Genomic DNA, 72089 nt, shown 5'->3' on the forward strand with positions numbered 1-72089 from the left:
ACACCTAGTTTATCCCCAGAATATTCCCATAAAGCAGGGTTACAAGCTGTAATTACAAGCATGCCTTTACAGATTAGGCCCGTAACACAAAGGCGGCCACGCAGGGCCCGTTACAATGGGCCAGATCACACGTGGGCCTCAGAGCTGAACGAGGCCGCGCTGCGGAATGACTTCGTCGCCGGTCTTCGTCTGGTGCCGAATCGAGCGAAGGGTGTCCCTGCCTGTTCTGTCTCTGTCTGACCAGCGGTTATCAGCGAAGGCCTCGAGCGAAGGGTGGCGTCTTTGCCTTCGCCCCAACATCGTGCTTGATTCCTTCTTCCTCAAGAAACTCCTCCACTTGAAGGTTCTTGAACTCGGACCCATTGTCGCTTCTTATCTTCTTCACCTTTAGCTCAAACTCATTTTGAGCTCTCCTTAGGAAGCGCTTGAGGGTCCCTTGGGTTTCAGATTTATCCTGCAAAAAGAATACCCAAGTGAAGCGGAAAAAATCATCAACTATAACAAGACCATACTTACTTCCTCCTATGCTTAGATAGGCGACGGGTCCGAAGAGATCCATATGAAGTAACTCTAGGGGTCTTGATGTGGTCATCACATTTTTTGCATGATGAGAGCTTCCCACCTGTTTCCTTGCTTGACAAGCTGCACAAGGTCTATCTTTTTCGAAGGTAACATTAGTTAGACCTATTACGTGTTCTCCCTTTAGAAGCTTGTGAAGGTTCTTCATCCCCACATGTGCTAAGCGGTGATGCCATAGCCAGCCCATGCTAGTCTTAGTAATTAAGCATGCATCTAGACCGGCCTCATCTTTTGCAAAATCAACTAAATAAAGTTTGCCGTCTAATGCACCCTTAAAAGCTAATGAACCATCACTTCTTCTAAAGACAGACACATCTACATTTGTGAATAGACAATTATATCCCATATTACATAATTGACTTACGGATAACAAATTATATCCAAGAGACTCTACTAAGAATACATTGGAAATAGAGTGCTCATTTTGAGATTGCAATCTTGCCTAAACCTTTCACCTTGCCTTGGTTCCCATCACCGAATATAATTGAGTCTTGGGGATCCTTGTTCTTGACGTAGGAAGAGAACATCTTCTTCTCCCCCGTCATGTGGTTTGTGCATCCGCTGTCGATAATCCAGCTTGAGCCCCCGGATGCATAAACCTGCAAGGCAAATTTAGGCTTGGGTCTTAGGTACCCAACTCTTGTTGGGTCCTACAAGGTTAGTACAAATAGCCTTAGGGACCCAAATGCAAGTTTTATCTCCCTTGCATTTTGCCCCTAATTTTCTAGCAACTACTTTCCTATCCTTTCTACAAATAGCAAAGGAGGCATTGCAAGCATGATATATTGTAGAAGGTTCATTAATTTTCCTAGGGACATTAGCAACATTTCTCCTAGGCATATCTCTACCATGCATGTAGGAAGAACTTGAAGCAAACATTGCATTTGAACCATAAGCATTACAACTCCTATCATGATGAACATTTCTAGTAAATTTCCTATCATGGTATAAGAAAGCATGGTTCTTTTGCACATTATTTGCCATAGGGGCCTTCCCTTTCTCCTTGGCGGAGATGGAAGTCTTATGGCTTGTTAAGTTCTTGATTTCCCTCTTGAAGCCAAGACCATCCTTAATTGAGGGGTGTCTACCAATTGTGTAGGCATCCCTTGCAAATTTCAGTTTTTCAAATTCACTCTTGCTAGTCTTAAGTTGGGCATTAAGACTAGCCACTTCATCATTTAATTTTGAAATGCAAACTAGATGTTCACTACAAGCATCAACATTAAAGTCTTTGCACCTATTGCAAATTTCTACACAAGAGTTAGATTTATTTGCTACTTCTAGTTTAGCATTTAAATCATCATTAACACTCTTTAAAGAAGAAATGGTTTCATGACAAGTAGATAGTTCATAAGAAAGCATTTCATTCCTTTTAACTTCTAGAGCAAGAGAATTTTGTGCACTAACAAATTTATCATGTTATTCATATAAAAGGTCCTCTTGTTTTTCTAGTAATCTATTCTTGTCATTCAAAGCATCAATCAATTCATTAATCTTATCGATCTTAGTTCTATCTAAGCCTTTGAATAAGCATGAATAATCTATTTCATCGTCATCACTAGACTCATCCTCGCTTGAAGAAATATAAGTAGTATTGTTTCGAGTACATACCTTCTTCTCCTTTGCCATGAGGCATGTGTGATGCTCGTTGGGGAAGAGTGATGACTTGTTGAAGGCGGTGGCGGCGAGCCCTTCATTGTCGGAGTCGGACGAGGAGCAATCTGAATCCCACTCCTTTCCAAGATGTGCCTCGCCCTTCGCCTTCTTGTAGTTCTTTTTCTTCTCCCACTTTCCACTCTTCTTTTCCTGGTCACTATCATTATCAGGATAGTTAGCGATAAAATGACCAATCTTACCGCATTTGAAGCAGGAGCGCTTCCCCTTCATTTTGTTCTTGTTGGGGTGCTCCTTGCGACCTTTTAGCGTCGTCTTGAACCGCTTGATGATAAGGGCCATCTCTTCATCATTAAGCCCGACCGCCTCAACTTGAGCCACTTTGCTCGGTAGCGCTTCCTTGCTTCTTGTCGCTTTGAGGGCAACAGTTTGAGGCACGTGGATTGGGCCATTCAATGCATCATCCACGTATCTCGCCTCCTTGATCATCATTCGCCCGCTTACAAATTTTCCAAGAATTTCTTCGGGCGACATCTTGGTGTACCTAGGATTTTCACGAATATTGTTTACCAAATGTGGATCAAGTACGGTAAAGGACCTTAGCATTAGGCGAACAACGTCGTGGTCCGTCCATCGCGTGCTTCCATAGCTCCTTATTTTGTTGACAAGGGTCTTGAGCCTGTTGTATGTTTGGGTTGGCTCCTCCCCCCTTATCATCGCGAATCTCCCGAGTTCGCCCTCCACCAACTCCATCTTGGTGAGCATGGTGACGTCGTTCCCCTCATGTGAGATCTTGAGGGTGTCCCAAATCTTCTTGGCGTTATCCAAGCCGCTCATTTTATGGTATTCATCCCTGCACAAAGATGCTAGAAGAACAGTAGTAGCTTGTGCATTTTTGTGAATTTGCTCATTTATGAACATGGGACTATCACTACTATCAAAATGCATTCCATTCTCAACTATCTCCCATATGCTTGGATGGAGAGAGAACAAATGACTACGCATTTTGTGACTCCAAAATCCGTAGTCCTCTCCATCAAAGTGAGGAGGTTTACCAAGTGGAATGGAGAGTAAATGAGCATTTGTGCTTTGTAGAATACGAGAATAATCAAAAGAAAAGTTTGAATTGACCGTTTTCTTTTTCTCGTAGTCTTCATCGTCCTTTTGGGAAGAAGTGGATTCGTCGCTGTCGTCGTAGTAGATGATCTCCTTGATGCGCCTTGTCTTCTTCTTCTTCCCGTCTCTTCTTTTGTGGCTCGAGCCCGAGTCCGTAGGCTTGTCATCTTTCGGCTCATTGAAGATAGACTCCTTCTCGTTGTTGTTGACCACCATCACCTTTCCCTTAGGATCCACCTCTTCGGGCGATTAGTCCCTTCTTGAAGAGAACGACTCTGATACCAATTGAGAGCACCTAAAGGGGGGTGAATAGGGATCCTGTGAAAACTTAAATTTAATCCACAAAACTTGATTAGAGTTAGCACAGTTAAGCCAAGTGGCTAGATAGGAGAAATTGCACAACACGATAACCACAAAGAGATCAACACAGAGATGACACAGTGGATTATCCCGTGGTTCGGCCAAGTACAAAACTTGCCTACTCCACGTTGTGGCGTCCGAACGGACGAGAGTTGCACTCAACTCCTCTCAAGTGATCCAATGATCAACTTGAATACCACGGTGTTCTTGTTACTTTGCTCTTTTCCCGTTTGCGAGGAATCTCCACAACTTGGAGTCTCTCGCCCTTACAATAAGAATCAATATGAAGCACAAGAGTAAGGGAGGGAAGCAACACACTCAAAACCACAGCAAATACGCACACACACGATTAAGACTTGAGCTCAAAACAATATCTCAAGGTTCTCACTAGACCAGAGCTCAAATCACTAAGAATGTCGAACTAGTGTGCAAGAGTGAAGTGTGAATGATCAACAATGCTCAATGGTTGCTTGGGTGTGCTCCTCCATGCGCCTAGGGGTCCCTTTTATAGCCCCAAGGCAGCTAGGAGCCGTTGAGAGCATTCCCGGAAGGCAATCCTTGCCTTCTGTCGCCTGGCGCACCGGACAGTCCGGTGCACCACTGGACACTGTCCGGTGCGGATCTCCTTCCTTATCTGGCGAAGCCGACCGTTGGCGATATGGAGCCGTTGGCGCACCGGACACTATCCGGTGCACACCGGACAGTCCAGTGCTCCCTTTCCGACCGTTGGCTCGACCACGTGTCTCGCGCGGATCACGCGGCCGACCGTTGGCCTGGCCGACCGTTGGCTCACCGGACAATCCGGTGCACACCGGACAGTCCGGTGAATTTTAGCCGTACGCCGTTAATCACTTCCCGAGAGCAGCAAGTTCGCCTGAGTCAGCCTGGCGCACCGGACACTGTCCGGTGCACCCAAACAGAGCTGACTTTGGCTGAACAAAGTCATCTTTAATTCCAACTTGATTTTTCCTGTTTCCAGCACTTAGACACAATACATTAGTCTCTAAAACAATGTACTAAGTCTGAGAAACATACCATTATACTTGATTTGTACTTTGTCCACCATTTATCACTTAGGCACTTGTGTTGGACACTAAATCACCAAAATACTTAGAAATGGCCCAAAGGCACATTTCCCTTTCAGTGGCGGCCAGAGCGGTGGCTATGGCGGAGGCTGCTTGCTTTGATCTGGGGTCCTAGCATTTCAATGTGTTGGAGGGCATCTTGGGCTAAAGCCACGTCGACCTCTGTGGGCGCCACTCCCCCTATTGAGGGTGTCGCATTGCTCAGTCTTTCAGTTCGTCTCGGTCTCGAGGCTACCTTCGGTTCATGCTTTCACTTCTCGGCCTCTGGTTTGTGGGTGGACGAGGGTTTTTTTTTGCAATGTGAAGTCGAAGCTGCCACGTTAAGGGATATTGCTCGACAATGATGATATGAGGCGAGCCCCCTTCCTCGTGGTCAGGACTGTTTTGGAGGTCAGGCAAATAACTAGAGGTGGGTGTTGGATCAAGATTGCTGATGAAGAATCAGAACTGCATTGAGTGTGGGTGTGTCGAGGCTTGGCACAATGGCGCGTCACTATCTTACTTCTCCTGTGCTAGGTTTTGGTGTAGGCGTCGTCGTGTTTCTTTTGGCAATATGTGGCCCGTCTGGCAAAGTCGGAGCGGCTCATACTTTGTGTTGAGCTTGCTAACGACGACGCTAGAAGGGCTTTGTGTTTGGGGTTGCCGCTGCCTGTGTTGTTTAGGCACTCTGTCAGTGGTGAGTGTTGTGTCGTGTTGATGTCCCAATCCAACCAACGAGTTGAGTTGTATGGTGTCGGCGTGTTGATGTCCCAATCCAACCTCCTGTTGTTTGTTGTTCTGTCCGATTCGACCCACTTCTACTTTATTAATATAATCGGCAGCTCTCCTGGTTTGTTTAAAAAATAGAAACGACAATGGGTAAATACCCAATGATTATTACTATCCTATACTCATACACACTACAAAAAAAATTCCGTCGGGTCACCTATATTCACTGGTGGGTATGGATTTGTCCCTATACCCATACTCATGTGGGTATGGGTCACCAATCGGATCCCCCATACCCACAAAGATTAAACATGTATCATATGGGGTAAGCATCATTTAACAGATATAATGAATCGTAAAAAATACCAGCTACTAAAAGCATCAAATTTAAATAAACCATGTGTTATAATTAAGCATCACACCAAAATGGTGATGGAAGTTGTTGTATACGAAGCAACGTTTGGTTTCTGAAGAGATCATTCACGAGGTTTCTGAAGAGATAATTCCGGTGCCCTATGGCCATTTGCAACACCAAAGAGGATACTGAAGCTGGACACGACCTTCACCTACTTGTTTTAATAGCTATGGAGAAGCTGGCCTTAATTTTACATGTGTTCGGTTGTCCTTTGTTCTCCTACGCCAAATACTGTCGTCGCATTAAGTTAACGAAGATCATGCTCCTGGCAGGCAGCCACACAATGATAAGCCGGTAGATTTATACTATGTTTCTTATATGCGAGTTGGAGTGTTGGACATTGGTTGTGATATCTATTTAGTTTTAATCATTATGACATTTTGGAGATAAAAAATATTCGATGTAACCATAAATATCTCATCGCACTTGAAAGTTTTTTAAAAAATAAATAATATTTTTTTGAAAACTTGTAGATATTTGATTTGAAAGGGTTTTCATAACTGTCCTGAAGGAGTAGTTTACGCTGATGCATGATCTAGAATTTAGTATCACAGGTATATTAGATTTAGATCTACAACGTCTAGGTTTATTCTATGCAACATGATTTAACTTTGTACGAGCTGGAAAACAGATTTTATTTTATTTCTAAGAAAACTCTGTTATCCTTGATTCACTGTGACCTTCCATACAATCAGTACGATTGGATAAGAACGATTTTACACAAAGTCCGTTTGCTGGCTGGAATATTCTAGTCCGCTTCGCCGCCACCCTATAAAACCAGGGCACCACGTCCACGTTCCATGATCAAAACGTCTCGCTAAGACACGGCCACCGGTAGCAAGCGATGTACTCCCAGTCGGTCCTCGTCCGCGCGCCGCCGCCGCCGCCATGCAGATTCGTCCTCCGTCCCTGTTACGTCATGGCGCGGCCCCTGCTGGTCTTCACGCCCAGCGGCGCGTTGTTGAAGGCCGCCGTGCGCGACGTGTGGGCCAGCAACTTCGACGAAGAGCTCTCCAACCTATCGGCGGTGCTGCCGCGCTACCCCTGCGTGTGCGTGGACACCGAGTTCCCCCGGCGCGGTTCACGACTCGGACATGCCGCGGACCGCGGTACATGCGCGGCCCGCGCGAGAGCTACGAGCTGGTTAAGCGTAACGTGGACGACCTCAAGCTGCTGCAGGTCGGGATCGCGCTGTCGGGCCCCGCCGGCCGGTTCCCCATCGCGTGGCAGTTCAACATCAGGGGCTTCGACCCCGCGCTTCACCCGCACGCGCCAGCATCCATTGCCATGCTCCGCGAGCAGGGGATGGACTTCGCCATGCTGAACGAGTTCGGCATCGACCCGGAAGACTTCGCCGCCGGGTTCCGCCGCAGCGGCCTCGCCTGCGGGCGGCTCACCTGGACCGCCTTCTCGGGCTCCTACGACTTCGGGTATCTCGCCAAGGCGCTCACCGGCGGCCAGCCGCTGCCGGACACGCTGGACGGCTTCCTCGCCCTGGTCCGTCGGTTGTTCGGGCACAGTGTGTTCGACGTGAAGCACCTCGCCAGATGCTGCGCCATGCGCGGGGGGCTGGAGCAGGTGGCCACCGCGCTCGGCGTCAAGCGTGCCGCCGGCCGCGCGCACTGCGCCGGCTCCGACAGCCTGCTCACCACCGACGTCCTACTGATAATGATGCATCGCTTCTTCAGGAACGTCGATGTGCTCGCGCACGCCGGAACCATCGTAGACCTCACCTAGTTTCCTAGTACTTCTTTTCTTTTGTAAAGGTTTAGTGTAGTTTGCACTGCAGCCATGCAGTGTCTAGCTTCTAATTTGTACGAATTGATTTGAGGAAGTTCTTGATTGATTGGAGAATGGAGAGTGATCTGCATTTGATTATGTGTTTTTATACCGATGAATCGATGATTAACCTGAACTCTCAAGCATTCGAGTAACTGGTTCAGTATAGGCACGATCTGAACAATTCTTGCTACAAGGTACTGTCTGGTAGCATTGGTTATTTGGTGATCGATCAAAAGCACTGATTTTAGTGTTCTCTAAAGAGATCTAAAACATATGAATCTAATCTAAAAAGAAATTTAGTCTAATCTGAAATATGAATCTAAAAAGGATTCTAATCTAATCTAAAATATGAATATAATCTAATCTGAAATATGAATCTAATCTAATCTAAAATATGTCTTAAGATAGACTGGGCTTATAAATGCCCCTACTAGCTCATGGGCCTTCTCTGATAATGGGTTCTGGTCATAACAGGCGACTCTTTAACCTAGTCATAAGAAAGTTCGCATTACATGTAGAACTCGCTCGAAACTGTTATAGAGAAATCAAGAGAGTGGAAGTATGCCTGAACTTCTGGAGTGCAGTACTTCGTAAACATACTAGTAAGCCATTAACAGCGAAAGCAAACCATACCGATACATGACTGACAGGACAGGCAGCTGCAGAAGGATAATTTATCTAGGGCCTCCATTAGTTTTAGAACTGTTTATTCTGGAGACTTAAACTTTATTCCTTGTCTGTTTGGTTGCAGGGACTAAATAAATTCTGAATATATTAAATTCAACATATAAATACATAAATACCTATTTTCTTGTTTTTTTGTGTATGACGTGAGTTTTCTATGCAAAGGTAATTGGAGTAAATATTGCCCTTTAGTCCCTTTTAGCAATCATGTGAGAGACTAGAGACTAAAATCAATTAGCCTCTACTTTAGTACTTATGTTTGGCAAAATAGGGACTAAATGAGACTAAAACCAAAATAAGGGACTAAAGATTAGTCTTCTAACCAAACGGGGACTAGGAGTGTTTTCCTTCAGCAGGTTCTAGTGTTCTACTACGTTTAAACTGTTTCCCACTTTAACAGATCAAATGTTCCAGTTCATTGTCACTGAAACATAAACAGTGAAATCCATATGGACCGTCAACTTTGGAGAACAAGTCCAAGGAAATCTGAACAAGATGTGCCATACACATACACTTGGACTAAACTGACGGCAAATAAATAGCTTTAGATAGACACATGAATAAATAGCTCAAAGAGTCTCCTTTACTTTCATTTTCTGCTTGAATGAGAATAGCAGTCACTTTGAGCAACAACTACCTCATATGTTTCCCCACTAACAGGCTAAACAACAACAGAAGTGGAGCAATTGTACTCTTTTCACTTTGTTACACTATCTAAACAAACAATAGAATCAACCTAATCTGTGGCATCTATTGGGCTTTGGGCAAGACAACATCTCATGCCAGATCCCCTGATGAGCCCCCAAACAATCAGGATAAGGTGGTGCCATTCATGCCACAGATTTCAACCCATCCATCCAATTTCAACATCGTGCCGGCTTCCGCAACACCGCAGACAAGTACATCGCTGCCTTCGTGCTCCCTGTGCTGGCCTTCTCTCCTTGCCCACCGGAGCTTCTTGTAACCATACCTGCCAATGAGCCTGGCAAGCGCCTGCCTTCGTTCATCGGCGTGGCACATGTGGCTGTCAATCCAAAGCAGCCCACCGGCGCGCAGCACCCGGTCGACGTCAAACATGAAGAACTCCAGCGCCTCCTCCGTCCCTGCCTGTCCCAGCGTCGGCGACCCGCCTTCGGCCAATGCGGTGGCCCCAACGTGCACGAGGTCGAACACCCCGTCGTAGAACGGGAACCGGTGCGCCGGTGAGAGCAGCAGCGGGAACAGTCCTCGGGCCGCCATGAACTCGTTCATGGGTTTCCTGACGTTGTCGAGCACCGTGGTGAAGATGCAGAGGCGTAGACAGTGGGTGGTCCGGGTGGGCCACGGCATATCCTAAGCCGGCCCACCGGACCACCAGCCCACCAAAATCCATATAAAAAATACTGATATATATTATATTTGCATTCTAATATATACATTTATAGACTTAAATGTTAAATCTACAGTGTTATATTTTGAACTATATACCAAATTATTATATATTATATTAAATTATTTATAAAAAAATCTAATGGCATACCTCACGGAAAAATTCTAGCTACGCCACCTCGCGCTCCCTCATCTGGGCCGCGAAGTTGGCGGCGCCGCCGGAGACGTCGAGGCCGGTCTGGATCTTGCCGGCGGCGAGGCACAGGACGTCGTCGACGAGGAACTCGTGGCCGTGGCGTGGCCTCACCCAGCGGCGGCCGTCGACGCCCATGTTTGACGCCGGGAGCATGACGCGCGGGCCCCAGGAGAGGCAGCGGCAGCGTGGCAGCGGCTCGCAGGCCTTGGAGACGAGGCGGTGCGCGAGCGTGGCGTCGCGCGGGCAGGCGGCGTGGGGCGCGTAGGTGGCGAACGCGTCGAGGAGCGCGAGCGTGGAGGGGGAGCCGAAGCAGCGGCGGACCTAGGATTTTTTTAATGTAAAATTTTATCAAATGTGCCGTACAAAAAATTATAGTGAATCAACAATCAACAAAACAAAAATCAACAATAAAATATATATCTACATGTATGGTTGTGTCCTGTGCTGGAGGGGAGAACTCAGTCTACAGTTACTTGTGTCCTGTGCGGCTGTGTTGGACCGGAATCAAAAGCCGAGAGGGGGGAGCGGGAGCTCCAGCGTGCATTGCAGCCGCACGCACACATGCACAGAGTTGGTTGTAGTGTAGCAGGCTGGGCACGACGGTGACGCGTCTCGATGACTTGACGACGTCACGACAGGACGATGCGTCTCGATGGCGGCGGCTAGCAAATGCCACAGATGCGCGATCCTCTCTCTGACTCTCTCGTTCGTTCTTTGACGTACAAAAAAAGACGAAGCAAACACAACCAAATCTTGAAAGCCTCGTTGCCTGAACGCCATGTAAACGGACTAATAGGATGGGGGTGGGGTCTTGGTGGGCCTGGCTTAGGGTGTGACATGGCCCACCTGGACCCACCTGTAGGTCCGCCCATGAGCGGAAGCAGGCGTGTGTGACGGTGGCCGGCATGGGGGTGAGCCCCGTGCGCGCGTCGCGCCCCAGCGGCAGCGCGTGCGGGGAGAGGAAGAGGATTAGCTCGGGGGGCAGGGTGGTGCCAGTGCCGTCGCCCACCGACGCACGGTGTGGGACGAGGCGGGTCGCGTCCACCTCCCGCGCCATGGCGGCCACCTGCGCGGAGATGGCGGCGGTGGCAGAGGAGGAGAGGTTGGAGGTGGCGGGGGGGACGGGGACGGGGATACGGTGCGCGCGGGGGGAGAGGAAGGCCAGCATCGCGAGGAGGTTGGTGGATGTTGCATTTTTCACCAGCTTGTAATCCTGTCATAGCTAGGTGCATTAGTTAGGCCCTATTTGGTTCCTTTAGTCACTAGACTAAACTTTAGTGATTAAATTTTAGTTGCTAAAGTACCCCGTTTGGTTCCAGTGACTAAATCAGACTAAAAAGCATTAATTGTTGTGAATAATGACTGTATTAATTAGTTGATGTTTGCTGCAAAAAGAAAGTGGAGAGGACAAATAAGGTAAAAATAATATTTTAGTCCCTTTTAGTCATCCCTTGGTGACTAAAGAACTAAAGTTTAGTCACCTCAATTTAGTCACCATGTTTGCTTCTTTAGGAACTAAAAGTGACTAAATTTTAGTAACCCAAAACCAAACAGGGCCTTAGTCTGCATATTTCGTTTTCGCGTAGAATCCGGGTGCTCTCTGGAGACTGCCCAGAGCACTCTGTCACCGCGTCCAGGCGTATCTCCCGCCACGACACGCATGCCATGCATGTCGCACAAGCGACCGAAAATGGTGGCACATCGTGCAACTGCGAGGCGTAGCGGGGAACTCGGATGGCGCCGTGGAACCAAGTTTATCTATGCATTGAGATGCGCTGCGCAGTGTGGGCGTGAGCGGAAAATACTCTGTGTTCCGTGTGCAGGAGCGTTCGAGCTCTCTGGTGTTCTTGTTCTCAGTTTTCTTACAGCCGGTGAACGCCGTCAATTCGCCGGTGGTTCCAACAATCTGGTATCAAAGCCAAGTTGGTGTATGAGCGGATCTGTGAGTCCGCCGAGAGAACCACCAAAGAAGAAGAGAGGTATTCCGCATCGTCAGCCCATGAGCGCCATGAGTGAACCAGGGAAATCAAGCAGCAGCATCAGAGAAAGTTCTCTAATGTGACCAATGCTCACTCGCGACAACTATGCAGAGTGGGTGATGCTCATGCAGTGCAATTACGAATCCCTAGAGATTTGGGGAGTGATCGATCCTGGGATCGCCCCCAAACGTTCGCAAGATCGTCAAGCCATGAGTGCCCTACTGCGATCTGTGCCAAAGGAAATGTGGCAATCGCTTGGTGCGCGCAACACCATGAAGCAAGCCTGGGATGCCGTGAAGATGATGTGTCCGGGTGTCGATCGAGTGAAGGAGGTGAATGCATAGAAGCTTCTCCAAGAATTCAAGAACATAAAGTTCAAGGACGATGAGTCCGTCGAGGATTTCGACATGCGCATCAGCAACCTTGTCGGAAATCTTTGAGCCCTCGGCGAAGTGGTGGAAGATGTCCGCATCGTCAAGAAATTCTTGCGCGTGGTCCCAGCGCGTTCACTCAGGTAGTGATTACCATTGAAATGTTTTGTAATTTGATGGAACTCACCGTTGATGAGCTGGTGGGACGTCTGCATGAGACGGAGGATCGGATCGACGACAAGGTTGACCAGGTCACTGACAAGATAGGCCGACTCCTTCTCGCCGAGGACTGGCTTGAGAAGAACAAGCATCGACTACGCTCCAATCCGAAGGAGGGAGGTGGTGGTTTCACTAGAAGATTCACCAAGAACAAGTAGGCGTCGCGCTCTGAGGGCGGTGCATCGGGTCCGGTCAAGTTGACCTCCGAGGGCACACCACGGCAAAAGGGGTGGTGCTGGAAGTGTGGCATCTACGGCCACTGGGCGGTCGACTGCAAGCGCTCGAAGAAGGACAAGGAACAGCAACAGTCGGAGGCGAACGTGGCTGTGACAGTTCCTAATGATGTTTGGGTACTTGATACAGGTGCCAGCAATCATATGACAGGAACTTGAACAATGCTAACACAACTCAATACAAGAGTTTGAGGAATGGTGAAATTCAGTGATGGATCTCATGTGAGGATTCAAGGTATGGGATCAATAATTATGCAAGATCGAAATGAAGGTCACAAGGTACTGACAGATGTCTATTACATTCCTGAATTGAAGAGTAATATTGTGAGTTTAGGGAAATTAGAAGAAAAAGGTTCTACATTTAAGGGAGAAAATGGGAAACTCTTTGTTTATGATCTGGAACAAAAATTACTGATTGCTGCTCCTAGAACTTCAAATAGACTGTATATTGTAAAGTTTGCTTTATCCACACCGGTATGTTTGTCGGCAAAGTCTGAAGAAAAGGCCTGGCAGTGGCATGCCAGGCTGGGGCATTTGAACTTCAAAGCTTTAAAAAGTCTAGGTGACAAAAACATGGTGGTTGGAATACCAAATGTGAAGCAAGTTGAGCAAGTCTATGATGGTTGTGTCCTTGGAAAACAACACAGGAAACCATTTCCTAAAGTGTCAGGTTTCAGGGAAGTTAAAAATCTTGAGCAAGTCCATGTAGATCTTTGTGGTCAGATTGCTCCCAAGAGCATAGGGGGTGCATCTTATTTTCTACTAGTGGTAGATGATCACAGTAGATACATGTGGGTAGAGATGCTAAAATCCAAAGATCAAGCGTTAGAATGTTTCAAGAGAATTAAACAAAGGGCTGAGGTTGAGTCTGGAAATAAACTGAAAGCTTTAAGAATAGATAGGGGTGGTGAGTTTACCTCAAATATGTTCTCCATTTTCTTTAGTGAAGGTGGGATCAAACACTGTACTACAACTCCATATTCCCCACAACAGAATGGAGTAGTAGAGAGAAGAAATCAAACTGTGGTTGAAATGGCTAGATGTTTGCTTGTCTTCTGGGGAGAAGCTGTCAGGACAACAGTTTATTTACTGAACAGGTCAATCACAAAAGCTCTAATCTCTAAGACTCCTTTCGAAGCCTGGCATGGAAAGAAACCTAGTGTCAGTCATTTGAGAATTTTTGGTTGTGTTGCCCATGTGAAGTTGGTTGGTCCAGGTTTAAATAAACTGGCTGACAAATCTAGCAAAATGGTTTTCATAGGTTATGAGTCAGGCTCAAAAGGTTACAGACTATTTGATCCTATGACTAACAGGCTAGTTGTTAGCCGAGATGTTATTTTTGAAGAGAGTAAACCATGGGACTAGGAAAATTTCATAGACAACTCAGGCTTTCAGTTGACTGAAACTTTTATAGTTGATCATCAATTGCCTGTTCAAGCTACGACAACAGTAGAAGACAATGAAGGTTCAGTACCGGTGAATCAAGACTCAGAGGGAGAACTCTCAGCTACGCATAACAGTGAAGTAGGACCCTCTCATGCTCCAAATTCACCTCAAACTCAGGGGTCAAGTACAACTACAGGTTGGGTATCTCCTCCTAAGTAGAGTCCTCAGTTTTCAGCAGGGGTACCACAGAGATACAAAACAATTGCAGATTTGTATGACTCAACAAATGAAGTAGTTGATTTTGAATATAGTGGGGTGTGCATGTTAGCAGGTGATGAGCCAATGAACATCGAACAAGCTCTAGAAGAGGCATGTTGGATAAAGGCCATGGAGGAAGAAATGGAGTCCATTCATCAAAATGGAACCTGGGTGGCTGCTTGTTGGTGACTTGTTCTCAAATGCTATGAATCAAGAACAAGGCAACATAAAATGTTAAATATCAAAAACCCTTCGTCCTTTTAATCATTATTTCCCTTCGGATATAATGATTATGAGGGCGAAGGTCATGAAAGACGTACCTTCATGATTATAATAAAGAATGAAGAATATTCAAACAAAATACAGAAGGTAACACGATTTCTGTAAACATTATTATTATTGATATACTGCTATTTATATTACTTACGTAGACAAAAATAAATTACAAATATACCTTCGGCTTGAAGGAGAGAAAATACAAGTGTGACGCAAAAGTGAATGCCAAGTCAGCGTGAACAGTACGGGGATACTGTTCACCTATTTATAGGCACGGGTCGCAGCCCATACAAAATTACATTAATGCCCTTTATGTTTATCAATAGCTCTATGATAATTCTTCGAGGTCTAATCTGGTTTTTCATCTTTAAGTCGGTTTCCTTTTCCGCCGTTCTCCCGAAGCTCTTCTACACACAGCTTCGGCTCTGCGCCAACCTTCGTGTTCCTTGTGCTTCTTCATACTGTGGCTCTGATCCGAGTCCGAAGATACCTGCTAATGTAGTTTACTCCAGAAACATTGTTAAATCATGATTTTGAGGACCTTCGGAAGCCGAAGGCCCCCAACAGTAGCCCCTCGCAATATTAATTTGTTAGAATGATAAATTCAGATTGCGAAATGGACGAAGGCTATGAGCCGAAGGTCCGAAAAAACACCTTCCTCTTGCTAGAATAGCAACAGTCATTGGCAAATGGGACCCTCCAGTCTCCGACATAATGGGTTTATAAATAGGGGCTCGCCACAATTTATTTGGCACGCTCTCCTACCATCTGTTTTGCCTGCTCAAAAAGCTTTCTGCCCACAAATATTTGGTTTTCTCCTTAGTTTTAAGCTTCGGAAACGAGAGGCAAGAATTCCGAAGAGATGTCTGAGGAGAAGAAGGTTGCTGCCGAAATGAAGATGAGCCTTTCTGAAGAGATGCATCTGGGTTTTCTTGAGTCAATAGCGAAGACGAATACAGAGAAGATTACAAGGGAGATTTTAGAAGGTTTATCTGAAGATACTGGTGATAGTGACAGTTATGACGCAGATAGTGTGGGTGAAGATTCCGAAGATCGGCCATGACGAACAAGCCATTCAGTCTTCGGGAAATCAACTATCGGGCAAAGTCACCTTGAAAACATGAGGGGGAGATATTTTTGGGATATGTCTATTGTAAGAGCAGTTGCCGGAGAAAAAACTGTGCCGACTCCCAGAGATGATGAAGTCGTTATCTTCCGAAGCTTTTTAAAAGCTGGGCTACGATTCCCTATAAGCAGATTTGTGGTGGAAGTTCTGATTCTGAAAATATATCAGGTTTACCTTCATCAACTTACCCCTGAAGCAATAATAAGAATGGGAATCTTCGTCTGGGCTGTGAAGAGTTAGGGCCTAGAGCCAAGTGCAAAAAGTTTTTGCAATATTCATGAATTGTTATACGAAACAAAACCCTGGGGTAAAGAGCAATATCATAACAACTTTGGTTGCTACAGCTTCGGCGCTCGCTCTGGGTCAAGCTGCCCCGTGCCCACCTTTCGTAAGAGATGGCCCGGAGAATGGATGAAAGAATGGTTCTATGTGAAAAATGATTTGAAGGTTCGAGAGGATATTAAGGATGTCATCATGTGCCCCATCTGGCAGCGCTTCGGACTCCGGAAACCGAAGGTAGAAATGGATGAAGCAGCCGAAGAATGCCAACGGGCCTTCGGCATAGTCTGCTCTTTTATTGGGACAAGGGATTTGATACAAGAACACATTGCCTTCAGAGTATGGCCTCTTGCAGATAATTGGGAAATGCCGAAAGAAACTGTTAAAGAAACTGACGAAGGTGGGCTAGTCAGGCTGAAGTATACATTCAAATATGGAGACAAATTCGTTGAACCAGATGATGATTGGTTAAAGAGCATTGAAACTGTAAGTGATGAATTGCTTGGGGTATATTCAAAGGCCGAAGATACTGCAATGTCAGCAGCCTTCGGAGGCCGAAGAAAGAAAAGACTGAACCGAGTTTTTGATGCAATTGGGTTCATGTACCCCGACTACCATTATCCAGTGCGGGGGCAGAAAAGGAAAGGTACGGTTTCTGCGAAAGAAACTGCTTCAGCTGCTCCTAGCGAGCCAGCGTCAAAGAGAAAAAGGGTGAAAGTTCTCACACACCGGCCACGTTACATTGAACTAGCCACAGTGCCTGAATTCGGCAGTGAAACATCTTCGGCCCTCGAAGCTAAGGAATCAACTCCGCTGCCAGGAGCCAAAGAGCTGGCCGAAGTGCCAACAACAAAAGAATTGGAGGAACCAAAGACTCTGTTACCAGAAACCAAAGAGCTGGCCGAAGCGCCATCGACAGAAAAGATGGAAGAAGCAAAAGCATCAACTGAGGGAGCGAAAATATCAGAAATTTTAAGTCCTTCAGAAGAAATTAAAGCAACAAAAATTAAAAAGGGGCCAACAGTGACCCCAAAAAGAAAAAGAATGGTTAATGTGTTAGATGTTTTGGAAACAATTAAACTTCCAAGCACAACCCCAAAGAAGAATGCTGAAACTTCTGAGGCACTTGCTGAAGTATCCGTTGCTGAGGCTCCGAAGCAACAGACTGAAGTTGAAACCGGGCCTTCAGAACCAACCAAGGTAATACCTTTGGAAGCAGAAGAAGCAAAAATTGCAAGGGCAACTGAAGAAATGAAAATGTCAGAGCCTATTTTGGTCGAAGAAATTGATACTGCTGTCCCCGAAACAACTTCCAAAATATACGATTATATTGTGCGTCATGCTTCGGGGAAAAAGTTATCGGAAGAAGACGTTTTTGAAGCTAATCACTATGCCAGAGAATTGAAATATCCGAAGGGGGCACTAGTGTTCAATGGGACGAACGAAGAGGATTTCCTATACTGCCTCCCAGACAATAAAGAATTATCCGTCTGTCGGGAGATGTCTAGAAGTATGGGGTTTCCGAAGCTCGAAGCTGGGTTATGTGCTATGACGAAGGAGGATCTTGCGGATAGTCTTGCGTACAACAGCCTGAACGTATGGGAATTGGATGTTTACAAATTTTATAATTCGTAACTCATTCTTTTATATTTACACCAACCTTTTTTACATGTAGGGTTTAAATTTAAGCAACGCATTGAGAGCACAAAAGAGTGCCGAAGACGAGAGTTATGAAATTGCATTCAACAACCTACGATCAGAAGTTATTAAACTGAGAAATGAAGCTCTAGAAAAGGATAAAATTCTGCTTACATTGGTGGACAAGGTAAAAAAGGACGAAGCTGCCTCAAAGGCCCAGGCCGAAGCCCAAAGACGTGAAATTAAAGATCTTCAGAAACAGCTAGCTAGAGCTAAAGAAGAGCGTATACTTGAAGAAACAAAACGAGAGCTTAGTGATCAATTGGCCAATCATTTAGAGATAAGTGTTAAAGAGCTTCGTGCATCCTAGAGGAAATGCTATGTTAAATCCATAGAGTGCGTCAAAAAGATAAAATCTAGCTTCGCCAGCGTTGGCGCGTTCTCTAGCGAAGAGAATTTTTCAAGAGGCAATCCTGAAGGTCCAATGGAATGGATCAGCCACGAAGCAGAGGCCTTCGAGGAAATCCTGAATGTCTGTGGTGATATCTGCGCTTTTTCGGGCGCTAGGGGGATTGCTGCTGTTTTGGAGAAGAAAGGCTGCGAGCATGTAAAATCCTTAGCGCAGTCCGAAGCTACCTTGTCCTCTGAAGACATTAAAGACCCCTCACCCGAAGCAAGCATGGTCGGTGGAAAATTCTTCACCGATATCTGGGATAACGGCGGTCGAGAATTGGCGCAAGAAATTATTCAAAGGAGTGAAAAAGGCATCGACGACGCTAGAAAAGTAGCGGAAGCTGCCGAGAAAAGTACAGAGCCCGAAGGGCAAATAGGTATTAATTAGTGGTTTTTATCATGCTGTAATTTTTAATTCCAGAATCTATTCGTGGTTTGTAATAGTAATATAGCCGTATCTTTTCTTCCCTCAGAACCTGCTGAGGCATCTCCGGGCCCCCACCCGAAGGGGGACGATGAAATTAGAAAAATGGCCGAAGCCATTATGGACAAGGTTGTCAACCAACTATTGAATGAAGCTGCAGAGATAGTGCTTAAGGAGGATTGAATGCTATTATAGAAACATTTGAAACATAAAATGTGTAATATATTGTAACTTTACATGTAATATATAATCTATTTATAGTTTAATTCTTTACGATGCATGAAACTTTGCATACATACCATTTTTTGAGCCTTCGGCGAAAAAACACCTTCCCTTCTTTTCATGCTTCGTGAAGAAAATCTTTTCTATATCACAAGAATTTGTTTACTTCTCTGATAAAAAACATCCAAGCTTCGTGAACTATTCTCCGAAGCTATAAAAAAGTTTTGTGTTGCCTCTCCAATGAGGCTACTCTTCATCTCGATTCGTCTTGTGCCTTAGCACGATTTTCTCTTTTCTAAAATATGTTCCGAAGATCAACACTGTATCCCCTTCTTGTTCCAGATGCACTATACTGAATGATGCTTATGTTATGCAAAAATGATGTGATGATGTTATGTTATGCAAAATGATATTTGTGCCACAGATATATATCCCTGTAATAAAACACACACACTTTTTATATCAACGCTGAATTTTCGCTGTAAGCCTCCCTCAGGAGCTTCTTCGCCTTTTACTTTCAGCGGAATCAGCGTTTATTTTTTGCTGTAAGCCTCCCTTAGGAGCTTCTTCGCCTTTTACTTTCAGTGGAATCAGCGTTTATTTTTCGCTGTAAGCCTCCCTTAGGAGCTTCTTCGCCTTTTACTTTCAGCGGAATCAACGTTTATTTTTCGCTGTAGGTTTAGAAAACTTACACTGCGCTCCCTTAGCAACGACTTTTTACTGTTTCGAACAATTTGTACTGTGTCCGTTAGATCAAATCTTTTGACAATACAAAGGTCCTTCAAATCAGCATAAGTTCGTATGCTTCAGCAATTCAAGCCTAGGAAAAAACACATTTTTATTATGGTAACAGACGAAAGTATTACAAGGAACTAAAATTCAATAAAAACATTTAAACTCTTCATAATTGTTCCTTATTAACAAAAAGGTAATACTGGATATAAAAAATGCAAGAGGACTGCTGTTGAGGTAGGATATTTGTCAATAAATGTGCTTCGACTCTGGCACAATGCTATTGACTGTGCGAGCTTCGGACTCCTCTCTGAAATCCCTCTGAAGATGATTGTGCTGACTCCCTTCTGGCTGTTGTCCTCGCTGGGTCAGCGGTGGCGGTGGAGGTTGCTGCCAAGATGCTTGGGGTTGGCTCGCCGAGGCAATAGAAGCTGCAGGATGGTTGCCTACATATTCTGGAATATAAGGCGAGTGATACGAAGCAGTATGCATGACCTGCTTCGCCTGACTCTGTTACGCTGCTGCTTCCGCTATTTCCTTCTGCTTCTGGATGGTAACATGGCACATCCTGGTAGTATGGCCCTTGTCTTCACCACAGAATAGGCAATATATTTTTCTTGGCTGGTCTCCAAACCTTCCCCCGAAGCCCTTGGCGCCTATGCCCCTTGGCGCTGGCGGCCGAAAAGAACTTTGCTGTTGGCCCGAAGCTTGTGAAGAGTATTGTGGCCTTTGCTGCTGGCTCCCTCGATCATCAGTTTGAGTAGAGTTATGAATTGACCTAACGTGCTTCGGGTGGAATCTTCCTCCGAAGCCCCTGGTCATTTCAGAGAACCTGAATGCTTCCTCCCTTCTTTGGCGGAAGTCATTGTCAGCTCGAATGTATTCGTCCATCTTCTGGAGCAGCTTCTCCAACGTTTGTGGTGGCTTCCTGGCAAAGTACTGCGCTGATGGTCCCGACCGAAGCCCCTTAATCATGGCCTCAATGACAATTTCATTGGGCACTGTTGGCGCTTGTGCCCTCAGGCGCAGAAACCTCCGGACATACGCCTGAAGGTACTCTTCATGGTCCTGGGTACACTGGAAGAGAGCCTGAGCGGTGACTGGCTTTGTCTGAAATCCTTGGAAACTGGTTATCAACATATCCTTCAGCTTCTGCCATGAAGTGATTGTCCCTGGCCGGAGGGAGGAGTACCAGGTCTGAGCGACACTCTTGACGGCCATGACAAAAGACTTTGCCATGACTGCAGTACTACCACCATACGAAGATATAGTTGCTTCGTAGCTCATCAAAAATTGCTTCGGGTCTGTATGTCCATCGTACATGAGGAGCTGAGGTGGCTTGTAAGACTGTGGCCATGGTGTAGCCTGCAATTCTGTTGAGAGAGGAGAAGCATCATCGAAAGCAAAATTTCCATGATGGAAATCTTCATACCAGTCGTCCTCATTGTGGAAGCCTTCCTGATGGAGCTCTCTGCGTGGAGGCCTTCGGCTCTGATCATCTTGAACAAGATGATGAACCTCTTCAGAAGCTTCGTCTATCTGTCTCTGAAGGTCAGCTAGACGAGCCATCTTCTCCTTCTTGCGCTGCACCTGTTGCTGAAGGATCTCCAGGTTTTGGATCTCTTGATCCAAGTCATCCTCCGGGGGTGTTGGACTAACAGCCTTCCTCTTCTGACTTCGGGCCTCTCTAAGAGAAAGAACGTCCTGATTGGGATCCAGCGGCTGTAAGGTACTAGCCCCTGTCGCTGAAGCTTTTTTCGGCGGCATGACGAAGGTGATGCTTGCCGAAAGAATTCAAAGCTTAAGAGATGGAAGTGAGTTCACCGGAGGTGGGCGCCAATGTTGGTGACTTGTTCTCAAATGCTATGAATCAAGAACAAGGCAACATAAAATGTTAAATATCAAAAACCCTTCATCCTTTTAATCATTATTTCCCTTCGGATATAATGATTATGAGGGCGAAGGTCATGAAAGACGTACCTTCATGATTATAATAAAGAATGAAGAATATTCAAACAAAATACAGAAGGTAACACGATTTCTGTAAACATTATTATTATTGATATACTGCTATTTATATTACTTACGTAGACAAAAATAAATTACAAATATACCTTCGGCTTGAAGGAGAGAAAATACAAGTGTGACGCAAAAGTGAATGCCAAGTCAGCGTGAACAGTATGGGGATACTGTTCACCTATTTATAGGCACGGGTCGCAGCCCATACAAAATTACATTAATGCCCTTTATGTTTATCAATAGCTCTATGATAATTCTTCGAGGTCTAATCTAGTTTTTCATCTTTAAGTCGGTTTCCTTTTCCGCCGTTCTCCCGAAGCTCTTCTACACACAGCTTCGGCTCTGCGCCAACCTTCGTGTTCCTTGTGCTTCTTCATACTGTGGCTCTGATCCGAGTCCGAAGATACCTGCTAATGTAGTTTACTCCAGAAACATTGTTAAATCATGTTTTTGAGGACCTTCGGAAGCCGAAGGCCCCCAACACTGCTGATCTGCCAAAGGGTCAAAAGGCAATAAGACTGAAGTGGGTATTCAAGGTAAAGAAAGATCCATCAGGGAAAATTGTGAAACATAAGGCTAGGCTGGTTGCAAAGGGGTATGCTCAAGTCCAAGGAATAGACTATGATGAAGTTTTTGCTCCTGTGGCAAGGTTGGAGATAGTAAGAATTTTACTGGCTCTAGCTACACAAAGGGAGTGGGAGGTGCATCACATGGATGTGAAATCTGCATTCTTAAATGGAGAACTTTGTGAAGAAGTCTATGTTAAACAACCACTTGGTTTCACTGATCCAACCTGTGCAGAAAGGGTCTTGAAGCTGAACAAGGCATTATATGGACTCAAACAGGCTCCCAGAGCCTGGAATGCCAGACTTGACAAGGAGCTGGTAAGTTTGGGTTTTAAAAGAAGCCCAGAAGAACATGTTGTCTATAAAAAAGGAAAGAATGTGTCTCTGTTACTCGTAGGTGTATATGTGGACGATCTCATTATTTGTGGGCTAGATAACAGGGAGATAGAGGTGTTCAAACAACAAATGAAAGGAAGGTTCAATATGAGTGACCTTGGACTGCTGAGTTATTACCTTGGTATAGAAGTTACACAAAAGCCGGGTGAAATCACTATCTATCAAAGTGCCTATGCTGATAAAATCATTGAAGTCTGTGGGATGAAAGGGTGTAATCCAGTTGACATTCTAATGGAGCAACAATGCAAGTTAATACCTGGAAAACCTGACAAGGTGTTAGCTGCTACCAAGTATAGAAGTATAGTTGGGAGTCTGAGATATCTTGTAAACACTAGACCTGACCTAGTATATTCTGTGGGAATGGTGAGCAGGTTTATGGAGACCCCAAATTTTGAACACTGGACTGCCATTAAAAGAATTGTAAGATATGTGGCTGGTACAACACAATACGACTGTAGGTATGTAAAAGAGGACATCTCAGAATTGTTGGGATATTCAGACAGCGACCATGCAGGTGATCTTGAAAAAAGGAAAAGCACTAGTGGTGTCGTGTTTTTTCTGGGAGGAAATATAATCACTTGGGCTTCTAAAAACAAAAGGTGGTTTCTTTATCCTCATGTGAAGCTGAGTATATTGTTGTTGCTACAGCTGCTTGTTAGGGTGTGTGGTTGAGCAGGCTGCTCAGTGATCTGTTGAATGAGAAGATAAGAAGGTTCAAGCTTCTGATCGACAACAGATCAGCTCAAGAACTCAGTAAAAATCCTATGCGTCATGATCACAGCAAACACATAGATACAAGGTATCATTATATTCGTGAATGTGTCAGCAATGGGGTGGTGGATGTAAACCATGTGAGCACTGATAGATAGATAGCTGATGCTCTGACCAAGCCACTTGGCAGAATGAAGTTCTCAGAACTAAGAAGGCAACTGGGAGTTGTCAGAATTCAAGAATGACAAGATTAGGGGGGTGATTTGTTGCATTTTTCACCAACTTGTAATCCTGTCATAGCTAGGTGTATTAGTTAGTTTGCATATTTCGTTTTCGCATAGAATCCGGGTGCTCTCTGGAGACTACCGAGAGCACGCTGTGACCGCGTCCAGGCGTATCTCCCGCCATGACACGCATGTCGTGCATGTCGCACGAGCGCCCAAAAATGGTGGCACATCGTGCAGCTGCGAGGCGTGGCGGGGAACTCGGATCGCGTCGTGGAACCAAGTTTATCTATGCATTGTGATGCGCTGCGCAGTGTGGGTGTGAGCGAAAAATACTCTGTCCTCCGTGTGCAGGAGCGTTCGAGCTCTCTGGTGTTCTTGTTCTCAGTTTTCTTGCAGCCGGTGAACACCGTCAATTCGCCGGTGGTTCCAATAGTGGAGAGGAGGGAGAGAAGCACGAGGAGGTTGAGCAGCACGGGCGAGCAGAGGCACGCCAGGCGTCGCCCGCCTATGATGGCCTGTGGCCGCCGGCGAGTGGGTCGCCAGGACGTGAGCGTGCTTCCGCCGCGAGGAGCAGGTACGCAAGTCTCAGGTAGTATTTCTTCTCTATTATTTTCTCAACTCCTTTCTCAAGTCTGAAACAAAATATATATAACCCCTTACATGGGCCAGCCCACACACACACCGAATGCAGCCCAGAATAACACCTACGATTCCCTGATCACCATACGACACTCGCGGCTTCAGACTTCAGCTTCCTCTGCTTCCACTCCCTTGCTCTCTGCATTCTCCGTCATGGCATTTGCCCCCCTGCAACTCTTGCTTGGCCCCAAGCAAGGGCATCCGGATAGCACTGACGCAGAACATAGTAATCTTCCCAAGTTGTGGCGTCCGCTGGAATGTGACTCCACCTGATCAGCACCTGGGGCACCGCCCGATTCCCTTTCTTGATCAGTCTGCGGTCCAAGATCTCCAAAGGCTGAACATTGTGACCACTCAGATCCGAGGAATTAGGAAGAGTGGCAAAAACTAGAGTGTAATCTGGAATGTATGGTTTCAGTTGTGAGACATGGAACACCGGGTGCACCTGAGCAGCAACAGGCAACTCCAAACGGTAAGCCACTGCCCCCACACATTCCAATATCTTGTAAGGGCCAAAGAACTTGAAGGCAAGCTTAGGACATGGCCTGCTGACCACAGTGTGTTGGACATACGGTTGCAGTTTGAGCAAAACCATATCACCGACTTGAAATGTGTGTTCGGTCTTGAGAGGATCGGCCTTCAGCTTCATGCGGTTCTAGGCTGCTGCAAGCTGCTCCCTCAACATCACGGTAAACTGAGCCCTTTCCTCTAACAGCTGTGCCACATCAACTACATCATCAGATAGAATTTGAGGGACTGCTGCAAACGGAGGGTCATAACCATACATCACTTTGAAAGGAGAACAAGCTAGGGAAGTGTGGTATGTGGTATTGTACCAAAATTCTGCCAAAGGCAACCAATTCTTCCATTTAGTAGGTTGGGCATGAACTGCACACCGCAGGTACATCTCCACACATTGGTTAACCCGCTCACTTTGACCATTAGTCTGTGGGTGATATGCCATGCTCATATTCAGCTTAGTGCCCAACAACTTGAATAATTGACTCCAGAAAATACTTGTAAAGATTTTATCCCTGTCACTAACAATAGACCTCGGAAGACCATGCAATCGGACCACCTGATCCAAAACAACTTGGTCCACCTGTGCAGCAGTGAAAGTGTGTTTCAGAGCTATAAAATGGGCATACTTCGAGAAACAATCCACCACCACCAAGATTGTATCATAGCCACTGGACTTGGGCAGTTTTTCTATGAAATGCATTGCAATATCTTGCCATGCACCTTGAGGAACCGGAAGTGGTTGCAATAAACCAGCCGGGTGGACTCGCTCTCCTTTGGCCTTTTGACAAATTTGACACTGTTTGACAAAATCCTCCACATCAGTCTTCATACCTTTCCAAAAAACAACTTCTTCAGTCGATGATAAGTGGCGTGCACCCCTAAGTGACCACCCGTGGCACTATCATGCAATGTTGCCACCAACTTCATCCTGAGAGCAGAATTTTGGCCAACCCAAATCAAACTTCCCTTCCTAATGACTCCTTGAGAGAGTAGCCCTGTTCATCCGGGCTGTGGACACACAACCGAGCCAGAAGTGACTGCGCAGCCGAGTCAGTCACATAGGAATTCATAACTTCCTGGACCCAGAGAGGTTGAACCTCACTTACTGCTGTCAATGCCATCACACAACCCACACGAGATAGAGCATCAGCTACTTTGTTCTCTTTACCCTGCTTGTAAACGACTTTGAACTGCAGCCCCATAAGCTTTGCCATGGCTTTACGTTGCAACTCCGAGTGAAGCTCCTGACTACCCAAGAAGATGAGAGCCTTGTGATCAGTCTGGATTTCAAACTCGCGCCGTTGCAGATAATGACGCCAACGATCCACAGCCATAATCAGGGCAATGAACTCCTTCTCATAGATCGACAGCTTCTGATTGGTAATTCCCAACGCCTTACTCAAGAAAGCTATAGGCTGCCCCTGCTGCATCAACACCGCTCCTACCCCATCATCACAGGCGTCAGTTTCAACAGCAAATGGTATGTTAAAATCAGGTAATGCCAATACCGGAGTGGAAACCATGGCCTGCTTCAGACGCTGAAAAGCCATTTCAGCTTCTGGTGTCCACTTGAAAGCCCCTTTCTGCAGTAACTTCGTTAGTGGCCGAGCAATTATCCCGTACCCTTGCACAAAGCGTCTGTAGTACCCTGTCAACCCTAGAAAGCCTCTCAAATCCGTGACATTCTGTGGGTGCGGGCACTTCAGCATAGCTTCGGTTTTTTGAGGGTCAGTAGCCACCCCCTCACCAGATATAATATGGCCCAAATAAATCAGCTCCTTTTTACCAAATACACATTTCTTCTCTTTGAGATAGAACTTGTGGTCCCTTAAAGCAACAAAGACCAACCTCAGATGCTCCAAATGAGAGTGCCAAGTGGAACTATAAATCAATATATCATCAATAAAGACCATAACAAATTTCCAAAGGAAAGGAGCTAGCACCAAATTCATCGCACACTGAAATGTAGCCGGAGCGTTAGTAAGTCTGAAAGGCATGACTCGAAACTAGTAGTGGCCCTGGTGAGTCTTAAACGCAGTCTTAAACTCTTCGGAGGCACCCATGCGCACCTGATGATACCCCGAAGTCATGTCCAGACTGGTAAAGAATTGAGTGCCAGCAAGCTCATCCAAAATCTCCTCGACCACCGGCATCGGAAACCGATTCTTGATGGTCATATCATTTAGCTTACGGTAATCCACACAGAACCGCCACGTACCGTCCTTATTTTGCACTAAAAGGACCGGAGAAGCAAATGGACTCACACTGGGGGTGATCAGTCCTGACTTCAATAACGCAGCAACTTGCTTCTCAATCTTCGTTTTATGATGAGGAGAATATTTGTAGGGTCGAGCATTGACTAGGATAGATCCAGGGAGCAAAGGAATATGATGGTCAAATGGTCGAGATGGAGGCAATTCAGTTGGTGTAACAAAAATGTCACGGAATTCCCCCAACAGCACCTGCAATTCTGGATGGATCCCAGTGCTGTTCTCCTCACGCACCTCCTCCAACAATGCAAACACCCAGATATCATTCCCTCGCAGCCATTTCTCCACCTGTAGATCTTCCTCCACCACCTGCTGATGTATTGTATTGCCCACCAACTGAACTTCCACACCTTTGTCCACAAAGCTAATAACCTTATCATCCCAATCACAATGCATAGGACTGTGTCGACGCAACCAATCATAGCCCAAAATAGCATTATAGGCGCCGAGCCCCAACACCCTCATATCACTCTGATATGTATGCCCATTAGCCCACCATTCCAATGATTGTACCATCGTGTCACTATACATAATCTCCCCATTTGCCACCCTCACTTTAGCTGAAGAACAAGGATGCACTGGCAGCCCCATTCTATCGACCAACTGCTTGCTAATGAAATTTGTGGAGCTCCCCAAATCAATCAACACCAACATCACCTGATTTTGCAATAAGGCTCTCACAGCCATACACTCCTCATTTGTGGTACCACTCAGAGCATTAAGTGACAACATAAAATTCTCCTCTTCCCCTTTCTCCTCCTGCTCAATCTGTGTCAACGTTTGCTCTGATAGTGTCATACTCAAATCCTCGGCAGTGAGGGCATGCAATTGCATCTGGACTTTTTTAAAAAGCGAGCTTGATGGCCAGGTTCAAACTTGTCGCCACAACAATAGCACAGACCATTCTGCCTCCTATACTCCTTCACCAATCGCTCTTTAGACAACTCGGGTAAGGAAGCAGACCCTCTAGTGTCAGACCTGGACACAGTACCCCCTAGTCGACCCGGACTGACCAACTTGAATGATTTCTGTCGTTGTTTGTCTAAGATACCTTGTTGGATCCTGGCTAACAATGCTGCTCGTTCCACCGAAGCTGGCAAATGAGACTTAACCGGTCCCTGCAGCTCTTGCTTCAACCCCTTAATGAAATGGGCCACATACAAAGTCTCATCTAAATCATGATTATGGACAGAAGTGGCATACCATGCCTCATCAAACACCTTTTTGTACTCCTCCACAGATCCAGTCTGCCTAATCTCCAGTAAGGACTGCATAGCTTGTGAATACTCCTCCGACCCAAACTTCAGCATCACAGCTTCACAAAATTCCTCCCATGAACATGGACCATACTAAATTTTAAAAATTTGAAACCACCTCTTAGCATTCCCCTCCATGTTCAACGATGCTGACATCACCCAAACCGACTCAGGAACCCGATACAAAGTGAAATAATCCACACACTGATCAATCCAGATACGAGGTTCCTCTCCTTCAAACTTAGGAAATGGCATACGTGGTATTGGAATATGACCTCCTTCAAAATCCTCAACCCTCCTCCCTCCAGTCTCTCGGACGACCCAATGGCACACCCGCATACCTGCGCTGTGGACCTAGAGGAGCCAGCGGCGGAGATGGTGGAGGCCCGTTGCGATGTCGTTCACTGCGCACCGACTGTGCTGACTCCATGTCCCGCGCCATCTGCTCCAGACGGAGTTCCGCGAGCGCCTTCTCCGCTTGATCCAACTGCTGCACGAAGCGAACCCGCTCTTCCATTGCCTGCCGAGCCACATCGGCCGCCAACCCCGCTTGAGCCATCAACTGTTGTTGAACGTCATCCATGCTCATCACCTTCTCTGTGAGCCGATCGAGTTGCGCCATCACCCGATCCCAACGATCGACATCATCTCGCTCCTTGTTCGTCATCACCTCCAGGAGAATCTTGGTCTGCGCCGACGGCTTCGGTGTGGGCACCGTAGTAGCAATTGGTGCGGGAACGCGAGGAAGGGGATCCACGCCGAGGAGGCCTGAATCTGATACCAGGTTGTGATGGCCCGTGGCCGCCGGCGAGTGGGTCGCCAGGACGTGAGCGTGCTTCCGCCGCGAGGAGCAGGTACGCAAGTCTCAGGTAGTATTTCTTCTCTATTATTTTCTCAACTCCTTTCTCAAGTCTGAAGCAAAATATATATAACCCCTTACATGGGCCGGCCCACACACACACCCAATGCAGCCCATAATAACACCTACGATTCCCTGATCACCATACGACACTCGCGGCTTCAGACTTCAGCTTCCTCTGCTTCCACTCCCTTGCTCTCTGCATTCTCCATCATGGCACCCATCGTCGTGACACCGCCACGCCGGGAGGACGCCATGTTCAGCGACACCGACCCCATCACGTGGCGGCCGCCACATCCCCTCCCCGCTTCAGTGTGCGACTGTGCGTGCGTCTGCGTTAGCTTCGCTTGCTCTAGCTCAGGAGTCAGGAGAGTTCGGGACGAGGAAAAGGAGTGGAGGCTTTGGGGGAGGAAGATGGTGTGCGAGCGAGCGACCGAGCTGGGGAAAGCGCGAAAGTGAAGGAACTGCGTACCCAAACTTTTATCGGGTTTTAAGAGAGATCTCTCTAGAAAATGAATTTTCAAAATCAGTTTTAAAGGTCATCTAAAAAATTAGTAGGATAAATCTTAATCCTTTCTCCAACAGATCCCTTAAAACGATAGATTGTTTCTAGGAAGTCCAAAAAAAATCTCATTTGTAGCTACAAATGAGGAAGTTTTAAGGGCTATGAAAAAGTTAGGAGCGTTTTAGTGGAACCGTTGGAGACACGTTTTTATGTTTTTTTTCCAAAAAAACTTGATTTAGGAGAGACTTCTAGGAAGCTTTTGGAGATGCTCTAAGACTCCAATAGTTCAGTTTTAGGTAGATAGATTGGATCTGAATTTGGATAAATCAGGTTTAGATGTATTAGGGTTTAGGGTTGTTGGCTGCCTGTAACATAAAAATTCAGCATTTGAGACACTATTTAAATGTATTAGAGCTAATAGTTAGCTCATAAAATTAGTTAAAGACGTCTAAACATTCTAGCCAATAGTTTATCTATTAGTTAATTTTAACAAATTAGCTAATAGATAGATAGCTATTTATTTGCCAGCTAATTCCACTAGTAAACTTTTAGCCGACTAATTATTATCTCTAGTTCATTCAAACACCACGTGAGTCTGAATTCGTTTGCCTTTTGTCTTTAGGCTTCGTTTGGCAGAATTCCCCCGATCTAGAGATGACAATGGGTACCCACGACCCGATACCCGATGGGTATTTACTCCATTAGGGTATGTATATGGACAAAATATTCTACTCGTGTGTCTCTTACTGGGCAAAAATCTTCACCTAATGAGTAAACATGTATTAGAAAGTTCTGCTTTCACCCATACTCGTTAACCCGTGGGTATTAAACACCTGGTATAAACTTAGCCTAAAAGCATGAACTTTGGCTTCAATCATGCATCTTTTTTACTATTTAACAACCTTTTGGGATATAATGCTATAGAAGACTTAACGACTATTTGATGATCATGTAATGGAACATGTAATGTGCTATGTAGTACTATTCTAGTGTTGCTACTTTATCCAATTATCTTTGGTGTTGTTGAATGGATGGTTAAATGATGCTAGAAATTTTGTAATGGTATTTAGATGAATATATTTGACATTTGTATAATATATCATTTTGATAGATGTTTAATCATTGTGGTACGAGTGACCCGATCCATACCCACATGGGTATGAGAGTAAATCCATACCCACCAATATATATAGGTGACCCGATTGTTGGTGACTTGTTCTCAAATGCTATGAATCAAGAACAAGGCAACATAAAATGTTAAATATCAAAAGCCCCTCGTCCTCTTAATCATTATTTCCCTTCGGATATAATGATTACGAGGACGAAGGTCATGAAAGACGTACCTTCATGATTATAGTAAAGATTGAAGAATATTCAAACAAAATACAGAAGGTAGCATGATTTCTGTAAACATTATTATTATTGATATATTTCTATTTATATTACTTATGTAGACAAAAATAAATTACAAATGTACCTTCGGCTTGAAGGAGAGAAAATACAAGTGTGACGCAAAAGTGAATGCCCAGTCAGCGTGAACAGTACGGGGATACTGTTCACCTATTTATAGGCACGGGTCGCAGCCCATGCAAAATTACATTAATGCCCTTTACGTTTATCAATAACTCTATGATAATTCTTCGAGGTCTAATCTGGTTTTTCATCTTTAAGTCGGTTTCCTTTTCCGCCGTTATCCCGAAGCTCTTCTACACACAGCTTCGGCTCTGCGCTAACCTTCGTGTTCCTTGTGCTTCTTCATACTGTGGCTCTGATCCGAGTCCGAAGATACCTGTTAATGTACTTTACTCCAGAAACATTGTTAAATCATATTTTTGAGGACCTTCGGAAGCCGAAGACCCCCAACAGTAGCCCCTCGCAATATTAATTTGTTAGAATGATAAATTCAGATTGCGAAATGGACGAAGGCTATGAGCCGAAGGTCCGAAAAAACACCTTCCTCTTGCTAGAATAGCAACAGTCATTGGCAAATGGGACCCTCCAGTCTCCGACATAATGGGTTTATAAATAGGGGCTCGCCACAATTTATTTGGCACGCTCTCCTGCCATCTGTTTTGCCTGCTCAAAAAGCTTTCTGCCTATAAATATTTGGTTTTCTCCTTAGTTTTAAGCTTCGGAAACGAGAGGCAAGAATTCCGAAGAGATGTCTGAGGAGAAGAAGGTTGCTGCCGAAATGAAGCTGAGCCTTTCTGAAGAGATGCATCTGGGTTTTCTTGAGTCAATAGCGAAGACGAATACGGAGAAGATTACAAGGGAGATTTTGGAAGGTTTATCTGAAGATACTGGTGATAGTGACAGTTATGACGCAGATAGTGGGGGTGAAGATTCCGAAGATCGGCCATGGCGACCAAGCCATTCAGTCTTCGGGAAATCAACTATCGGGCAAAGTCACCTTGAAAACATGAGGGGGAGATATTTTCGGGATATGTCTATTGTAAGAGCAGATGCCGGAGAAAAAACTGTGCCGACTCCCGGAGATGATGAAGTCGTTATCTTCCGAAGCTTTTTAAAAGCTGGGCTACGATTCCCTATAAGCAGATTTGTGGTGGAAGTTCTGAAAATATATCAGGTTTACCTTCATCAACTTACCCCTGAAGCAATAATAAGAATGGGAATCTTCGTCTGGGCTATGAAGAGTCAGGGCCTAGAGCCAAGTGCGAAAAGTTTTTGCAATATTCATGAATTGTTATACGAAACGAAACCCTGGGGTAAAGAGCAATATCATAACAACTTTGGTTGCTACAGCTTCGGCGCTCGCTCTGGGTCAAGCTGCCCCGTGCCCACCTTTCGTAAGAGATGGCCCAGAGAATGGATGAAAGAATGGTTCTATGTAAAAATAATTTGAAGGTTCGAGAGGATATTAAGGATGTCATTATGTGCCCCATCTGGCAGCGCTTCGGACTCCGGAAACCGAAGGTAGAAATGGATGAAGCAGCCGAAGAATGCCAACGGGCCTTCGGCGTAGTCTGCTCTTTTATTGGGACAAGGGATTTGATACAAGAACACATTGCCTTCAGAGTATGGCCTCTTGCAGATAATTGGGAAATGCCGAAAGAAACTGTTAAAGAAACTAATGAAGGTGGGCTAGTCAGGCTGAAGTATACATTCAAGTATGGAGACAAATTCGTTGAACCAGATGATGATTGGTTAAAGAGCATTGAAACTGTAAGTGATGAATTGCTTGGGGTATATTCGAAGGCCGAAGACACTGCAATGTCAGCAGCCTTCGGAGGCCGAAGAAAGAAAAGACTGAACCGAGTTTTTGATGCAATTGGGTTCATGTACCCCGACTACCATTATCCAGTGCGGGGGCAGAAAAGGAAAGGTACGGTTTCTGCGAAAGAAACTGCTTCAGCTGCTCCTAGCGAGCCAGCGTCGAAGAGAAAAAGGGTGAAAGTTCTCACACACCGGCCACGTTACATTGAACTAGCCATAGTGCCTGAATTCGGCAGTGAAACATCTTCGGCCCCCGAAGCTAAGGAATCAACTCCGCTGCCAGGAGCCAAAGAGCTGGCCGAAGTGCCAACAACAAAAGAATTGGAGGAACCAAAGACTCTGTTACCAGAAACCAAAGAGCTGGCCGAAGCGCCATCGACAGAAAAGATGGAAGAAGCAAAAGCATCAACTGAGGGAGCGAAAATATCAGAAATTTTAAGTCCTTCAGAAGAAATTAAAGCAAAAAAAATTAAAAAGGGGCCAACAGTGACCCCAAAAAGAAAAAGAATGGTTAATGTGTTAGATGTTTTGGAAACAATTAAACTTCCAAGCACAAACCCAAAAAAGACTGCTGAAACTTCTGAGGCGCTTGCTGAAGTATCCGTTGCTGAGGCTCCGAAGCAACAGACTGAAGTTGAAACCGGGCCTTCAGAACCAACCAAGGTAATACCTTTGGAAGCAGAAGAAGCAAAAATTGCAAGGGCAACTGAAAAAATGAAAATGTCAGAGCCTACTTTGGTCGAAGAGATTGATACTGCTATTCCCGAAGCATCTTCCAAATTATACGATTATATCGTGCGTCATGCTTCGGGGAAAAAATTATCGGAAGAAGAAGTTTTTGAAGCTAATCACTATGCCAAGGAATTGAAATATCCGAAGGGGGCACTAGTGTTCAATGGGACAAACGAAGAAGATTTCCTATACTGCCTCCCAGACAATAAAGAATTATCCGTTTGTCGGGAGATGTCTTGAAGTATGGGGTTTCCGAAGCTCGAAGCTGGATTATGTGCTATGACGAAGGAGGATCTTGCGGATAGTCTTGCGTAGAATAGCCTGAAGGTATGGGAATTGGATGTTTACAAATTTTATAATTCGTAACTCATTCTTTTATTCTTATACCAACCCCCCTTTTTTTACAAATAGGGTTTAATTTTAAGCAACGCATTGAGAACACAAAAGAATGCCGAAGACGAGAGCTATGAAATTGCATTCAACAACTTACGATCGGAAGTTATTAAACTGAGAAATGAAGCTCTGGAAAAGGATAAAATTCTGCTTACATTGGTGGACAAGGTAAAAAAGGACGAAGCTGCCTCAAAGGCCCAGGCCGAAGCCCAAAGACGTGAAATTAAAGATCTTCAGAAACAGCTAGCTAGAGCTAAAGAAGAGCGTATACTTGAAGAAACAAAACACGAGCTTAGTGATCAACTGGCCAATCATTTAGAGATGAGTGTTAAAGAGCTTCGTGCGTCCCAGAGGAAATGTTATGTTAAATCCATAGAGTGTGTCAAAAAGATAAAATCTAGCTTCGCCAGCGTTGGCACATTCTCTAGTGAAGAGAATTTTTCAAGAGGCAATCCTGAAGGTCCAATGGAATGGATCAGTCACGAAGCAGAGGCCTTCGAGGAAATCTTGAATAGCCGTGGTGACATCTACGCTTTTTCGGGTGCTAGGGGGATTGCTGCTGTTTTGGAGAGGAAAGGCTGCGAGCATGTAAAATCCTTAGCGCAGGCCGAAGCTACCTTGACCTCTGAAGACATTAAAGACCCCTCACCCGAAGCAAGCATGGTCGGTGGGAAATTCTTCACCGATATCTGGGACAACGGCGGCCGAGAATTAGCGCAAGAAATTATTCAAAGGAGTGAAAAAGGCATCCACGATGCTAGAAAAGTAGCGGAAGCTGCCGAGAAAAGTACAGAGCCCGAAGGGCAAATAGGTATTAATTAGTGGTTTTTATCATGCTGTAATTTTTAATTCCAGACTCTCTTCACGGTTTGTAATAGTAATATAGTCGTATCTTTTCTTCCCTCAGAACCTGCTGAGGCATCTCTGGGCCCCCACCCGAAGGGGGACGATGAATTTAGAAAAATGGCCGAAGCCATTATGGACAAGGTTGTCAACCAACTATTGGATGAAGCTGCAGAGATAGTGCTTAAAGAAGATTGAATGCTATTGTAGAAACATTTGAAACATAAAATGTGTAATATATTGTAACTTTAAATGTAATATATAATCTATTTATAGTTTAATTCTTTACGATGCATGAAACTTTACATACATACCATTTTTTGAGCCTTCGGCGAAAAAACACCTTCCCTTCTTTTCATGCTTCGTGAAGAAAATCTTTTCTATATCACAAGGATTTGTTTGCTTCTCTGATGAAGAACATCCAAACTTCGTGAAATATTCTCCGAAGCTATAAAAAAGTTTTGTGTTGCCTCTCCAATGAGGCTACTCTTCGTCTCGATTCGTCTTGTGCCTTAGCACGATTTTCTTTTTTCCAAAATATGCTCCGAAGATCAACACTGTATCCCTTTCTTGTTTCAGATGCACTATGCTGTATGATGCTTATGTTATGCAAAAATGATGTGATGATGTTATGCTATGCAAGATGATATTTGTGCCGTAGATATATATCCCTGTAATAAAGCACACACACTTTATATCAGCGCTGACTTTTCGCTGTAAGCCTCCCTTAGGAGCTTCTTCGCCTTTTACTTTCAGCGGAATCAGCGTTTATTTTTCGCTGTAAGCCTCCCTTAGGAGCTTCTTCGCCTTTTACTTTCAGCGGAATCAGCGTTTATTTTTCGCTGTAAGCCTCCCTTAGGAGCTTCTTCGCCTTTTACTTTCAGCGGAATCAGCGTTTATTTTTCGCTGTAGGTTTAGAAAACTTACACTGCGCTCCCTTAGGAACGACTTTTTACTGTATCGAACAATTTGTACTGTGTCCGTTAGATCAAATTTTTGGTAATAGAAAGGTCCTTCAAATCAGCATAAATTCGTATGCTTCGGCAACTCGAGCCTATGGAAAAAAACATATTTCTATTATGGTAAAAGACAAAAGTATTGCAAGGAATTTGAAATTCAATAAAAGACATTTAAATTCTTCATAATTGTTCCTTATTAACAAAAAGGTAATATTGTATGTAAAAAATGCGAAAGAACCGCTGTTGAAGTAGGATATTTGTCAATAGATGTGCTTCGACTCTGGCACAGTGTTGTTGACTGTGCGAGCTTCAGACTCCTCTCTGAAATCTCGCTGAAGATGACTGTGCTGACTCCCTTCTGGCTGCTGCCCTCGCTGGATCGGTGGTGGCGGTGGAGGCTGCTGCCAAGATGCTTGGGGTTGGCTCGCCGAAGCAACAGAAGTTGCAGGGTGGTTGCCTACGTATTCTGGAATATAAGGCGAGTGATACGAAGCAGTGTGCATGACCTGCTTCGGCTGACTTTGTTGCGCTGCTGCCTCTGCTATCTCCTTCTGTTTCTGGATGGTAACATGGCACATCCTGGTGGTATGGCCCTTGTCTTCTCCACAGAATAGGCAATAAATTTTTCTTGGCTGGTCTCCGAACCTTCCCCCGAAGCCCCTGGCGCCTCTGCCCCTTGGCGCTGGCGGCCGAAAAGAACTTTGTTGCTGGCCCGAATCTTGTGAAGAGTATTGTGGCCTTTGCCGCTGACTCCCTCGATCATCAGTTTGAGCAGAGTTATGAATTGACCTAACGTGCCTCGGGTGAAATCTTCCTCCGAAGCCCCTGGTCATTTCAGAGAACCTGAATGCTTCCTCCCTTCTTTGGCGGAAGTCATTGTCAGCTCGAATGTATTCGTCCATCTTCTGGAGCAGCTTCTCCAACGTTTGTGGTGGCTTCCTGGCAAAGTACTGCGCTGAAGGTCCCGGTCGAAGCCCCTTAATCATGGCCTCAATGACAATTTCATTGGGCACTGTTGGCGCTTGTGCCCTCAGACGCAGAAACCTTCGGACGTACGCCTGGAGGTATTCTTCGTGGTCCTGGGTACACTGAAATAAAGCTTGAGCAGTGACTGGCTTCGTCTGAAACCCTTGGAAGCTAGTTATCAGCATATCCTTCAACTTCTGCCAAGAAGTGATTGTCCCTGGCCGAAGAGAAGAGTACCAGGTCTGAGCAACGCTCTTGACGGCCATGACAAAAGATTTTGCCATGACTGCAGTATTGCCACCATACGAAGATATGGTTGCTTCATAGCTCATCAAGAATTGCTTCGGGTCTGTATGATCATCATACATGGGTAACTGGGGTGGCTTATAAGACTGGGGCCATGGTGTAGCCTGCAATTCTGTTGAGAGGGGAGAAGCATCATCGAAAGCAAAGTTTCCATGATGGAAATCTTCATACTAGTCGTCCTCATTGTGGAAGCCTTCTTGATGGAGCTCTCTGCGTGGAGGCCTTCGGCTCTGATCATCTTGAACAAGATGGCGAACCTCTTCAGAAGCTTCGTCTATCTGTCTCTGAAGATCGGCTAGACGAGCCATCTTCTCCTTCTTGCGCTGCACCTGTTGTTGAAGGATCTCCAGATTTTGGATTTCTTGATCCAAGTCATCCTCCGGAGGTGTTGGACTAACAGCTTTCCTCTTCTGGCTTCGGGCCTCTCTAAGAGAAAGGACGTCCTGATTGGGATCCAGCGGCTGTAAAGTTCCAGCCCCTGTTGCTGAAGCTTTTTTCGGCGGCATGACGAAGATGATGCTTGCCGAAGGTGTTCAAGACTCAGAAAATGGAAGTGAGTTCACCGGAGGTGGGCGCCAATGTTGGTGACTTGTTCTCAAATGCTATGAATCAAGAACAAGGCAACATAAAATGTTAAATATCAAAAGCCCCTCGTCCTCTTAATCATTATTTCCCTTCGGATATAATGATTACGAGGACGAAGGTCATGAAAGACGTACCTTCATGATTATAGTAAAGATTGAAGAATATTCAAACAAAATACAGAAGGTAGCATGATTTCTGTAAACATTATTATTATTGATATATTTCTATTTATATTACTTATGTAGACAAAAATAAATTACAAATGTACCTTCGGCTTGAAGGAGAGAAAATACAAGTGTGACGCAAAAGTGAATGCCCAGTCAGCGTGAACAGTACGGGGATACTGTTCACCTATTTATAGGCACGGGTCGCAGCCCATGCAAAATTACATTAATGCCCTTTACGTTTATCAATAACTCTATGATAATTCTTCGAGGTCTAATCTGGTTTTTCATCTTTAAGTCGGTTTCCTTTTCCGCCGTTATCCTGAAGCTCTTCTACACACAGCTTCGGCTCTGCGCTAACCTTCGTGTTCCTTGTGCTTCTTCATACTGTGGCTCTGATCCGAGTCCGAAGATACCTGTTAATGTACTTTACTCCAGAAACATTGTTAAATCATATTTTTGAGGACCTTCGGAAGCCGAAGGCCCCCAACACCGATGAAGTTATTTTTTATCGTGTGTATGAATATAAGATAGTAATAGCCGGTGATTATTTACTATTTGACATATCTACCCGATCAACTACCGTCGGCGGGGTAATACGTGCAATAATTGTGCCATGTGTGGTGCTACCTCACGCAACATGGGTATCATGTGACTATTTGGTTGCTCTGTTACTTGGAAGCAAAGTGACAGAGACAGGTGCTAAATTACGGCTTGCAAAGCTCACATACACAAGCGCAAAGCAACAGACACATGCTAAATTGCAGTGCAAGCATGCATCAGTACTAGTAGCAGTTTACAAACTATCTGTCTTCAACATATAGTTTTCAAACTAAAATTTTTGATCAAAAACAAGCGTCATGTATCAGTACATGGAGCATGCAAACTCCATTCAGACTGTAGCAGTATACTTAACAACACAGCACATAACATTTTGCTTATATGAACATGCAAGCTCTGAATTGAACTGAATCAACGGGTGTGAGCTCTCGGATCTGGCACCAACATCCTTCGTTCAAATTAGGAAGAATATGTGAACTCAAGCGGTATAAGTTGTCTAAAAAAATATAAAACATGTGAAATCAGGCCCTATTTGGCAACAATGTTTTTCTGAACCATGGTTTTACAATACTATAGTTTGAAATTCTCATGACAATACCATAGTTTTGGTTAGCTCCAACAAAGTGTTTTGAACTGGCATCAAGGAGTAATTTATGTATGCGGATAGTGTGCTTAGTGGATGCAAGATTTATATTGGTTCGGGCTAAATATTCCTACTTTCGGTCTTTGTTGGCATACGCTACCGACACATGATTGCTCGTAGTAGGGGTTACAAGCGGACGAGAGAGAGAAATGGTCCCAAGTCTCTAAGGATTGTGATGCTAAGGGTTCTACGTATCGTGTTCCTCCCCCTTTTATAGACTAGGAAGGGGTCAGTTACAAATGGTTTCTCTCGGAAGGGATCACTACGGCTGTAGAACGAGATAGCTCTCACTCGGTAAACGCCTTCCCATGTGTTGTTATCCGTCCCATATCTTCCTTCTAAAAGACTGCTGGTGAAGCATGCCGACGACGGGAGTCTGATCGTCATAAGTACTCCGCCTGCCTGTCTCTACCCGCGTCGACCCTTGGTCTTCATAGCTTGTCCTCATGTCTTCCCTTCGTCCTCTTGCATGCTCTATAGGGTGTCGGAGGACTTAGGCCTAGGGTTCATAGGTCATGAATAAGGCTCAGACCTAGGACTTATAGGCCTTGAGTAGGGTTTAGACCTAGGACTTATAGGTCATGAGTGGGAGGTGGACTGGCTCTCTTCCACACCATGGCTCAGTGCCAAGCGTAGTTAATGTAGCATGAGAGCAGTCCTTGGGACAGACATGGAATCCACTTGAGTGGCTCCCGGATGCCTCGTCTAACACCCGAGCTAGGTTGAGCCTCGCCTGACCCTAGGCACGGTGCAGGGGTCATCCGGGTGTGGATTCACCCGAGCGGGTTCCTCCATGCGCTCTCTGACTCGTGGCCCCTAGGACCTAGGGATCCGCTCCTCAACAGTTGCCCCCCGAGCCCTCGAGGGGAGTGTGTCTCCCCTTGGTGGATCTTCGCTTCGGTGAGTCGATCGATACATATCTTGGGTTTCAAACTGTTGTCTTTGGCTGGCCCTAAGGGGTCACCTCTTCCTTGGGGAGCGGTTGCAGTTTCAATGTCCCTAGGGCCGAGGGGATGCCTTTACATCAACTCCCTTTTACATGGGGCGCTACATCCCTCTGCTTTATAAACATGGGAGAAAGGAGGGGTGTCGGTCACCACACCGTTCCTTCTACCTTTCACTTTCCCCCTTGGATAGATCTATGTAGTTGGTCAGTCATTGGGCCCTTGGTGAGGAAGAGGTTGTGTCGCGCTAGATCGGAGAAAGTCCTTTGGGGTTTGCTTCTCTTTCCCTCACAACCTTCTGACATCTGGTTCCTTGCTCTAGCATGACTTTCAGTGTTATGGGAGTCGGAACATGTCTCCTCGCACGTGGTTCATCATGGTCGGGCCCATGGGCTTCCCCTCCATATTCGCTCGAATTCGAGGAGAACCTCACTGCTTCCTGTGTCGCCCTAGACGCGACCCAAGTCAAGTCGGGCCTTCTTTGGGAACAACTTGCCGAGTTCAACAGCCGCATGGCAGGTAGTTCTCCCCCTTTTTTCTTTCACTCCCCTCGCTCTTTATCGAGCCAATCCCTTTTTGTGTTTTTCTTTACAGTTCTGGAGGTTGAGCTGGAGAAGGTTCACCACTGGGCAAGCCAAGTCATAGAGTACGTCGAGGCCCATGGTTTGTCCCATGTGGAGTGCTTAGACAATATCCCATGGTGTGTCCGGGATATGGTAGAAGTTAGCATTCACCGAGGGTGGTCATATCCTTGATCGTTGGGGAGCTCGGAATCGTCTGTCTCCCTCTAGATATCCCAGACAAGGGGCTAGAGGACATGCTAGAGGTCTTCGATAAGGCGGCTAGTCGGGTCATAGCTAGGTTGTCCTCGGATGATGTCATTCGCAAGGCTTGGTGATTGCTCGTTGTTTGTTTTCGTTTGGTCTGGATTGTTTTCACAACCGAGAAACATGAATCAGCTTTCCACGCTACGTCTTAGTTCTTAGTACGTATTTATGGGGGATCATGTTCACGTGATCATGAGGGTCCCACATCGGCTCCCAACGATTTTCCGTCGGTCGACCCACCTTGGGTCCGCCATAAGGCGTTCGTCGCTTTCTTGAAAGGTGTAGGCCTTTAGGCATCCGTCTCCATAAATGGACGAGTTGCTCTTGCAAATTTTTCCCTCTCTTGTCTTCCGCGCTCGGCAATGGATCAAGGTAGGTCGTCGAGGGATGGGCTCCTCTTAGTGGGGGAATCTTTCGAAAATCATCCTTGGGGGCTATGGTACATGCATTTTTTCCTTTGGTTTATTCCACTAGGTTTTCCTATTTTCCTCAGCACTTCGACCCTATTCGGGCATGAGCATTCCTTTCTCCATAGTGCGAGGGGAGCTTAGTCTTTCACTTAGGCCGATTAATCCTTTGGTCCACTGGGAGTCGTCGATGGAGGACCTCTAAAGGGACTTTGTTGCATCCCACTCAGCTGTTAGCACTGCCAACATCGAGGTCCAGTGTCTATGGACGCGTCTAGTGGCCCTCAACGACTCAGGAGCTGGTAACTCAAGTGGCTTGGTTTCTCGATTTTTGGCCTTCTTTCGGTGTGGTACTGAGAGCCCGCGATTTTCTATGTTTTTAGAGCTAGAACATGAAGCTCTAAGCCTTCAACTATGCTTGGACTAGGCCATACGGTTCCTCCGTGCCTAGGGTAGAAATCTTGATTTACGTCTTTCTGACATCCCAGTTCACGTCTGTGAGGCTGTGGTGTTTTGGGTTCATCACAGCGTAGTGGTGGCTTTATCCATCGTGCAACTTCATTTTGGTGGCGAGCTTCGCAATGCCATTGGATTACCTGAGGGCATGATGTCAGAGGACCTAGATCATTTGACGGACGACTTTGATGCCGCCACGAACATCGTACTTGGGGAGGTATCAGTGGAGGGGATAATCCATGGCTCACCATAGCCGTCTTGCTAGGTTATGACCTTTCTTTTTACCTCCTGGTTTGAACATCCCTACGGTTACCTAATTCATTTTTATGTGCGTGGGTTTTGGGTCTCCCTGACCCCTTTCCATTTCGATGATCTTATATCTGGATAGGAGGGAGGGGGTGCTTTCGTGCATCTTTTACGCGTCCGCTATGCGTGTGCAGGGTGAGCCTCCGAGTCTCTGTTCGATACAGAGATCCGTCTAGGGGACATGTTCTATCTTTATATTTTTACTCTCTCCCACAAGTCCTGTTCGCGGGGATGAGGAGAGGTGAGTCGTACCACACTTTTCTCGATGGGCTAGAAATGGTGCTCGGTGAGAAGCAATCGGGTAATCCGAGTGAAGCCCTAGATCCTTTTGTAGGACCCAAGCACGAGGTCAGTTGGTGAGCGTCCTCATACTTCCAGACACTGACTCATATAGTTACTGCCTCCATTCGACCTGACCCAATGGCTCGTTGCCTCTCTCTATAATAAACCATGAGTCAAACATTCCTGAGGCTCGAACACAAGCTGGAGATGCCCTTGGCGCTTGTGCTCTAGAGTCCTAGCCACTAGTGTGCCTACCGCTGGCTACCCTCGCTCTATTTTCGCTAGAGCGGCCACGAGCCCTTCATGGACCAACCTTAGAGCTCTAGATTTTTTTGGGTCCGACACGACCTGACTGGTAGCGGCCATTTCGTGAGTCGTGAGTTTTTTCGATCCCTACAAAGGAAAGGATGGGTACGAGATCTTACTAGAGAGAGCCTGAGTGGTCCGTTTCCGAGTAGGAACGGTTTACAGGGTAGTCAGGCCAATGTGTCGGTCACAGATGGCGCTTGTTCGTCCTGGGAAATGGTCTTTTGAGGGAAATGAAACAGTGCCAAAAATATTAAGCTATTGTCATGTAGTTTTAGATTTTTAGTAATTAAACTGATGTTACAAAAAAATTACAGAAAAAATAGGGCAAATATAATATATATTCTTCAGTTTTTATGTAAAATTGCATAAAATTTTGACGCTGCTAGAAGATAGAAATAAAAAAGACAAAACTAGCTAGTGTCACTTAAATCACAACCAGTTTTAAAGGTGATAGATGAAGTAGACCATTCTATAAAGATCAGGAGTTATATAGACTTGTTTCTATTTTGATTGATGTTTCTGCTTTGGCCAAATAACCAATACTGTCAGACAGGTCTTAGTAGCAAGAATTGTTCAAATCGTGCCTATACTGAACCAGTTACTCTACTCGAATGCTTGAGAGTTGAGGTTAATCATCGGTAAAAAACACATAATAAAATGCAGATCACTCTCCAATCAATAATCAAGAACTTCCTCAAATCAATTCGTAGAAATTAGAAGCTGGACACCGCATGGCTGCAGTGCAAAAACTAAACCCTATCCACTAGAAAAGCAGTACTAGGAAACTACGTGAGGTCTTTTTACGGATTCCAGTGTGTATGCGCTTTAGTGTCAATCAACTAAGGTCTTTTTATGGGTACCCTCGTATTCACCCTAATCTACACGTATTGAATTGAATTGAGGTTTAAATTAGTTTATGTTCTATTCCAATCAATCTTAACACTTGTGGATTGAGCTGATTATGAGAGTATCCAAATAAGACGTAACATTTGATCTGTCAAAGTGAAAAACAGTTTAAACGTAGTAGAACCTATTGAAAAATATATCTTTCTGCAGCCGCCCGTTCTGTCAGACTCGGACATATATCGGTAAAGCTTATTATTCGCTGTTATTAATGGTTTATGTTTACAAAGTACTACACTCCAGAAGTTCAGGCATAATTCCACTCTGTTGATTTCTCCCTGACAGATTCGATTGAGGTCTACATGTGATGTGAACTTGGGTTAAAGAGTCGCCTGTTATCAGAGGCGATGGCCCATGGCTCCGTATTTCAGTTTAGATTAGATTCATATTTTCGATTAGATTAGATTCATATTTTAGATTAGATTCATATTTCGATCGATTGATGTTTCTGCTATGCCCAAATAACCAAATGCTGCCAAGAATTGTTGAGATCGTGCCTATACTGAACCAGTTACTCGAATGCTTGAGAGTTCAGGTTAATCATCGGTATAAAAACACATAATCAAATGCAGATCACTCTCCAATCAATCAAGAACTTCCTCAAATCAATTCGTACAAATTAGAAACTAGACACTGCATGGCTGCAGTGCAAACTACACAAAACCTTTACACTAGAAAAGCAGTACTATAGGAAACTAGGTGAGGTCTACGATGGTTCCGGCGTGCGCGAGCACATCGACGTTCCTGAAGAAGCGATGCAGCATTAGCAGGAGGACGTCGGTGGTGAGCAGGCTGTCGGAGCCGGCGCAGTGCGCGCGGCCGACGGCGCGCTTGACGCCGAGCGCGGTGGCCACCTGCTCCAGCCCCCCGCGCATGGCGCAGCATCTGGCGAGGTGCTTCACGTCGAACACACTGTGCCCGAACAACCGACGGACCAGAGCGAGGAAGCCGTCCAACGTGTCCGGCAGCGGCTGGCCGCCGGTGAGCGCCTTGGCGAGGTACCCGAAGTCGTAGGAGCCCGAGAAGGCGGTCCAGGTGAGCCGCCCGCAGGCGAGGCCGCTGCGGCGGAACCCGGCGGCGAAGTCTTCCGGGTCGATGCCGAACTCGTTCAGCATGGCGAAGTCCATCCCCTGCTCGCGGAGCATGGCAATGGAGGCCGGCGCGTGCGGGTGAAGCGCGGGGTCGAAGCCCCGGATGTTGAACTGCCACGCGATGGGGAACCGGCCGGCGGGGCCCGACAGCGCGATCCCAACCTGCAGCAGCTTGAGGTCGTCTACGTTCCGCTTCACCAGCTCGTAGCTTTCGCGCGGGCCGCGCATGTACCGCGGCATGTCCGAGTCGTGTACCGCGCCGGGGAACTCGGTGTCCACGCAAACGCAGGGGTAGCGCGGCAGCATCGCCGATAGGTTGGAGAGCTCTTCGTCGAAGTTGCTGGCCCACACGTCGCGCACGGCGGCCTTCAACAACGCGCCGCTGGGCGTGAAGACCAGCAGGGGCCGCGCCATGATGTAACAGGGACGGGGGACGAATCTGCATGGCAGCGGCGGCGGCGCGCGGACGAGGACCGACTGGGAATATATCGCCATTGCTACCGGTGGCCTTGTCTTAGAAACGTTTTGATCATGGAACGTGGATCGGTGGATGTGGTGCTGGTGCCCTGGTTTTATAGGGTGGCGCCGTCGGCGAAGCGGACTAGAATATTCCAGCCCGCAAACGGACTTTGTGTAAAATCGTTCTTATCCAATCGTACTAATTGTGTGGAGGGTCACACTGAATCAAGGATAACAGCGTTCTCTTGGAAACAAAATAAATCTGTTTTCAAGCTCGTACAAAGTTAATTTTTGTTGCATAGAAGAAACCTAGACGTTGTAGATCTAAATCTAATATATACCTATGGCTAAATTCTAGATCATGCCTCGGCGTAAACTAATCCTTCAGGACAGTTATGAAAACCCTTTCAAATCAAATATCTATAAATTTTCAAAAAATATATTATTTAGTTTTTGAAAAACTTTCAAGTGCGATGAGAAATTTATGATTACATTGAATATTATTTCTCTTATAATCACAGAAACTAAAGAGATATCACAACTAATGTCCAACACTCCAACTAGGGTATAAGAAACGTAGATATTGTTCATCTATAAATCTACTAGCTTATCATTGTGTGGTTGATGACATCCTCAGAGGAGCAGGATCTTCGTTAACTTAATGTGCTGGCAGTATTTGGCGTAGGAGAACGAACGACAACCGAACACATGTAAAACTGAGGCTAGCTTCTCCATAGCTATGAAGGTCGTGTCAAGCTTCAATATCTTCTTTGGCGGTAGAATCTGGGGACACAAGGTTTTATGGTAGACATAGCAACACATAGACTAAACCTAGTATACACATTCTAGATTGTTTATTTGCAAAGGTTTTGTTCTAGGGTTTTATTTGTGGCCTAGTTTAGAGAGAGTTTTTATAAGTCCTAATTCACCCCCTAATAGGTGTCATCGTTTCCTACAGTATTCATCATCGTAAAAATCATCACTGAAATGCATAAATAGTGTAAGTAGCAGGAATAAAATATAATCATGGATGACATAAATATGGATCAAATAGTTCGTCGCCGGGGGACGATCTCGAGGCCGCCAGATCAAAGGACGCCTGAGAGGCCATCAAGTCGAAGGTGGTTGTCGAAGGAAGACGCCCTCCGAGGAGATCGTTGTCTTCGGGTGCCACAACAGACGGTCACCATAGTCATCACCGCTCGTGCCTCGGAATGTAGACTCCACCGCCACCGATCGCGCCTCCGGAGGTCACGGTCACCGCAACCACTCGCGCCTCGTGCAGACGCGACCATTGTTATGAAAACCCTTTCAAATCAAATATGTACAAGTTTTCAAAAAAAGATTATATATTTTTAAAAAAATTCAAGTGCGATGAGAAATTTATGATTACATCGAATATTTTCTCTCACCAAATGTCATAATCAAAGAAACACTACCGGAATCGCCGCCTTTGCCGAGTGTCGCACTCGGCAAAGAAGGCTCAGCACACAGTGCATCGGCAAAGCCTTCTTTGCCGAGTACTTTTTCTCGGGCACTCGGCAAAGAGGTTTGCCGAGTGCCAGACAGCACTCGACAAAGAAAAGCAGCCGTTACGGCGTCGAGTAACGGAGACGGTGTCTTTGCCGAGTGTCCCGGGTGACACTCAGCAAAGGAGTTACCTTAGTTACCTTTGTCGAGTGTTGTCGGTCAGACACTCGGCAAAGAATCCATCTTTGCCGAGTGCCACCTAGGACACTCGGCAAAGACCCCGCCAGAGAGGGTCCCCATGTCAGGTTCTTTGTCGAGTGTCCCCGGCGGCACTCGGCAAAGTGTGCTTCTTTGCTGAGTGTCAGGGACATTACACTCGGCAAAGAACCTATACCGGTGCCCAGATTTGGTTCTTTGTCGAGTGATATGGCCTGGACACTCGACAAAGAACCTCTTTGCCGAGTGTTACACTCGGCAAAGTGACCAGTAGGCACCTTTTTTATTTTTTTTATATTCCATCCAAACAAACAAAAGATATCACATATACATCACATATATACATCACAGATATCATCACAAACATAAATAGCCAACACAAACAGTATTAACACAAATTCTGACATAAGTTGAGAGGTTCTCAACACAAACAAGATTAACAGTAGTTCAGAAGTTCAGAAGTATCAACACAAATTCACAAGCTCTAACAAGTATTCAACATAAGTTTTGTGTTCGAAACACTAAAAACATAACTCGGCACTCATGGAGGTGGGCGGTTGGGCCCTTCTTAGGACGAAATCGGCCTTAGGCCTTCTCCATGTCTTTCCGCCACTTGGCGGCTTCATCTCTAGGTTTGGTCTATCACATAACGCTGCTAGATCCACTCTTGCCTTCACGTTATCCTTTGACTTATCAGGAATGTCCATAATTTTTGCCCACAGTGCCTCGGCTACATTCTTTTCAGTGTGCATCACGTCAATGTTGTGTGGAAGGAGCAGGTCGTCAAAATAGGGGAGCCGAGTCAAGCCAGACTTATGTGTCCACATATGCTGCTCACCATATCCCACAAAACCACCTTCTGTATTGGCCACGAGCCCATCTATCTGTTGACGAATTTCGGCACCGGTCATCGTTGCAGGTGGGCGGTCTGTCACTACGACACCTTTCGTAAAATTCTTGATGTCTAGGCGGAATGGATGGTCAGGAGGGAGAAATTGTCGATGTTTATCGAAGGACGAATATTTGCCACCCTTTTTCAACCAAATGAACCTGAGAGCTTCCTTGCAAACTGGGCATGGGAACTTACCGTGAACACACCAGGCGCAGAATAACCCATACGTCGGTAAGTCATGCATGGAGTACTTGTACCAAACATGCATTTTGAAGTTTGTCTTCGTAGCTCGGTCATACGTCCATACCCCTTCCTCCTAGGCACGTACCAATTCATCGATCAAAGGCTCCATGTACACGCCCATTTTATTCCCCGGATGTCCAGGAATTATCAACGACACGAATATATCCTACCTTTGAAAGCACACACCAGGGGGGAGATTGATTGGGATAACAACCACGGGCCAACATGTGTACGGAGCAGCGCTCATTCCATAGGGATTGAACCCATCTGTGGCCAACGCAACACGTACATTACGAGCCTCTTCATCTTTCTCACGGTGAATGGCATCAAAGTGTTTCCATGCTTCACCATCGGATGCGTGCACCATCTTGTCAGGATTGTATCGTTTTCCATTTTTGTGCCATGTCATCTGTTTCGCGGATTCCTCTGTCATGTACAGATGCTGGATCCTCAGTATGAATGGAAGGTGCCATAGGATTGTCAAGGGGATGTCGAGCTGCCTCTTCTGTCCATCACCAGAGTCTACCTCCATGAACCTAGACGATTTACACTTGGGACAGTACTTTGCCTCCGCGTATTCTTTCCTAAATAGCACGCAGCCCTTCGAACAAGCATGAATCTGCTCATACATCATCTTGAGTGCATGAAGGAGTTTCTGTGCCTCGTACATGCTCTTTGGCAGAACGTGATCATCCGGAAGCAGGCTCCCAATAACCGTCCACAAGCCATCGAATGCGTCTCTACTCATGATGTACTGCAACTTGAACGCCATTACACGACCAATGGCATCCAGTTGAGAAACCTTTGTCTACCCGTGAAGGGGCTTCTGTGCCGCGTCGAACATGTCGTAGAACGCCTTTGCAGTCGGCTCTGGCTCGTCATCCATACATCCTCCCATGTACTGTGCCTCCTGATAGTCATTCAACATATCCGCTACCCCCGCATCCGCGTCATAATCCTCGACACGTTGTCTCAACACCTCCTCTCTCGTACGATGCGCTTCACCATGAAAGATCCACCGAGTATATCCCGGCGTAAATCCATTCTTCCAAATATGTTCTACCATGGCCTTCTTTGGTTTTCTTTTCCGGTTGGCACATTTGCTGCACGGGCATGGGACTAGACTCGCTCCTTTAGCAGCTTCGTCATATGGCCGTTTCATGAAATCATCGGTCTTTCTAATCCATTCAGTGGTGACATCGTTCCTTCCTCTACGGCCCGTGTACATCCACTCACGGTCCTCCATCCTATAACATATATAACCGACTATAGTTTAATATAACATGTAAGACATCTGTAAAAAATAACTCAAGCCTATCAACAAAAAATTCGGGAGCACCTCCCCTGTACGGGGATGTTTACAAAACTTGCAAATAAAACTAGCAGCACGATGGCTGACATCCACAAATATATCTATTTGACACACATAGTATAAACTCCCTAAATTCAATAAACATATAGTATAAATTTAATAAACACACATATTAAATTCAATAAACACACAAAATTCATTATAAACACATAATATAAACACGTAGTATCAACTCACTAAAATCAATAAACATGTAGTATAATTTTAATAAAACACATAATATGACAATAAACACACATAAAATTAATAAATTAAATAACATATGACAATATAATATGAAAATAAACACACATAAATTTAATAAATTCAATAAACCTTTACGGCTTGGCGCGTGGGGTGGGCGGTGGCGTGGGCGCGGCCGGTGGTGGCTTGCCGGGATCGTGGGGGCGGGCGGCGGTGTGCCGGGCTCGTGGGTGGGCGGTCGGTGGCGGCTTGCCGGGCGCGTGGGGGGCGGGCGGCGGTCGGCCGGCGGCGACGTGTCGGGCACATGGGCGCGTGGGGCGGCCGGGCGGCTTGACGGGCGGCGCGGGCGGCGGTGGGGGCGACGTGCCGGGCAGGTGGCAGAGAAGGAAGTGAAAGGAGAGAAGGAAAGGAGAAGAGAGAAGAGAGCCGGTCGGACGGTTTAGTTACCTTCTTTGTCGAGTGCCCGCAATCCGGCACTCGACAAAGATTTTTTTAAAATTTAAAAATAAACTTTGCCGAGTGCCGGATCTCGGGCACTCGACAAAGACATCTTTGCCGAGTGCCGGATCTCGGGCACTCGATAAAGACATCTTTGCCGAGTGCTAGCTGTACAGGCACTCGGCAAAGATCTGTTCTACAGTCTTTACCGAGTGCCAACGGACAGGCACTCGGTAAAGCCGCCTTTGCCGAGTGCTAGCTGGACAGCACTCTGCAAAGTATACTTTATTTTTTTATTTTTGGCAACCAAACTTTTTGTGGTGTGTTCCTACACTATATGGACCTACAAGTACCATTTTTGTACAATTATAAAAGTGTTTTTATAACTATTAGATTTAGTTCGTTTATTTGAATTTCTTCGGAAAATTCAGATTTGAACTGCAGGTCACTCAAAACTTGAAAAACCGTGCATACAAAAATGATATTCATGTTACTTAGCATAAGTTATGACCGATTCTAGGAGCGGACCGGAAACTTCGAGCAACATGCTCACTAAACATGGCCGTGAACTTGCCATCCACATGTTTAAAAACTGTATAAAACACAAACAAAGTCAGAAAATCATGAAACTTTTCAACATGTCATGATATCATATATAAAGGCTGTGATAAAAATTTTAAAATATTTGGAGAAAGTTGTGAGACACTATGTGTAGAAACCTAAGAGAACTACACATGAAATCATAGAGTTTCAACGTGGATCTCTTAGGTTTCTACACATAGTGCATCACAGTTTTCTTGAAACTTTTTCAAATTTTTATCACAGCCTGTACATATGATATCATGACACGTGGACAAGTTTCATGATTTTCTGACTTTGTTTGTGTTTTATACAATTTTTAAACATGTGGATGGCAAGTTCACGGCCATGTTTTAGTGAGCATGTTGCTCGAAGTTTCCGGTCTGCTCCTGGAATCGGTCGTAACTTATGCTAAGTAACATGAATATATTTTTTGCATGCACGGTTTTTCAAGTTTCGAGTGACCTGCAGTTCAAATCTGATTTTTTCGAAGAAATTCAAATAAACGAACTAAATCTACTAACGATTGAAAACTCTGTTATAATTTTCCACAAATGATACATGTAGGTCTACATAGTGTAGGAATATACCACAAAAAGTTTGGGAGACAAAATCTAAAAAATAAAAATATGCTTTGTCGAGTGTCCAGGGAAGACACTCGGCAAAGAGTCCTTTTCCGAGTGCCAAATATTTGGCACTCGGCAAAGAAGCCTCTTTGCCGAGTGCCAACCCTCGGCCCTCGGCAAAGGCTGACGACCGTCAGCATTAGGACGGCCGCTGACGGTCCTTTGCTGAGCGCCACCGTTGCCGAGTGTTTGACACTCAGCAAACATCTCTTTGCCGAGAGTTCTCATGTGCCGAGTGTCCTGCACTCGGTAAACCAGCTTGTTACCGAGAGCAGGAATTCGCCGAGTGCGGCTTTGCCGAGTGCCCGACAAAAGGCACTCGGCAAAGCGGCCAGCACTCGGCAAAGTCCCGGATTCCGGTAGTGAAACTAAAGAGATATCACAACCAATGTCGAACACTCCAACTAGCGTATAAGAAACATAGATATTGTTCATCTATAAATCTACTGGCTTATCATTGTGTGGTGATGACATCCTGCGAGGAGCAGGATCTTCATTAACTTAATGTAACGCCCTGAATTTGGGGGTAGAAATTTTTCTTCTTTTTACTCACCAAATTCAGGCGTTACTCTCTTTTCTTTTCCCGTTTCGCTCCTTTTTTTTCCCAATTTCAAAGCAATATAGCGACTGGTGTCCATATTGTGTGTAAACAAAACCTAAGTGTCAAGCGTGTTGCATCACGCCGAATCATATTTCTTTGTCTGGTTCCATGCTTAACCGCGTGTGTTGCTTAGTTTCGTCTCGGATTCTGCTTTGCGAATTGGATTCCATTCTGTGGTGGCGCGTGCCACGGGATTTTGACCCGCGGTATGGCCTAGCCCAGCCCAGCCCGGCCCGGCCCAGCTCGGCCCGCACGCCCCTGGTTCCCCCTGCTCCCCATGCGCGCGCCCCCTCCCCTGGTCTCTTTCTTTCATTTGATTTCTCCCGCGCATCAACCTCTCTCTCCCACCTCTCTCTCTCTCCCCGTGGTGGTGCCCTTGGTTTTGGAGACGGTGATCGCCGGATTTGGACCCCGAGGTGAGCTCCCCTCCCCTCTCCCTCTCTCTCTTCCCCTCCCCCTCCCCTTTCTTCTCCACTGCACGCCCCCTTCCTCCTCGTCGCCCCCCCGGCGACTCGGCCTCCTGCGTGCCGGCGGCTCGGCCCCCACGCCGTGCCCCCCCGCCCCTCTGCGCCCGGCGGCGGCGGCCTCGCCCGCGGCCCGGCCTCGCGCCCCCTCGCCTCCCTGCGCGAGACGGCGGCGGCCTCGCCTGCGGCCCCGCGCCCGCGGCCCCCACGCCCGGCGGCGGCGGCTCGGCCCCGCGCCCGTGGCCCCTGCACGCCCGCATCCGCGCGCCTCGTGCCCGGCGGCTCGGCCCCGTGCCCGTCGCGCCCCCGCGGCCCTGTGTGCCCGCGCGCCCCTACGCCTCGCGTCCCAGCAGCCGTGTGCCCTGTCGGTCCTATCGCGTGCCCCGGCATGCGCGCAGCATGTTCGCGCGCGCGCAACTGTAGTTGCGCGGCGTTCGACTCTCAGCTTTATCTCTTTTTTAATTTTAGTTTAGTCGATGTGCTGCGTCGCGCGCTTCGTCGCGCGACGATTCGATTTAAATTCATCTTTATTAATGTGCTGTGTCGCGCGCTTCGTGGGGCGACGATTCAATTTAATTTCATCTTTGTTAATGATCTGTGTCGCGCGCTTCGCCGAGCGACATTTCGTTTTAAAACTCAGTTCAGTTGACGTATGCCATTGTGCGTTTCGTCGCGCGATGCTTAACGTCTCTTTATAATTAATGCAAGTGTCTTGTTGTGCGCTCTGTCGCGCGACGAGTCGTTTATTTCTTAATTCAATTTAAAGTGTTATGTCGCGTGTCTCGCCGCGCGACAATCCTTTTAATTTATCTTCATCTGCTTATAAGGATTAAATATGAAACATGACTTTACCTTATGCTAAACGCGATGGCCAAATTAATACCATTCTCTTTAAACAAGTAGTTTAATTTATAATTGTGTAACGTGATCGCTCTCCGACGGTAGCCTCGACCGTTACTTTCTCTTTCTCGCTTAGTCGTAGGTGTGCGCCCTGCGTCGATCTTTCGTTTAATTATTGCATTCCATTGTATGGTGTACTGTTCTTTTGTATTAAATGTGTGGAATGTATGTTTGAACTCGTATAGATAACGGTCAGTTGGCGGAGTCCGAAGGAGTTGCAGGTGAAGACCCTGAGCAGCAGTCGGTTGGTGAAGGCAAGTGTCCCTTGACCCATCTATGTCCTACTCATTCTTATAATTCACTCCCCGCATTTACACATTTATACCTAAGGATTGCCTAGCTTTTTGTTTATCTTGTCTTTGTTTACCTATTCTGGTTGGGTTATTATGGTTTAGCTTTATGCTAGCGCTTCACATTAATCAATGAACATGATGAGATTATCTATGATACGCTGTTTTCCCTTTTGATTATGATGATGGTACTTGTGGCCCTTAAGGGGACTCGAGCTGTTTCTCGAGTGCCTCTCCGTAAGGACCTGTTCGTTGGATGACCGCCCGGGAAAACAGTGCAACCATGAGGGTGGAGTGGGACGCCCTTAGTTGAGTAATTAGAGGAACTGGGGTGTAGTTCGCTTCGCTGTCGTGCCGTTAATGGAGCTCGGTGTATGCGGCTCGCTCTGCCAAGGTTGGTTCGCCCCTTGGAGAGGAGTTCGGTGCATTTAGGAAACCTAACGGGCGGCTACAGCCCCAGGAAATCTTTGTAAAGGCTACGTAGTGAGACCCTGCCTATTCACCTTGGTAGTGTTTAAGGGTTTGATCGGCCCGAAGTAAGAGGGAATCACGACTTGTGTGTAAAGTGCGCAACCTTTGCAGAGTGTTATGAAACTGATATATCAGCCGTGCTCGCGGTTATGAGCGGCCAAGGGAGCTCCATTGATTAGAGATACTTGATCAGAGATGTATGGTTTACAGGTGGTGATGAGGATGATGGTTTTGGTTATGACTATGGTACTGGTAAGTGGTATTCTTTCCGTTTGGAAAGGGTACATCGGGTTAATAACTTGGGTTAATACTAAAACCTGGCTTTCTACTAGTAAATAATAACCTGACCAACTAAAAGCAACTGCTTGACTTAACTTCACATAAAGCTAGTCCACTACAGCCAAACTGGACATTTTGCTGAGTATGTTGATGTGTACTCACCCTTGCTTTACACACCAACCCCCCAGGTTATCAGCGTTGCAACCACTGCTCAGGTGAAGATGAAGTCGTGGAGGAGGACTTCCAGGAGTTCCAAGAATACGATGAGTTCTAGGCGTGGGTTAGCGGCAAACCCCCAGTCGGCTGCCTGTGTAGGCCGTGTGTATCTACATTTCTATTCCGCACTTTGATTGTTGTTAAAGACTATGTGGATGTCTCAGACATATGATGTAGTCGACTATTATTCCCCTTTTATATTATGATTTGAGCACTGTTTGATGATGTCCAGTTATGTAACTGTTGTGTATGTGATATGCTGATCCTGGCACGTACATGGTTCGCATTTGGTTTGCCTTCTAAAACCGAGTGTGACATAGGTGGTATCAAAGTCGTGCCGATTGTAGGACCGCTAACCTAGAGTCGAATGGTCGTTCTAAGGATTATAGACCCCTATTATCACCTTGACTTTGGTATCCCTTCAAAAGTTGGTCATGTCGACCTAACCTATGTTCTACTATATATTATACCTTGCTAAAAATCTTTTTTTATTCTAATTCCTCATTTTTTATGGTATACTTGCTGGTCATATTAGTTCTGTTATCACTCTTATGCTTACGGTGTCTTTTGTAGATGGCTCGTCTTAGACACACTGCACGGAAGTCGGTCATCCCCTTCTTACCCTCTCGTCTCGCGGAGCGTCCGCTTCGCCGTTTGGTGACTGGTCAATCTAGCCACTCGGAGAGGCTGCACCACCGCCTGCATGAGGAGCAGGAGCGTCAACGACAGGAGCTAGAGCAGCAGGACTCTTCTTTCTCGCTTTAGCTGGAGATAGAGTCTGTGAGGAGCTATTCCCCTGTGCTTCCGCTGGAGGCACCCCCTGCACCACCACTGAGCGACAGCAGCTCGAGCCACAACACCGACCTTTCTGAGGAGCATGAGTTGGAAGGATGGGTTGCTCGACCCATCACTCGCGACGCTGCTCGCGGGTGTCACTTCCATGACGCTCGACACCCTGCTATGTCGGACACTCGACCGGTGTACTTGGTCTATCGAGTATCGCTGTGTGGTCTTCCAGCACAGTCGCGGGGTTTACCCAGACCGTTGGGAGGCGACCTGCTTGGTGCGCCGTCTGGAGAACAGTCTCTGGGGTGCGGAGGTCTGCTCAGAACACTACTCTATCTCTGAGCGGGACTCAGCTGAGGCGGCCATGCAAGATGTCGCACGCCGTGCGCTTTCGCACTACTACTCAGTGCTCAGCGGGGTAGCCGACGGTCTTAACCTGAAGTATTACCCCCGCCGCCCATCTGGCAGCACAGGAGGCATGGTTGTCTCACCTGTCGGTGAGGACAATCCTAGGTTGAGCAGCATAGTCAACCTAGCCGCCATGCTAAACATAGAGCTGGACCATGCATTAGACGAGCTGAGTAGGGCTCGTGCTGAGATCACCCAACTGCGGGCTGAGTGCACGGAGCATCATCACCTGGAGGATGGCTCCCCCGCTCCCGTCGGGACTCAGCACCCGTACCGCTCACCTCGGCGTGGACACCAGACTTATGGCAACCCCGACTGCAGGACCAAGATAAATCTAGAACCATAGATCACCAGCGTTAGATCTTGTAATTAATGCAAAAATATATACATATAGAAGCTATAGTCTTAGCATCAGTCTTACTCTTAGTTAGTCTTAGTTAGACAGGGTAGTTTGCTTATCCTGTGCCTTTATGTTTGTCATGATGAACTATGTTGGATTTGGATCTTCGTAATGACTGTCGCCAGGGTGTGGGTATCCCCTGCAGTTTGGTTTACCTGTTGAATGTTAATAAAATTAGTTATCTAGTTGGGAAGCCCTTTTGTTCTACTTTCCTCTTTATCTGAGAAGCTGTGTTGGTCTGTGTTGGAGATCGGTGAAGATGTTCATCTGTTCAGTGTTGTGGAAGAATTCTATACTCTTTTCTTATGCTACAAGTTGCAAGATCAGTTCTAATGTGTGATTGCATTTTGTAGATGTCAGAAAACAGGTGTAGAGGAGGAAGGCGTGCTCAGCAGGAGCGGTCAGCTCAGCAGGATGAGGCACACCAGCAACAGCAGCTGCCACCCCCACCCCCGATGACAATCGAGCAGATGTTCTTGATGCAGACTCAGGCAGTTCAAGCCATCGGTCAGACATTGGCCGCCATTCAACAGCAGCAGCCACCACCTCAACCTCAGATGCCTCAGATGCCTAGAGACAAGTGTGCTGAATTCATGAGAGATCATCCTCCAACGTTCGCTCATTCTTCTGACCCCATGGATGCTGAAGATTGGCTGTGCACTATGGAGCGGGAGTTGCACACCGCTCAGTAAGACAACAGGGAGAAGGTTCTATATGGTCCCTGTCTGTTGAGAGGAGCAGCCTAGTCTTGGTGGGAGTCCTATCTCGCCACCCATGCCAACCTCGACACTATCACCTGGGAGGAATTCCGAGGTAATTTCCGCCAGTATCATGTTCCCGCAGGTCTGATGACAGTGAAGAAGGAGGAGTTCCTGGCACTCAAGCAAGGGCCTATGTCTGTCAGTGAGTATCGAGACAAGTTTCTGCAGCTGTCTCGCTATGCTCCTGAGGATGTCAACACAGATGCCAAGCGGCAGTATCGCTTCCTGAGAGGCTTAGTCGACCCTCTGCAGTATCATCTGATGAATCATAACTTCCCCACATTTCAGCACCTGATTGACAGAGCAATCATGGCAGAGAAGAAGCGTAAAGAGATGGAGGATCGCAAGCGCAAGATCAGTGGACCCCAGCCTGGAAGCAGCAATCGCCCTCGTTTCTCACGCAATTCACCTCAGCAGTTCAGGCAGAACCAGCGCCCACCTCAGCAGCAGTAGTTCCAAAGGCAGCACCCTCAGCACCAGCAGCAGAATCGCCAGAACAATCAGTCAGGAGGAGGCCAGTTCCAGAGGCAGAATCAGCAGGCACCTCATCTTCCTGCCCCAGCAAACCAACAGAATAGTCAAGCAGCACCAGTTTAGGGTGGAAACAGAGCATGTTTCCATTGTGGAGAGCAAGGTCATTGAGTGATGCAATGTCCAAAGAAGGCAGCCCAGCAGCAGTCAGGCCCTAGTGCCCCAGCAAAGCAGAATGTGTCTCAGCCTGGAGCAGGCAACCGCTCTCAGCCCCGCTACAACCATGGGAGACTGAACCACTTGGAGGCTGAAGCAGTTCAGGAGACCCCCAGCATGACACTAGGTATGTTTCCAGTCAACTCCCATATTGCAGAAGTGTTATTTGATACTAGAGCAACACATTCATTTATTACTGCATCATGGGTAGAAGCACATAATCTTCCAGTAACTACCATGTCAACACCCATTCAAATTGACTCAGCCGGTGGTAGAATTCGAGCCGATAGCATTTGCTTGAATGTAAGTGTGGAAATAAGGGGGATAGCGTTTCCCGCTAATCTCATAGTAATGGGTACTCAGGGAATAGATGTCATCTTAGGGATGAATTGGCTAGATAAGTATCTGGCAGTTATCAGTTGTGATAAGAGGACAATCAAGTTGACGTCTCCACTAGGAGAGGAAGTGGTGACAGAGTTAGTCCCGCCCGAGCTAAGGAAAGGAAGTTGTTATCAGATGGCTATTGATAGCAAGGAGCCAGATTCACTCGAGATTATCAAGGTTGTGTCAGAATTTCCAGATGTGTTTCCGGAAGATTTACCAAGCCTGCCACCTGAGCGGAAAGTTGACTTTGCTATAGAGATTCTTCCTGGCACCGCCCCCATTTCTAAAAGAGCCTACAGAGTATCTGGACCAGAGTTAGTTGAACTCAAGAAGCAGATCGATGAGCTGTCAGAGAAAGGTTACATCCGGCCAAGCACCTCGCCTTGGGCCGCCGCTGTCCTGTTCGTGGAGAAGAAAGATGGCACCAGAAGGATGTGTATTGACTATCGAGCTCTGAATGAGGTCACAATCAAGAACAAGTACCCCTTGCCCAGAATAGAAGATCTGATCGACTAGTTGAGAGGAGCCAGCGTGTTCTCAAAGATAGAACTGAGGTCAGGTTATCATCAGCTCAGGTTTCGACCTTCAGACATTCTGAAGACAACATTCATTACCAATTATGGGTTGTACGAGTTCATTGTGATGTCTTTCGGTCTAACAAATGCACCAACCTTCTTCATGAATTTGATGAACAGTGTATTCATGGATTATCTTAACAAGTTTGTGGTGGTATTCATTGATGATATTCTGATATATTCTCAAAGCGAAGCAGAACATGCGGATCATTTGAGGATGGTTTTGCATAGATTGCGAGAGCACCAACTGTATGCAAAGTTGAGCAAGTGTGAGTTCTGGATTGATGAAGTCCTGTTCTTGGGTCACATAATCAACAAAGAAGGATTGGTTGTGGATCTGAAGAAAGTGACAGACATTCTAAACTGGAAAGCACCAACAGATGCCCGAGGAATCAAGAGCTTCATTGGAATGGCCGGATATTACCGGCGATTCATTGAAGGGTTCTCGAAGATTGTGAAACCAATGACAGCTTTGCTAGGCAACAAGGTTGAGTACAAGTGGACTCAGAAATGTCAAGAGGCCTTCGTAGCGCTGAAAGAGAAGTTGACTACAACACCTGTCTTAGTCTTGCCTGATGTGCACAAGCCCTTCTCGGTGTATTGTGATGCTTGTTACACTAGTTTGGGATGTGTGTTGATGCAAGAGGGAAGAGTTGTGGCTTACTCGTCCCGACAGCTGAAGGTTCATGAGAAGAATTATCCGATCCATGACTTAGAGTTGGCAGCAGTGGTTCATGCACTGAAGACATGGAGACACTATCTGTATGGGCAGAAATGTGATGTTTACATAACCACAAGAGTCTGAAGTACTTATTCACTCAGTCGGAGCTGAATATGAGGCAGCAAAGATGGTTAGAGTTGATCAAAGACTATGATATGGAGATTCATTACCATCCAGGCAAAGCAAACGTAGTGGCAGATGCTTTGAGCAGGAAAAGTCAAGTTAACCTGATGGTCGCTGATCCGATGCCTTTTCAGTTGGCCAAAGAGTTTGATAGGTTGAGTCTCGGATTTCTGAACAGTATGCGAGGAGTGACAGTCGAGTTAGAGCCTACCCTAGAGCGGGAAATCAAAGAAGCACAGAAGAATGATGAGAAGATTAGTGAAATCCGACAGCTGATTCTAGAAGGCAAAGGCAAAGATTTTCCGAAAGATGCAGAAAGTGTGATATGGTTCAAAGACCGCTTGTGTGTTCCCAATGTCCAGTCCACTCAAGAGTTGATCCTCAAGGAAGCTCATGAGTCAGCTTATTCTATACACCCTAGAAGTGAGAAGATGTATCAGGATCTGAAGAAGAAATTCTGGTGGTACAGAATGAAGAGAGAAATCGCAGAGCATGTGGATATATGTGACAGTTGTCAAAGGATCAAGGTAGAGCATCAGAGGCCAGCTGGATTGTTGCAACCGTTGCGAATTCCTCAGTGGAAATGGGATGAAATCGGTATGGATTTCATAGTCGGATTGCCTCGTACTCGAGCCGGCTACGATTCCATTTGGGTAGTGGAGGACCGCTTAACCAAGTCAGCCCACTTCATACCTGTCAAGACCAACTACAGCAGTGCAGTATTGGCACAGTTGTACATGTCTCAGATTGTTTGTCTTCATGGTGTGCCAAAGAAGATAGTGTCAGACAGAGGAACGCAATTCACCTCTCATTTCTGGCAGTAGTTGCATGAAGCCTTGGGTACACATTTGAATTTCAGTTCAGCTTTTCATCCGCAGACAGACGGTCAGACTGAAAGAACTATCAAATCCTTGAAGACATGTTGAGAGCCTGTGCGTTGCAGGATCAGTCCGAATGGGACAAGAGGTTACCTTATGCAGAATTCTCCTATAACAACAGTTACCAGGCCAGCTTGAAGATGTCACCATTTCAGGCGCTTTATGGAAGGAGTTGTAGAACTCTGTTACAATGGGATCAACCTGGAGAAAAGCAAGTGTTTGGGCCAAACATTTTGCTCGAAGCTGAAGAGAACATCAAGATGGTTCGAGAAAACCTGAAAATAGCACAATCAAGGCAGCGAAGCTATGCAGACACAAGAAGAAGAGAGCTGAGTTTCGAAGTCGGAGACTTCGTCTATTTGAAGGTTTCGACGATCAGAGGAGTCAGAAGATTCGGAGTCAAAGGCAAGCTAGCACCCCGCTATGTTGGTCTGTATCAGATTCTCGCAAGGCATGGAGAAGTGGCCTATCAGCTCAGTTTGCTAGAAGGTTTGTCCGCAGTGCATGATGTCTTCCATGTGTCTCAATTGAAGAAGTGTCTGTGTGTGCCAAAAGAGCAGTTGCTAGTGGAAGGTCTGGAGGTCCAGGAGGACTTGACCTATATAGAGAAGCCAGCGCAGATTCTTGAGACTACAGACAGAGTCACCCGAAGGAAAACTATCAGAATGTGCAAAGTCGGATAGAGTCACCACTCCGAGGAAGAAGCAACCTGGGAGCGTGAAGATGATCTGATGACCAAGTACCCTAAACTCTTTGCTGGCCAACCTTGAATCCCGAGGGCGAGATTCTTTTAAGGGGGATAGGTTTGTAACACCCTAAATTTGGGGGTAGAATTTTTTCTTCTTTTTACTCACCAAATTCAGGCGTTACTCTCTTTTCTTTTCCTGTTTTGCTCCTTTTTTCCCAATTTCAAAGCAATATAGCGACTGGTGTCCATATCGTGTGTAAACAAAACCTAAGTGTCAAGAGTGTTGCATCATGTCAAATCATATTTCTTTGTCTGATTCCATGCTTAATCACGTGCGTTGCTTAGTTTCGTCTCGGATTTTGCTTCGCGAATTGGATTCCGTTATGTGGTGGTGCGTGCCACGTGATTTTGACCCGTGGTACGGCCCAGCCTAGCCCAGCCTGGCCCGGCCCAGCTCGGCCCGCGCGCTCCAAGCGCCCCCTGCTCCCCATGCGCCCCCTCCCCTGGTCTCTTTCTTTCATTTGATTTCTCCCGCGCAGCAACCTCTCTCTCTCTCTCCCCCCGTGGTGGTGCCCTAGGTTTTGGAGACGGTGATCGCCGGATTTGGACCCCAAGGTGAGCTCCTCTCCTCTCTCCCTCTCCCTCTCTCTCTTCCCCACCCTCCCCCTCCCCTTTCTTCTCCCCTGCGCGACCCCTTCCTCCCCATCACGCCCCCCCCGGCGGCTCGGCCTCCTGCACAACGGTGGCTCGGCCCTCGCGCCGCGCCCCCGCGCCCGGCCTCGCGTCCCCGGCGTCCCGCCCGGCGGCGGCGGCTCGGCCCTGCACCCGCGTGCCTCGTGCCCGACGGCTCGGACCAGTGCCCGTCACGCCCCTTGCTCCGGTGGCCTCGCCCGCGCCCCCGCGGCCCCTCGGCCTTGCGCCCGGCGGCTGGCGCCCCGCGCGCCCTACGCCTCGCATCCCGGCAGCCGTGTGCCCTGTCGGTTTTGTCGTGTGCCCCGGCGTGCGCGCAGCGTGTTCGCGCACACGCAACTGTAGTTGCGCGACGTTCAACTCTCAGCTTTATCTCTTTTTCAATTTTAGTTTAGTCGATGTGCTGCGTTGCGCGCTTCGTATCGCGACGATTCGATTTAAATTCATCTTTATTAATGTGTTGTGTCGCGCGCTTCGTCGCGCGACGATTCAATTTAAGTTCATCTTTGTTAATGATCTGTGTCGCGCGCTTCGCCGCGTGACATTTCGTTTTAAAACTCAGTTCAGTTGACGTATGTCGTCGTCCGTTTCGTCGCGCGACGCTTAACGTCTCTTTATAATTAATGCAAGTGTCTCGTTGCGCGCTCTGTCACGCGACGAGTCGCTTATTTCTTAATTCAATTTAAAGTGTTATGTCGCGTGTCTCACCGTGCGACAATCCTTTTAATTTATCTTCATCTGCTTATAAGGATTAAACATGAAACATGACTTTACCTTATGCTAAACGCGATGGCCAAATTAATACCATTCTGTTTAAACCAGTAGTTTAATTTATAATTGTGTAACGTGATCGCTCTCCGACGGTAGCCTCGACCGTTACTTTCTCTTTCTCGCTTAGTCGTAGGTGTGCGCCCTGCGTCGATCTTCCGTTTAATTATTGCAATCCATTGTATGGTGTACTGTTCTTTTGTATTAAATGTGTGGAATGTATGTTTGAACTCGTATAGATAATGGTCAGTTGGTGGAGTCCGAAGGAGTTGCAGGTGAAGACCCTAAGCAGCAGTCGGTTGGTGAAGGCAAGTGTCCCTTGACCCATCTATGTCCTACTCATTCTTATAATTCACTCCCCGCATTTACACATTTATACCTAAGGATTGACTAGCTTTTTGTTTATCTTGTCCTTGTTTACCTATTCTAGTTGGGTTATTATGGTTTAGCTTTATGCTAGTGCTTCATATTAATCAATGAACATGATGAGATTATCTATGATACGATGTTTTCCCTTTTGATTATGATGATGGTACTTGTGGCCCTTAAGGGGACTCGAGCTGTTTCTCGAGTGCCTCACCGTAAGGACCTGTTCGTTGGATGACCGCCCGGGAAAATAGTGCAACCATGAGGGTGGAGTGGGACGCCCTTGCCTGAGTAAATAGAGGAACTAGGGTGTAGTTCGCTTCGCCGTCGTGCCGTTAATGGGGCTCGGTGTATGCGGCTCGCTCTGCCAAGGTTGGTTCGCCCCTTGGGGAGGAGTTCGGTGCATTTAGGAAACCTAACGAGCGGCTACAGCCCCAGGAAATCTTTGTAAAGGCTACGTAGTGAGACCCTGCATATTCACCTTGGTAGTGTTTAAGGGTTTGATCGGCCCGAGGCAAGAGGGAATCACGGCTTATGGGTAAAGTGTGCAACCTCTACAGAGTGTTATGAAACTGATATATCAGTCGTGCTCGCGGTTATGAGCGGCCAAGGGAGCTCCATTGATTAGAGATACTTGATCAGAGATGTATGGTTTACAGGTGGTGATGAGGATGATGGTTTTGGTTATGACTATGGTATTGGTAAGTGGTATTCTTTCCGTTTGGAAAGGGTACATCGGGTTAATAACTTGGGTTAATAGTAAAACCTGGCTTTCTACTAGTAAATAATAACCTGACCAACTAAAAGCAACTGCTTGACTTAACTCCACATAAAGCTAGTCCACTACAGCCAAACGGGACATTTTGCTGAGTATGTTGATGTGTACTCACCCTTGCTTTACACACCAACCCCCCAGGTTGTCAGCGTTGCAACCACTGCTTAGGTGAAGATGAAGTCATGGATGAGGACTTCCAGGAGTTCCAAGAATACGATGAGTTCTAGGCGTGGGTTAGCGGCAAACCCCCAGTCGGCTGCCTGTGTAGGCCGTGTGTATCTACGTTTCTATTCTGCACTTTGATTGTTGTTAAAGACTATGTGGATGTCTCAGACATATGATGTAATCGACTATTATTCCCCTTTTATATTATGATTTGAGCACTGTGTGATGATGTCCTGTTATGTAACTGTTGTGTACGTGAATTGCTGATCATGGCACATACATGGTTCGCATTCGGTTTGCCTTCTAAAACCGGGTATGACACTTAATGTGACGGTAGTTTTGGCGTAGGACTACCGGAAACAGCTTCTTTGTCGAGTATCTGAAGCACTCGACAAAGCCTGAAAAACACTCGACGAAGGATTTGCCAAGTGTGACACTTAGCAAAGAAGGCTCGGTGAACTGTACATTGATAACGACTTCTTTGCCGAGAACTTTTTATCGGGCACTCGGCAAAGAAATGCTGTCATCACGACGCCAAGTGACAGCGTCGGAGCCTGTGCCGAGTCCCCGCCGAGTGGCACTCGGCAAAAGTTCACTCTTTGCCAAGTGTCCACTGTACTGACTCTCACCAAATAAGCTCCTCGTAGGCCCCTTTACCAGTTCCTTTGCTGAGCGTATTAGGTGGCACTCGGCAAAGGCTCCTTCTTTGCCGAGTGCCCGACTAACTAGCAATCAGCAAAAGGATCACCAGTGGGCCCCTTTGTCAGTTCCTTTGCCGAGTGCGATAGGAGGCACTCGACAAAGCTTGCTTCTTTGCCGAGTGCCAATTCCATAGCACTCGGCAAAGAAGTGTGTCTTCTTTGCTGAGTGATATGACCTTGAAACTCGGTAAACCACCTCTTTGCCGAGTGTTACACTCGACAAAGTGACCAAAATACCATTTTTTAATTTGTTTTTGCTATTCCATCCAAATAAACAAAAAATATATCACATAATCATCACATATACATCACAGATATCACAGAATCATCACATAAATCAAACACACGAGATAGCTGACAAAGATCACATGTTTCTTCACATACATCACAAAGTCACAAGTACCACAAAATAGTTCACAACACTAACAAGTACTGATATAAATAAGTCCACAAACATCCAATATATGGCATAAACATGTCTCACAACTAAGTTTAGGAGAACGTCAGCGAAGTGGGCAGCTGGTCTGGTGCGGCGATGGGCTGAGCGATCCATGAGGGTTGTTGGATGCTGCCCCAGATTGTCCCTGCATAGAGAAGAGATTGCAAGTGTTATACTAGATGAGTATATATATCATGCAAGACTAGAATTTTGATACTTACAGAAGTATGGAACTAAGCAGGGTCAACTGGAGGGAAAAACGGAGGTGGTGGAGCAAAACCATGCGTGTCGTCAAGGCTCTGAATGTATTGGAATATCTCCACCATCCTTTGTTGATCTGCCAAGCGGGCCTCCCACTTCGCCATCATCCTCGCCTCCATCTCATGTCGTTCCATCCTCTCTTCTTCTAGCTAGGCCTGTAATATTTACCCCAATGTTATAATAACTCAAAGAGAAGGTATATAACTCAAGGAATGATGAGTTATAGAAGCACTAACCTCGAGTTGTTGTATCTGATGATGTGAGTTGTCCTGCCGAGGTCGTATGGCTGGGCTCAAGCTCGTGGTCCTTGCTCGCAGCTAAGAGAGTGGGAGTGGATGACGAGTCGATTGCGCTGTCGGCAATCCAATACCGCTCACTTAGGCGGTTGTAGATAGCCAGGTTGCTATATGCCTAAGGCCCGTCATCCAGGTTGTAGGTGACGTCGGACGTCGTCTTGCCCTTGTGGGCCATAGCATACGCCGAGAAGATGGAGCAAGGCTGGCCACCATGTGACGCCGACCGCAAGAAAACCAACGAGATAGTTAGAAATAATGTCTAATATAATGTTATATACCTAAATAAAAAAGGGCATACCCATGCTTCTGCATATTTGTCGAGGCTGTGGCTGCCATGGTAGTGGGAGGGTCCTTGCATCATCAGACGTCGTTCCCAGCTAGCGTTGTGCGCCTCGTCCCACTCAGGCGAGCACCACCTATCCACCATCTGCTCCCAGCACTGAGGATGCGCGACGCACCAAATAAGGAATCGTCTACAAAGTAAAACAAGTACATTGCATATTAGAAGATAAAATTAAGCAAATTTTGTCACAAATATTAAAGTTTTGAATTTACCTGCTGAAAGTCGCCTAGAGGGGGGGTGAATAGGCAAATCTGAAATTTATAAACTTTAAGCACAACTACAAGCCGAGGTTAGCGTTAGAAATAAAGTCGAGTCTGAAAGAGAGGGCGAAAACAAATCACAAGCAAATAAAGAGTGTGACACGGTGATTTGTTTTACCGAGGTTCGGTTCTTGCAAACCTACTCCCCGTTGAGGTGGTCACAAAGATCGGGTCTCTTTCAACCCTTTCCCTCTCTCAAACGGTCACTTAGACCGAGTGAGCTTCTCTTCTCAATCAATTGGGACACTTAGTCCCCATAAGGACTACCACACAATTGGTGTCTCTTGCTTTGATTACAGATGTCTTGGGAACAAGAAATGGGGAAGAAGAAAAGCGATCCAAGCGCAAGAGCTCAAAAGAACACGGCAAAACTCTCTCTTCTAGTCACTATTGCTTTGAGTGGAATTGGGACTTGGAGAGATTTTGATTCACTATATTTGTGTCTTGTATTGAATGCACTAGCTCTTGTATTGAATGTGTTGGCTGAAAACATGGATGCCTTGAAGTGTGGTGGTTGGGGGGTATTTATAGCCCCAACCACCAAAGTGGCCGTTGGGGAGGCTGTCTGTCGACGGGCGCACCGGACAGTCCGGTGCGCCACCGGACACTGTCCGGTGCGCCAGCCACGTCACCCAACCGTTAGGGTTCGACCGTTGGAGCTCTGACAAGTGGGGCCACCGGACAGTCCGGTGGTGCACCGGACAGTCCCTGTTCACTGTCAAGTGCGCCTTTTGGCGCCTGCTCTGACTCTGCGCGCGCTGTCCACGCACTGTTCACGCACTATTCACTTTTGAAGATGATTGTTGGTGCTGTTAGTCGTTGCTCCGCTTGGCATATCGGACAGTCCGGTGCTACACCAGACAGTCCGGTGAATTATAGCGGAGTGGCTCCCCAAATTCCCGAAGCTAGCGAGCTGGAGTTGATCCACCCTGGTGCACCGGACACTGTCCAGTGGTGCACCGGACACTGTCTGGTGGCACACCAGACAGTCCGGTGCGCTAGACCAGGGCAGCCTTCGGTTGATTTTGCTCCTTTTATTTGAACCCTTTCTTGGACTTTTTATTGGTTTGTGTTGAACCTATGGCACCTGTAGAACTTATAATCTAGAGCAAACTAGTTAGTCCAATTGTTTGTGTTGGGCAATTCAACCACCAAAATCATTTAGGAAAAGGTTTGATCCTATTTCCCTTTCAATCTCCCCCTTTTTGGTGATTGATGCCAACACAAACCAAAGCAAATATATAAGTGCAGAATTGAACTAGTTTGCATAAGGAAAGTGCAAAGGTTGCTTGGAATTAAACCAATTTACATTTTCATAAGATATGCATGGATTGCTTTCTTCATTTTAACATTTTGGACCACGCTTGCACCACTTGTTTTGTTTTTGCAAATTCTTTTGGAAATTCTTTTCAAATTCTTTTTGCAAATAGTCAAAGGTATATGAATAAGATTTCGAGAAGTATTTTTAAGATTTGAAATTTTCTCCCCCTGTTTCAAATGTTTTTCCTTTGACTTCAACAAAACTCCCCCTTAATGAAATTCTCCTCTTAGTGTTCAAGAGGGTTTTTCAAATTGAAAGAAGATCAAATATTTTAGATACCAATTGAGATAGAATTTCTTGGAGGAAAAAAAATTTCAAAAGATACCAATTTTTGAAATATCACAAATACAATACCAAATTGAAAACAACATTTTAAAACTTTTGAAATTGGCGTGGTGGTGCGGTCCTTTTGCTTTGGGCTAATACTCTCTCCCCCTTTGGCATGAATCGCCAAAAACGGAGTCATTAGAGCCCTTTTTCAAACTTTCTCCCCCTTTGATAAATAATATATGAGTGAAGGATTATACCAAAGTGGAGAGCGATGCGGAGTGACGACGAAGGATAAATAATACGATGGAGTGGAGTGGAAGCCTTGTCTTCGCCGAAGACTCCATTTCCCTTTCAATCTATGACTTATCATGAATTACACTTGAAAACCACATTAGTCATAGCAAATGAAAGAGAGATGATCAAAGATACATAAATCAGCTATGTGTGCAAAATATCAATCAAACTTCCTAGAATCAAGAATGTTTAGCTCATGCCTAAGTTTGGTAAAAGCTTTCTCATCTAATGGTTTGGTGAAGATATTGGCTAATTGTTCTTTGGTGCTCACATAAGCTATCTCGATATCCCCCTTTGTTGGTGATCCCGCAAAAAGTGATACCGAATGGCTATGTGCTTAGTGCGGCTGTGCTCAACGGGATTATCCGCCATGCGGATTGCACTCTCATTATCACATAGGAGAGGAACTTTGGTTAATTCGTAACCATAGTCCATAAGGGTTTGCCTCATCCAAAGCAATTGCATGCAACAATGGCCTGCGGCAATGTACTCGGCTTCGGCGGTAGAAAGAGCTACTGAGTTTTGTTTCTTTGAAGCCCAAGACACCAGGGATCTTCCCAAGAACTGACAAGTCCCTGATGTGCTCTTTCTATCAATTTTACACCCTGCCCAATCAGCATCTGAATATCCTATTAAATCAAAAGTGGATCCCTTGGGGTACCAAAGACCAAACTTAGGTGTATGAACTAAATATCTCAAGATTCAGTTGACGGCCCTAAGGTGAACTTCCTTAGGATCGGCTTGGAATCTTGCACACATGCATATGGAAAGCATAATATCCGGTCGAGATGCACATAAATAGAGTAGAGATCCTATCATCGACCGGTATACCTTTTGATCTACGGATTTACCTCCCGTGTCGAGGTTGAGATGCCCATTGGTTCCCATGGGTGTCTTGATGGGCTTGGCATCCTTCATTCCAAACTTGGTGAGTATGTCTTGAGTGTACTTGGTTTGGCTGATGAAGGTGCCCTCTTGGAGTTGCTTCACTTGAAATCCTAAGAAATACTTTAACTCCCCCATCATAGACATCTCGAATTTTTGAATCATGATCCTACTAAACTCTTCACATGTAGATTTGTTAGTAGACCCAAATATGATATCATCAACATAAATTTGGCATACAAACAAATCATTTGCAATGGTTTTAGTAAAGAGAGTAGGACCAGCTTTTCCGACTTTGAAGCCATTAGCGATAAGGAAATCTCTTAGACATTCATACCATGCTCTTGGGGCTTGCTTGAGCCCATAAAGCGCCTTAGAGAGTTTATACACATGATTAGGGTACTCACTATCTTCAAAGCCGGGAGGTTGCTCAACATAGACCTCCTCCTTGACTGGTCCATTGAGGAAGGCACTTTTCATGTCCATTTGATAGAGCTTAAAGCCATGGTAAGTAGCATAGGCAAGTAATATGCGAATTGACTCAATCCTAGCTACGGGTGCATAGGTTTCACCAAAATCCAAACCTTCGACTTGTGAATATCCCTTGGCCACAAGTCGGGCTTTGTTCCTTGTCACCACACCATGCTCATCTTGCTTGTTGCGGAAGACCCACTTGGTTCCTACAACATTTTGATTAGGACGTGGAACAAGATGCCATACCTCATTCCTTGTGAAGTTGTTGAGTTCCTCTTGCATTGCCAACACCCAATCTGAATCTCTTAATGCATCTTCCACCCTGTATGGCTCAATAGAAGACACAAAAGAGTAATGTTCACAAAAATGAGCGACACGAGATCGAGTGGTTACCCCCTTTTGAATATCGTCGAGGATGGAGTTCACGGGGTGATCTCTTCGTATCGCTTGGTGGACTCTTGGGTGTGGCTGTCTTGGACCCTCATCATCTTCCTTGTCTTGATCATTGGCATCTCCCCCTTGATTATGGTCCTTCTCTTGAGGTGGCTCCTCTTGATCTTCATTTTCATCATCTTGAGCTTGATCCTCATCTTAGGTTGGTGGAGATGCTTGCATGGAAGATGATGGTTGATCTTGTGCTTGTGGAGGCTCTTCGGATTCCTTAGGACACACATCCCCAATGGACATGTTCCTTAGCGTGACGCATGGAGCCTCTTCATCATCTAGCTCATCAAGATCAACTTGCTCTACTTGAGAGCCATTAGTCTCATCAAACACAATGTCACAAGAGACTTCAACTAGTCCAGTGGACTTGTTAAAGACCCTATATGCCCTTGTGTTTGAGTCATAACCAAATTTAGATTTTCTACCTCTTTTAACAAGAATAAAGCATTTGCTACCAAAGACTCTAAAATATGAAACATTAGGCTTTTTACCGGTGAGGAGTTCATATGATGTCTTCTTGAGGATTCGGTGAAGGTAGAGACGGTTGATGGCGTAGCAAGCGGTGTTGATTGCTTCCACCCAAAACCTGTCCGAAGTATTGTACTCATCAAGCATGGTCCTTGCCATGTTAAGTAGAGTTCTATTCTTCCTCTCCACTACACCATTTTGTTGTGGCGTGTAGGGAGAAGAGAACTCATGCTTGATGCCCTCGTCCTCAAGAAAGCCTTCAATTTGAGAATTCTTGAACTCCGTCCCATTGTCGCTTCTAATCTTTTTGATCCTTAAGCCGAACTCATTTTGAGCCCGTCTCAAGAATCCCTTTAAGGTCTCTTGGGTTTGTGATTTTTCCTGCAAAAAGAACACCCAAGTGAAGCGAGAATAATCATCCACAATAACTAGACAGTACTTACTCCCGCCGATGCTTATGTAAGCAATCGGGCCGAATAGATCCATGTGGAGTAGCTCAAGCGGCCTATTGGTCGTCATGATGTTCTTGTGTGGATGATGAACACCAACTTGCTTTCCTGCTTGACATGCGCTACAAATCCTGTCTTTCTCAACATGAACATTTGTTAGTCCCAAAATGTGCTCTCCCTTTAGAAGCTTGTGAAGATTCTTCATCCCAACGTGGGCTAGTCGGCGATGCCAGAGCCAACCCATGTTAGTCTTAGCAATTAAGCAAGTATCGAGTTCAGCTTTATTAAATTCAACTAAGTATAGCTGACCCTCTAATACTCCCTTAAATGCTACTGAATCATCACTTCTTCTAAAGACAATAACACCTAAATCTGTAAAAAGACAGTTGTAGCCCATTTTGCATAATTGAGAAACAGAAAGCAAATTGTAATCTAAAGAATCTAGAAGAAAAACATTGGAAATAGAATGGTCAGGTGATATAGCAATTTTACCAAGTCCTTTAACCAAACCTTGATTTCCATCCCCGAATGTGATAGCTCTTTGGGGATCATGGTTTTTCTCATAGGAGGAGAACATCCTTTTCTCCCCAGTCATGTGGTTTGTGCACCCGCTATCAATTATCCAACTTGAGCCCCCGGATGCATAAACCTACAAAACAAGTTTAGGCCTTGTTCTTAGGTACCCAAACGGTCTTGGGTCCTTTGACATTAGAAACAAGTACCTTGGGTACCCAAACACAAGTCTTTGAGCCCTTGTGTTTGGCCCTAACATTTTTGGCAACTACTTTGCCTGATTTGTTAGTTAAAACATATGAAGCATCAAAAGTCTTAAATGAAATGTTATGATCATTTGATGCAATAGGAGATTTCTTTTTAGGCATTTTAACATGTGTAGAACGCCTAGAGCTAGAAGCCTCATTCTTATAAATAAAAGCATGGTGAGAAACCGAATGAGTCTTCTTAGCCTAAATTCTCCTAATCTTATCCTCAGGATAACCAGCAGGATATAAAATATAGCCCTCGTTATCCTGAGGCATGGGAGCCTTGCCCTTAACAAAATTAGATAATCTTTTAGGGGCATTGAGCTTGACATTGCCTCCCTGTTGGAAGCCAATTCCATCCTTAATGCCAGGGCGTCTCCCACTATAAAGCATACTACGAGCAAATTTAAATTTTTCATTCTCTAATTCATGCTCGGCAATTTTAGCATCTAATTTTGCTATATGATAATTTTGTTGTTTAATCATAGCAATGTGATCATGAATAGCATCAACATTAACATCTCTACATCTAGTGCAAATAGAGACATGACTAATAGTAGATGTAGAGGGTTTGCAAGCATTTAATTCATTAATCTTAGCATGTAGAATAGCATTCTCATCTCTAAGATTGGAAATAGAGATATTGAAAACATTTAAGTCTTTAGCCTTAGCAATTAATTTTTCATTCTCAATTTTAAGGCTAGAGAGTAATGCATTCAACTTGTCAATCTTAGTAATCAAACTAGCATTATCATTTCTAAGACTAATAATTGAATCATCACAAACATCTAACTTCTCAACCTTAGCAATTAATTTTGCATTTTCATTTCTAAGGTTGGAGATCATATCATGGCAAGTGCTTAGCTCACTAGTCAATTTTTCACATTTCTCTACTTCTTGAGCATAAGCATTTTTAACCTCAACATACTTCTCGTTTTCCTTAATAAGGAAGTCCTCTTGGCTATCCAAGAGTTCATCCTTCTCATGAATAGCACCTATCAATTCATTTAACTTTTCTTTTTGTTGCATGTTTAGGTTGGCAAAAAGGGCAAGCAAGTTATCCAAGTTATCCTCATCATCACTAGAGTTCTCCTCATCACTAGATGTTGCATATTTAGTGGAGGCTCTAGATTTCACCTTCTTTTTGCCGTCCTTTGCCATGAGG

General features: G+C 45.9%; 1 protein-coding gene and 2 pseudogenes across 1 annotated transcript; 1 reads left to right on the forward strand and 2 right to left on the reverse strand.

Annotated features, from left to right (window-relative positions):
• The first annotated feature begins 6721 nt into the window (after nt 1-6721).
• LOC103639818 (probable CCR4-associated factor 1 homolog 11) lies at nt 6722-7614 on the forward strand (annotated as a pseudogene).
• Nucleotides 7615-9206: 1592 nt separating this feature from the next.
• Nucleotides 9207-29246, reverse strand: LOC103639819 (uncharacterized; annotated as a pseudogene).
• Nucleotides 29247-43988: 14742 nt separating this feature from the next.
• On the reverse strand, nt 43989-44879 carry LOC103639820 (probable CCR4-associated factor 1 homolog 11). Its single transcript, XM_008662517.1, has one exon. The coding sequence runs from the start codon at nt 44877-44879 to the stop codon at nt 43989-43991; it is 891 nt and encodes a 296-aa protein (XP_008660739.1).
• Nucleotides 44880-72089: the final 27210 nt, after the last annotated feature.

The sequence above is a fragment of the Zea mays genome, chromosome 9 (assembly GCF_902167145.1).
Source record: "Zea mays cultivar B73 chromosome 9, Zm-B73-REFERENCE-NAM-5.0, whole genome shotgun sequence".
Classification (NCBI taxonomy): Eukaryota; Viridiplantae; Streptophyta; class Magnoliopsida; order Poales; family Poaceae; genus Zea; species Zea mays.

Bases quoted from the DNA above. Each gene is read 5' to 3' on its own strand.
- LOC103639820 (XM_008662517.1), bottom strand. From the start codon at position 44,879: ATGGCGATATATTCCCAGTCGGTCCTCGTCCGCGCGCCGCCGCCGCTG.